Consider the following 72,089-nt stretch of genomic DNA (forward strand, 5'->3'; position numbering starts at 1 on the left):
AATTATAGTTAAATTAATTTATTTATCACTAATAATTATTTAATATGAATGATTTCAAATAAAATTAGTCAATTGATCACTCTATTCAGGATGAATACACTTAGTTAATCATTTAATTACTATGTAATTCCTTTAAATTATAATTGAACTTATTAATTGAAAGCTAACTATAGTTAAAATTAATTAATTTATTACTAATCATGATTTAATATGAATCATTTCACATCAATTTAATCAGTTGATCACTCTATTTAGGACGAATACACTTAGTTGATCATGTAATTACTATGTGATTCATTGAAATTGCAATTGAACTTATTGATTGAAAGCTAATAATAGCTAAGTCAATTTATTTATCACTAGTTGTGATTTTATATGAATTATTTCACATCAAATTAGTCAATTAATCACTTTATGTAGGACGAATACACTTAATTGGACATGTAATTACTATGTAACTCATTAAAAATTATAGTTGAACTTATTAATTGAAATCTAATTATAGTAAAATTTATTTATTTATTACTAATCATTATTTAATATGAATCATTTCAAATCAAATTAGTCAAATGATTACTCTATTCAGGACAAATACACGTAATTGATCATTTAATTACTATGTAATTCATTAAAATTATAATCTAGCTTATTATTTGAAAACTAACTATAGTTAAAATCAATTTATTTAGTACTAATCATGGTTTAACAAGAATCATTTCACATCAATTTAGTCAGTTGATTACTCTATTTAGGACGAATACACTTAGTTAATCATGTAATTACTATGTGATTCGTTGAAATTGCAACTGAACTTATTGATTGAAAGCTAATAATTGTTAAATCAATTTATTTATTACTAATCATGAGTTAATATGAATCATTTCACATCAAATTAGTCAATTGATCACTTTACTTGGGACGAATACACTTAATTGGACATTAACTACTATGCAACTCCTTAAAATTGCAATTAAACTTATTAATTAAAATCTAATTATAGTTAAATCAATTTATTTATTTATTACTAATCATTGTTTAATTTGAATCATTTCCAATCAAATTAGTCGATTGATCATTCTATTCAAGGCGAATACACTTAATTGATCATTTAGTTACTATGTAATTGATAAAATTGTAATTGAACTCATTACTTAAAAGATAACTATAGTTAAAATTAATTTATTTATTACTAATCATGATTTAATATGAATCATTTCACATCAATTTAGTCAGTTGATCACTCTATTTATGACGAATTACACTTAGTTGATCATGTAATTACTGTGCAATTCATTAAAATTGCAATTGAACTTATTAATTAAAAGCTAGTTATAGTTAAATTAATTTATTTATTACTAACCATGATTTAATATGAATCATTTCACATCAAATTAGTCAATTGATCACTCTATTTAAGACGAGTACACTAAATTGGACATGTAATTACTATGAAATTGATTAAAATTACAATTAAAATTACTAATTGAAAGTTAATTACAGTTAAATTAATTAATTTACAACTAATCATGGTTTGATATGAATAGTTGTGCTTGAAATTAGTCAATTGATCACTCTATTTAAGACAAATACACTTAATTGGACATGTAATTACTATAAAATTAATTAAAATTACAATTGAACTTATTAATTGAAAGCTAATTCTAGTTAAATTAATTTATTTATTACTAGTTAGGGTTCAATAGGAAGCATTTTACATCAAATTAGTCAATTGATCATTCTATTCAAGGCAATACCCTTAATTCGACATGTAATTACTATGAAATTAATTAAAATTGCAATTGAACTTATTAATTGAAAGCTAATTATAGTTAAATCAATTTATTTATTACTAACCACGATTTAATATGAAGCATTTTTAATCAAATTAGTCAATTGATCACTCTATTTAGTATGAATACACTTAATTGAACTTGTAATTACTATGAAATTAATTATAATTGTAATTAAACTTATTAACTGAAAGTTAATTATAGTTAAATAACTTTGTTTATTACTAATTATGATTTAATTTAAAGCAATTTGCAGTAAATTAGTCAAATAAATATTGATATATTTTATAACAGATGGCTCATCTATTGCAATAGATGACCTATTTATTGTAACATATGGGTCATCCACTAGAAGAAATCAAAACAGGTTTAGCTACTTGTTTGATTTCTTCCAACAGATGACCCATCTGTTTCAATAATGAGTTATCTTTTAAAAAAAAAATCAAAATGGGACTTGCTAGTTGTTTAATTTCTTTCAACAGATGACCTATCTATTTCAATAGATGAGTTATTTATTGTAAGGAATCAAAACAGGTCTTCAAGAGGTTTGATTTCTTCTAATAGATAACCCATCTATTTCAATAGATGAGTCATCTGTTGGAAGGAATCAAAAGAGTTCTTTAAGAAGTTTGATTTCTTTCAGCAAATGACTCATCTATTGTAATAAACGGACCGTCTATTGGAAGAAATTAACACAGGTCTTCAAGAGGTTTGATTTCTTCCAACAAATGACCTATCTGTTTCAATAAATGAGTCATATGTTGGAAGAAATCAAAACAAGTCTTCAAGAGATCTGATTTCTTCCAACAGATGACACATCTGTTGAAAATATTTTTCTATTGTGTTATATTTATTTATTTATTTGTTACCTTTTTTTATAGATGCACAAATTAATTGTAATCTTATTTGAGATTGTAATTAAACTTATTAATTGAAAGCTCATTATAATTAAAGAACATATGATGCAATAGAAGTTGTTCACACGCATACAACAGTTGTTGGACCATAAATAAAAATATATTTTATATAATAAATAACATAATTACCAATTAAAAGGAGTAATAATTATCAAGTTCATAACTTAACCAACAACAAGACTATTTACTATTACAATACTTATGGAGCATTTTGGTCTGGATATATAGTTCTTTTGTGGCCAACCGCCTTACCTGTGGAGCACTTATTTTTTTCTTATTGGAAATGATTCTCTGACTCCACACCTCCTCGTTGTTTGACTTCTTTTCAATTTGCTTGGGTCAACATATAGAGGAGGTATTTCTCTCTCCATAATCTCCACATGGACAACACCAAATTAATATCATCACAATATGTAATTATATTTATTTTTCATCAAATAATATGGAGATGAGTACTCATAAATTTGGTTTTCTAATTGTGCATCATATTGGGCTCGAAGCACCGTCATAGCATATGGATAAGGTATTTTGTCCAAATCAAAAACTCTGCATGTACAAGTTCATATTTGAAGATTGACCATGGCAACATCACCATGACCATTGATACTGAACTTGTAATTGGCTATGTGATGGGCCAATAATTTATTTCTCGAATTGATGTACTTTGATATTTGTTTGAAAAAATTACAGGAAGTGACGAACCTAAGACTATAATTATAATAAATATCAACACTTTAACAAAATTACATTTTGTAGCAAAAATAACATTTTTGCCATATATTTCAAACACGTGTGTTTCACTCTCACTCTCTCTCTCTCTCTCTCTCTCCTATTTTCACTTTATTATTTTACCTCTCTCCTATTTTCACTCCATTACTTTACTTCTCTCCAATCCCACCGTATCTTTTTTTTTTAAATTGTGCTTTTTTTTTAATTTCATTCAAATTTCTTACCTATTTATATATATATATATATATATATATATATATATATATGAGTCTACATATATATTTTTTTACACAGTGTTGGGTTTTTCTCTAGACTGTTCTACGTCTTTTTTAGAGGTTAATATATGTATTTTTTGTATTTTGTATTATATATTTTTTGGTTAGTTATATGTATATTGTTGTATTTTATTACTTTTTAAGATATGCATTTGTATTTTTTTATTTATGATGAGTCACACCTGTATTTCGCAAATACATATAAAGATATATAGTATAATTGTATTTGTTACTGTTTAAGCTATGCATTTGTCATTTTTTGTTTAATATGAGCCTGATATGTATTTCGCACATACATATGAATATATATATATATGTATTTTTATATGGTAATAAACATATGAATCAGACATGTCTTCTGTAAATGCATAGGCAGAGATATATGTATTTTTTGTAATGTAATATGTATTCTGTAAAAAAATATATATATATGCAGACTATGTATTTTGTATTGATCTTTACAACCAATTAAATTACAAAGATAAAGATCAATTGAAGTTTTTTTATGTGTGTTATGCGGAGGATTTGTCTCAACAACCTAGTGGCGGCTTTTAAGTACTGTAATATATATATATAAAAAGAATATATTTGTAAGTCTATTTAGAATGCATATTAATTCATTACTTCATGTATTTGCAGGGATTGTGGATTTTGTATGGTGACTTATGTTGAGTGTCTCATGATGAAGGTGTTCTTTCGGTTGACTTCAAGTCCGACTTACTTCACACAAGATATGCTTTAATTATATGGGATTATGGTTTGAGAAAACAAGAAGTTGATGCACAAAGTGAAACGAATCATCAATGAGGCCTTTAAGGAAAATCAAGATAACTAAAGACACCGAAGTTCTTGAAGTTTGATATTTTTTTCTATATTTTGTATTTGACAACATATAATTGTAGGATGACAGTGACATAGTTAAATAGTTGTTAAGCTTAATATCTAACTTTCAGGTTGCATGTGAAAAGTTATTTAGTACTTGACAGTTATATTTTGACTATTGATGCTCAATCAAATTGAATTGAAGGTTTTCAATTTAGCCTTACGTTTAATATTCAGTTTCTAATAGTTGAATTTGTAATGACACGTGTATTAATAGGTAATTATACATTTTTATGTTTAGATATTACTTAGTTGAACGAATGTATATTTGTATTTATATGTATTCACAGAATCAATACCAAATACATCTATGTAACTGTAAATGTATTAGTTACCTATAATGTAACTATATCTATTTTTGTGATTGCATATACATTCAGATATGTATTTGTTATTTATATGTATGTTTTTTATTAAATGACCTGGATATGTATTTTAAATATGAATATGTACTATCTGAAATAAAATGTTTAACTTCAAATATGCTTTTATTTTACTGTATTTTTTCACGTTCATTAAATACGTATAAAATCAATCACATTCATTTATTCATAATTTTTCTAAAAAAAATTGCAAGTACGAAAAATATAACTGTAACATATACCAATACATGAAACATAATTGTCAATTAAGAATTATTCACATATTTTGCAAATGAGTTCAATTTTATGAAAAGCGAGATTTTTTTTTGATTGAATACAATAACAAAGGTATCATTTATGATATTTTCTACATGAACGTCTATTGTGAACCTTAAACCACAAACATTATAAGAATTAATGCTTTTTTTTCAGACATATCTCTTCTTAATTTTTCACGATCTTTCTTTGGAGGTGTGCCAGGAGGCCGCTTGTATTTTGGGGGAAGTACTACCTCAACCATCAATCATTTTTCTTTGTGGAATTATCCAATCGTCTTTATGTGGTAAAAGATAAATAGAACATTATATGTTTTCAATACTATTTTTGGCTTGTATAAATGTGAGCAATACGATTTCTTTGTAAAATGCTTGTTATCCAGGACTGCACAAACATGTGCACATGGTGTCTTGTCCAATTAAAATGTGTGACCAACACATTTTTTTCCTTGAGACAAATAATAAAATACTTTTCTTTGTCATGTACTGTATAGACATACTTTGTGACTGATACAACCTGATGTTTTTTAAGAAAAATAATTAAAAAGGTCAAATTCAGTTAGACATTAGTATTATTTTATGTAAAGTATGATGTATTTTCATTCACAGTTGAAGATAGATTTATAGGTCTATATATGTATTTTTCAAACATAGCAGCACATACACTTTTTAAGTTGTACGAATGCCATCGTAGTCACTTTGGTAGGGTCGGATCTGATTGATAAAAGGAATCCCTAGAATAATATCTTCTGTGATATCTTCGGTAATGACAAAATCGTTGATAAGGCAAACGCCGTTGTTACAGATATGGGCTTTGCGAAGTTGATAATCAATGCGCATTTTTTCTCCCGTGGCTGAGTATAGCCGCGAGGTACTTTTTTGAAGATACCTGGTAGGTACGAGGCCTAAGAAAAATAATTAAAAAGGTCAAATTCAGTTAGACATTAGTATTATTTTATGTAAAGTATGATGTATTTTCATTCACAGTCGAAGATAGATTTATAGGTCTATATATGTATTTTTCAAACATAGCAGCACATACACTTTTTATAGAACTATACATATATCTTTCAAGCATTAGCAATAATTACATAATTTTAGAGAACTTTATATATATATATTGACATTTGTATTTTTTTTATGTCAAATATGATGTATTTTCATTAACAGTCGAAAATATATTTACAGGTTTGTATATATATTTTTCAAACACAATAGCAAATACACCTTTTATAAAGCTATACATATATCTTTCAAGCATTAATAACAATTACACATTTTTATAGAATTATATATATATTTATCAAAACACGGATGAAAATACATATATACATATGTATTAAAAAACAACAATTGATATATAGGTAGTTCCATCTGCCAAACAACAATCTAACTTCCTCTAGAAAATCATATTAGGAAGTTCTCTAGTCGATACAAGTGAGACGTCTATTGAATATATAATTATACTATTAAATATACAAATGCAACTAACATATACAATTAAATTCCCAACCTACACATATTATCATCAATAATTACATTATTAATGCCATAAATTCAATGAAAATATACACTAAACTCACTGTCCCAAATATACAATTGCAATAAAACACATACGAATGACACTCAAATGATACAAACATAATTAAAATACATAATTTCAAATAAAATATACGAATCAAATTTATATATTCAAATAAACTCAGAAATTATCAATATAGCCAAGTAAACACAATTACACTTTGCAGAATATTTAAATACATTCAAGAAAAAATAAACCGAGACTGCTAAATGCATACGTAGTAAAAAGAATTTTGATCAAATATTAAATAATATAGAATAACAACGACATTGGAAAAATAATAGATTTCGATCAATTTTTACAATGCATACCGAAAAAAAATTTACGTTGAAAAAAATAATTTTGCATAAAACGATCTCAATTTCGTAGACCGAGAAACAAAAATGATTTATTAAAATTCATATACGAACTCAATTTTGTTATTCAATACCTGTAACAACGGTGATTTTTTATTTTTTATTTTAAATTTAGAAGCTCATCAATAAAAGAATCTTCAATCTTATTTTGAGATTGATTTGAATTGCTGAATTTTGTTCAGTAAAAATAAATTTGAATTTTGATTTTACTAGTTGAATAATAACAACACACAGGTTAATAAGAGTCATTCATGAAAAAAATCCTCAGAATTAAATATTTGGAGAATATAAACATTTTATATTAGTATATGTAGATGATATCTTGGTATTTAGTCAAAATATGCGAGAGCATTTAGGACATTTACAAATAATCTTTAGACTATTTGTTAAACATGGCATAATAATAAGTAAAAAGAAGATGGAGTTATGCAAGACTTATATTAATTTCTTAGGAATAACTTTGGAGAATGGAAAAGTAAAACTACAACCACACATAGCAAAAAAGGTACTAGAAATGCCAGATAAATTAGAAACAACAAAAGATTTACAAAAATTCTTGGGATTAGTAAATTATGCACGAAATTTTATTCAAGATTTAGGAAAAATAGCAGGACCATTATATGCAAAAACAGGTAGTAAAGGACAAAAATATTTTAATATAGAGGATGTTAAATTAGTCCAAAAAATAAAAGAAAAAATCAACCATATCCCAGACCTAAAAATTCCATTAGAATCGGACTATTTAATTATTCAAACAGATGGAAGTGACTTAGGATGGGGAGCTATTTTAAAAGCAAGACCTAATAAATACAGTAATAAAAATGACGAACAACTATGTGGATATCAAAGTGGCGCATACAAAGAAAAAGGAAACATGAGCGCTATAGACTTAGAAGTATTAGCTATCATATATGGTCTAAATGCTTTCAAACTATATATATTAAATAAAGAAGAGATTTTAGTTAGAACAGATTGTGAAGCTATAGTTAAATTTCATCAAAAAATAAACGACAAAACTAGTAGTAGACGAAGATGGCTAAATTTTACAGATACCATATCTGTTTATAAGAATATAGTATTCAAACATATCAAAGGAAAAGAGAACGAATTAGCTGACCAGTTAAGTAGACTACAACTAGGAATAAATAAATAAGTTTTTAATCCTACTCATTTGTTTTCAGCATGAGACCAACAGGACAACCTCCTGCAGACAAAGGCAAAGGTGTAGCTTCGTCTTCAGAGGCTTACCAACAGACAATGTTAGGTAACTTAAATTTTAGACCACTAGAATCCCTCGAGACAATGGAAAGAATTCATTTTGGACCATTTAATTTAATTGCATACCCTGAGAGCAATATATCTTTTAGAGTAAGACCAGACTACGTTTTAGACAGACCCCAAAGGTGTTTAGTGGACAATCTCTGGATTTCATATAATAGACAAAACCGTAATTATTTCATGGCTTCTATATATGCTTTATGCCATTACATGGCAGAAAAAAAGTAGGCCTCGTTTTAAATATTATGTAGTCATTCATGGAAAAACTAATGGAATTTTCCAAACCTGGTTAGAAGTATTAGACTCCATACAAGGTTTTAAAGCCCCTCTTTTTAAAGGTTTTAATGATTTTACTGAAGCTACAGATCATGCCAGAGGATATTTAGGGCCAAATTATTACATATCACCTTCCCTTAGACAAAATCCAGATCAAATACCCCAGTATAATTTGCAAAAAGAAACTGGAAAGATTATTTTTTGCAACCACTGTTCTTCTATGACGGAAAACTTCAAAACGCTAAATGCCCAAAAGGAGTCCCTCCTCATGGAAAACACGAGACTGATCAAACAAATACAAATGTTAGAAACAAAACTCAGACAGCAGACTCCAGTTAGCAAAACAGATGCACAAACTCAGACTCCAGCTCAGAGTTCTCCATCTCCTCAAAAAATGGATGAGAAGGGTGTGCATTTCCCACTAAATGCTCAGAAATCCACTGTACCGGATGTTGGTACAGCTAGTCCGGTTCAAACGATGATCGGTAAAGACAAATCAAATCCGTTAATGGCTGTCACTTTGCCAAAAAGTGAGGATGAAGGGTGTTCTTCATTAAAAGCTAAATTAACGAAATCTGGACATAGGACTTTAAAGAAGACTCTAATATCTAAGAGAAAAAATGAGACAATAAAGACAATAATTAAACAGACTCTAGACAGATTCTTCAGCAAACAGACACAAGATAAATACATGGATGAACAATCAGACGAACAACCCACTAATTTAGACAGAGCTGTGCCAGAGATAAATACTACAGATAATAATTCTGCTAGATCAGACGAAGAAGACAATATTGACAATTCCAGGATGCCCAGGATCTATATGAAGACGACGACTCAGGCATGAGCTTCGACTCCATAGCCCTACACAACTTGGATACGTAAAGATAATCTACAGTTCTCATAGTTTGCATTATTAGCTAGCATGGTCAAGTGGGGATGCCCACTTTATGTCTTGTAATAGTCAGAGTCAATCCGAGTGCTTCCTTTATCACTACTTTCTAAAAGAAAGAAAAACTGTTGAAGCACGCGTCAAAATAAGTTTGAAAGAAAATTAATAACGCATGTGATGATGGGGCCCAAAGCGTACCCGACTTGCATTATTAAAGTTTTCTTTCTTATCCCTTATCTTAAAGTGTCGGCCAACTGTGTTGCGGCCACGTAGTAGCCCTTAGAACCTCTCCTTTATGTATATTTTGCCTATAAAAGGCACACATTTTGTAGTAGAAAGACAGAGTGAAATCAACCAACCTCCAAACTCACCTGAAATGTTTAAACCTTTCCTCCCAAAAAACTTGTCTAACCCAGTCTTTCTTGTATAAACTTTGTAACATCGTGGTTTAAATAAAAGCTTCAAGTTTTCTATTCGATCTTTAGGGGGTTCCCAAAAGGAAAACCTCTCTCCTAGTTACTTCATGTAAGTTCTTATTTCCATATTTTTCCCCACAAAAATATTTATATTTATGTTCTTATATCTATGTTTTAAATAGCTTTTGCATAACCATGTAAATTAAAATACCTATAAAATTCTTACCCTTAGTATATGGTTAGCCTCTTAATTTCTTAATATCAACGATGGATTAACCTGTAAATTCCTGGCCTTGTTAGTCCAAAAGGTCTGCACAATAGACAAAGGACAAGCGTTTTAGCTGCCAGATAAAAAATTTTCCGGGGTGTGGTTAAAGAAGTACGATATTAAGAACATAGATTAAGAGGAAGAGATGAACAGGGTAAAATATAAAAAAAAAAACTCTGGGGAAAATATAAACTATAAGAATGATAACATGAAGAAACAGTAGGATAGAGGGAGTACTGAGTAGGTTTTTTACAAACTGATATACAAAAAATCGACCATTACTGAAATATCATTGTTTCTGCTTTATTGAATCATTGTTTTCTGTTTTATTGAAATATTTTATTGAAATATCCGACTATTTAATATTTTATTGAAATATCCGACTATTTATATATATATATATATATATAACAAACATTGCCTAAAATACATAATACAACTGGCTATTTTATGTAATTATGAAACCGTTGCTATGAAAGTTCTAATTATGGTCATAAGTTTGCTACTTATGAAATTTTCCCTATTTGTTTTTCCATTGAAGGAACAAGTCTGTTTGGTGAGTTGACCAACTCCATACGAATCTCGTGAAATAATTTCGCAAATCTCATATTTATTTCGTCAAATAGAGCAATAATGGAAAATTTTCTTTCAACGCCAAATATTGCATTCACCGATTCAATAATGTTTAACGCCATGATATTAAACATATACAAAATAATCACTTAGTAAGACATAATATTACAATAATCTGAAACAAGACATTAATTTTTAATATTATACCTATTTTTGGCCAAAGAGTCTTGGTTCATCCGTCGAATTCAATACGTTTAGCTACCTTGAATACCATATCCCTTATTTGATTGAAATAGTCAAAGAACTCAACTCTATTATACGTTTTCGTTGCTTTATAAAAATGAGACATGACCTTTGAATTGTGATAGTTGTTTCTAATATTTTCTCTAAGTTGTCTCATGTAACAACCATAGTGAGCTGAAGGGTAGACAATTGAAACCATCTTTCGGATACTAAAATATCTATAAAAAATTATACACAACTCATCGGTATCATCTACATGGCTTCTTATTTGTTCAAAAAATAATTGATATGAGGCATCATATTCCTTGTCCATTATATAAAAAGCCACCGAAAAGATGTGATTTTTTGCATCCTGTGCCACGATCAATAACAAAATTTCTTCATACTTGCTCTTTAAGAATTTCCCTTCGACGGCTATGACTTTTCTCATTTGTTGAAAACCAAGAATTCAAGCTGCATAGGCAACAAAAAAGTACTCGAAGCTTCCATTTTCATTAACCTGCCATGTTGTCTTACTTTCTGAATTTGCGGACTCAAGCATATAGTGATACGTATCAAACACTACATACTCGTGCTCATGTATTTCCCTAACCAAAGACTTTGCAATCTCCATGTCCTTATAAATCTTTCAATAACTCACCTTACAACTCAATTTTGTGTGGAGTTGATTGGTCATATCTATTGTAGACAGGCCTTTATCATTGGGAAAATTATTTTTGAAGAACTTACCGATGAACTTTGCCTATGTGCGGGTTATGGCTCGTAATATGATCCGAATCACATGTGTAATACTTTTAATAAGTTCTAATGCAAAATCCTTCAGAACTTAGAAATTTCACAACCCTCAACCACCATTTGCACTTCGAATGTGTACATCTAAAATAATACACATTACGCGAATTAATCACCCACTTAAGTCTAAAATCTTTTCTCAAGCAAGTAATATGCAATAAAGTGACTAGTTCTTCCTTGTTCTTAAATGTCATTTTCTTGTAAAAACCTCTTTTATCATCTTGAAGATTGCTTGACTATATTGATTGAGAAATAATCATTGTATTGCTCGCAACAACGAGAGTAGGTGTTTGCTCCTCCTCCACTTCATCTCCGCTCTCATCATCTGAAATATATCCACACCATCTACTTTATCATTTAATGTATCTTGTTGTTCTTGTTCTACATTCTGACTCTTTTTCATTTTTTTCAACCATTTACACCTTTAAAATGGACCTTGCTGCTTCACTCGGATAAGCACACAAATAAGCCTAATTGCTTATCTTAAAAGGTAGGACTCACTGATTTTTAAAAGAGTTGTGCATGTAAATGATGACAAGATATTTTGGTTGATAATTTAGTCCACAAAAGTTGATAACTAAGTTCACAAAATTATCATACGAAATATCTCTTTGGACAGTCATCGCTATTGTCTCTAACATTTTACCATCTTTCCAATGCTAAATAAATCGATTATTCTTCTTAATCCATTTACCATGACAATCAATCTCTCTTGTTAGTGATTCCTCCATTAATGGTATCGAAAGAATTTTATTAAAAAAGATAGTATATACAACAAAAAGATTATATGCACTATTGGTATCATTGTCTCAACGTATGACCCATCTGTTGCAAAATATGACTTATCTGTTGGATTTAGCTTCAGGTTCTATCCTAGTATTATAACATTAATTTAATAAATGAGTCATCTATTACAACTGATGACTCATCTATTGGATTTAGCTTTAAGTCCTATCCTAGTATTGTAATAAAAATCCAACAGATGAGTCAATTATTGGATTTAACTTCAGGTTCTCTATCCTAGTGCAGTAACAAGAATCCAACACGTGAGTTATCTATTTGATTCAACTTCAGGTTCTATCTTAGTGTTGTAATATGAATCTAGCAGATGAGTCATCTATTGCAACAGATGACTCATCTATTGAATTCAACTTCAGTTCTATCCAATATTATAGCATGAATCCAACATATGATTCACCTATTACAACAAATAACTCATATGTTGGATTCATATTACAGAACTAATCCAACAGGTGGGTAATCTGTTGCAACAAATGACTTATCTATTGGAACAACTTTAATAGTAATGGAAACTATCCAACAACTGTTACAAATGAACACAACAGCTGTTGGATAAGCTACTAAAAATTGTTAAAAAAACAATAGATTTACCTAGATGAGAAATTAAATTAAAAAATATTATTTTACTTACCAAAATCGCCTATGAAGTAATGCACAGTAATATACGAATAAAATTTGATCATTAGAAGTAATAACAACAACAACAACAACAATGGTACGACAAACAGTAGAAGAAAAATATGATGACAATGAAGATGATAATGAAGAAGAAAATAATTATGATGATGAAGAAGGAAAAATAACAGCAACAACGAATAACTAAAGAGAAAAACGCACCAAAAGCAAAGTAAGAGAAAACAGAAAAGCAAGAACCACGTTTCCCCTCCATTTTTAGCAATTAAGATTTTATATTGAGCCAAAATATAAAATAAGAAACTTGATTGCAATTTTCATATATGAGCTAAATTTTCTTAATTCATCATTTAATTTTTGTTTTAATTTGTGTTAATACACTCAGTATTTAACAATTAAATCACCTACACGTAATTTTAAAACCTTTTTATTCCTTTTTATTCATTGTCCCAACAATTGACACAGATAATTTACCATATTATCAAATTAGGGCGATATGCTCGTGCTGAGCACGAGCCCAATAGTAGTGACAAATTGAAAATAATGAAGATAATTAGGTAAATTTGTAATAATATTGTTATTGTAAAAGGGAAAAAAATATAAGAAGTTGCCTCATTTGAAGTTTTCATCAAAGTATCACAATTAATTTTGTCAATCAATCAAATATGCTATATCAAATAATAATTTCGAGAGTCAGTGAAAAGTTTTAATCAAAGTGTCACAATTAATTTCGTCAATCAACCAAATATGTTATATCAAATCATTTCGAGAGTCAATCAAAAATTTTATATATTTAAAAAATTTTAAGTTGTTAATTTTTGTGATTTATAATTTTTATTATTTTTTTCAAAGTATATAACGGATTAAACCTTTTTTTAGATATTTTAAGTTGTTAACTATTGTAATTTATACAACTTTTTGTGTCAAATAATACATGTTACTCTCCTTGTCCAAATTTTTTCGTAATTAATAGTCAATTATATTTTTAACTATTTAAATTTAAGTGACACTAATATAATTTCGAGATTCAACCAAATATTTTTATCTTCTAAAAATTTTAAGTTGTTAATTATTGTGATCTGTAGTATTTTTTACATTTTTTTGGAATATATAACAGATTATATAATTTTTTTTTAGATATTTTAAGCTGTTAAATATTCTAATTTATAATTTTTTTATGTAATTTTAAAATAATATATGTTAATCTTTTCATTTAAGATTTTGTGACATTAATAGTCAATTATATTTTTAAAATAATTTAAGTTTTAATTACTGTGATTTGTAGTACTTTATCTTCTATTCCAATTTAAATGACACTGATATAATTTTGAGAGTCAGTCAAATATTTTATATCTTTTAAATTTATTAAGTTGTTAATTATTTTGATTTGCAGGATTTTTTTTCATATTTTTTTGAAATATATAATAAATTAAAAAAATAACACAAACAAATTAAAATGGATGGGAAAAATTAAGGCAAGGAAAAGGACCAATAAAGTTGTGCCAAAGCAGATAGATTGATCTTTAAATTGTTAGCTATTGTGACTTATAGTATTTTTTGAAATATATAAAATATTAATTTTTTTTAGATATTTAAAGGTGTTATTGTAATTTATAATACTTTTTATGTAATTTTTAAATAATATATATTATTCTTCTTGTTGAAATTTTTGTGGCATTGATAGTTAAATTGTTAGTTATTGTGGCTTGTAGTATTTTTTACCTATTTTTTGAAATATATAAAATATTAAATATATATATTTTTTAGATATGTAAAGGTGTTATTGTAATTTGTAATACTTTTTATGTAATTTTTAAATAATATATATTATTCTTCTTGTTAAAATTTTTGTGGCATTGATAGTCAATTATATTTTATAAATAATTTAATTTTTTAATTATTATGATTTATAATATTTTCTCTTCTATTCCAATTAAGTGGCACGAAGCTTAGATGGACATATAATTAATTAAGAGTGATATCGTAAAATCACAATTGAAGCAACAAAACAGACATATCTTAAATGACTTATACATAATAACTAATTAAAAGTGATATAACATAATTACTATAAAAATAATTATAAAAAAACTTAAGTGAATTTCATTAAAAAAAGGGAAAAGGGGAGATAATTATTGCTTGAAGCTCGTTGAGGATGTTCTCTCCATGACCACCATTATTAACAAACTCATCACAAACCTTGTTGATAGCATCCTCAATTACATGGATGTAAACATTGCTAGTAGTTGAACTCGCCATTCCTTCTCGGATTTTCGATTCGAACAAACACCAATTGATTAATATACGAAGAGAATAATGATCCTATAAAATGCTAAACCCTAATGGAATTGATGATAATACATTAGAGAATATATATATATATATATATATATATAGCGGCCAGTGCTAACACAGGCCCAATATATATTATTTGTCTCAATTTATTTGATAAAATGCAATTTAGATAGTTAATCATATTTTTAATATGTTTTTAGATATTTTAAGTTGTTAACTATTATAATTTATAATAATAGTTTTTAAATAATATATGTTACTCTCCTTGTCCAAACTTTTGCGGCATTGACAGTCATTATAATTTTAAAATAATTTAAGTTTTTATTTATTATCATTTATAATACTTTTTCATCTATTACAATTTAAGTGGCACCGATATAATTTTGAATGTCAATCAAATATTTCATAATTTAAAATTTCTTAAGTTGTTAACTATTATAATCTATAGTATTTTTTACGTATTTTTTTGAAATATATAGTAAATTAATTTTTTTTAGATATTCTAAATTGTATCTAGCATAATTTATAGTATTTTTTATGCAATTTTTGGGTAATATATATTACTCTCCCTGTTCAAACTTTTATGGCATTGATAGTCAATCATATTTTAAAAATAATTTATATTTTTAATTATTCTGATTTATATTAATTTTTCTTCTATTCTAATTTATGTGGCACAATGCTTAGATGATCAGAATAATTAATTAGGGGTAATTTAGTAAAATCACGTTTGAAGCAGGGAAGCAGACATATCTTAAATGACTTACAATAACTAATTAGAAGTGATATAACAAAATTACAATAAAAAATATTTGTGAAAAAAATTTAAGTGGGCCTCATATAAGACGTCAAATTAATTTAAAATGTCAAGAGTTAATATATCATTTCATGTCTATTTTATCTTTTTTTTTAATTAAATATTATTAATTTTGTAATAAGATGACTTATAATAATTTATTAGGGGTACTATAGTAAAATCACGATTGAGAAGTCAAAACAGACACGTTAATGTCTATTTTAATTTAATTTTATAAAGTACTATTAATTTTCTAATACATAAATAACTTATAATAATTAATCCATCTAAATTTTTACTTTACAGTTACTATGTCTATGTGAAAATCAAACGATTAGGAGTATATCATATTTGCCTGAGACAAAAAAGCCTAAACTATCGTTAACTATGAAAAAATAAAATACATTTTCCCTCGTTTTGATTTGATTCTTATATTCCCTTACTAGTGAATTTGATTGCGCGAATTAACTTATCAAATTTATGATACAATATTTTTAACGATGAAAATAAAAATAGTGGGATGTTAATTCTATTCTTTGGCACACACCAACAAAAAACTATTTTCATGAAGGTATAAGATAATAAAAGCAAAATTCAAAATAAGTTATAAAAATTTATCCAATTTGCAAGGCACGATTCTTTATTAGTAAATACAATCATTCATGGAATTAAATTTTACCATGAACTTTTTTTTTAAGTTCTACATGATAACTTAGAGTAATGTTTTTAAGTCTAAATACCAACCAAAAGTCATCAAAGATTTGAAACCTATCGCCATAACTTATCTTCACTACAAACTTTTTTCGAGATTGTGTTCTTGTGATGTTATTCTTTGAAACTATCAAATATATATTAAAAATTTTAATTAAAGACAAAGAATCAAAGATACATAGAAAGGAAAAGGAGGCAGGAATACATAATGAAAGCGAATTTTGTTGAAAGAGTGCAACTACAACAACTCAAATAATTTATTTATGTATGCATAATTCGGCAGTGTGAGATATATATAAAATAGTTTGTCTTTTTGTCTCCCATTTTTTAGCAGATTATTACTACACATTAGTAAAATTAATTAAGATTAAAGATTGAAGATGGTAGAATACATAAATACATATTAAAATCTCTAATAAAGAAGGTAGTCTTAGTGGGAGGTGGAAATTGATTAATTGAATAATTAATTTTTGAATTGTGAAAAAATAAAATAAATAGATAAATGGAGAAGAAATTGTCAAAACATGAGAAAAGGAATAAATAAAAATGGAGGTTTTAGAAAAGTGTTACATCACTTTTTCTATATTTCTTCGTTATTATTATTAGCTATAGATTTAATTTAATACAAATCAATCACATAAATTATAGAGAAAGCTAAAAACAATTTGAAATTAAAAAAAAAAGAAGAGAAAAAGATAAATTGTCTTCTTGTACATTAACTAATTGAGGGTTATGAATATGAAAGACTTGAGAGTTATGGACATTACTAATATTTACAACAACAACAACTTGCCCAGTGTATTCGAGGTCTGGGGAGGGTAAGATGTATGCAGTCTATACCTCTACCTCTAAAGAAGTAGAAAGGCTGTTTCCGATAGACCCCCGACTCGAGACACGGACATTACTAATATTTAAGATTAGAATTTTTGTAATTGAATATATGAATTAAGGACATCAACAACAACAACAACAAACCCAGTATATTCCCACCTAGTGGGGTCTGAAAAGGGTAAAATGTACGCAGTCCATACCACTACCTCCGAAGAGGTAGAGAGGCTGTTTTCGATAGATCCCCGGATCAAGACACAAGACCGTAGACCAAAAAAGTATGAATTAAGGACATGGTTTTGTAAAATAAATTAATTGAAAGAAATGAGAAAAAAATGTCAAAAAAAGGTGTTACATTATTTTATCTATATTTCTCCTTTATATTTATTTTTAGTATAACGACAAACAAAGTGAACAAATTGTGTGTAGTAATTTAAACGATTCAGATAAAGCAAATATATATATATATATATATATATATACAAACAACATTCATGTGAAGCGGTTCTTATGTCCTACTCCTCAAATCTTCACAGTCATCACTTCATCTTCATTTCATCCGTTCACTATTTGATCTTCTTCTTATCCCTATAAAAAATAATACATCACAAAAATTAAATACATGATGAATAAGAATTGTGAGAAAATAGATTTAAATCATACATGTTCTTGCTTAGAAGTTACAAATAATATAGGATAATAATAATAACACCAAATTTAGTGTAAATCAAATCAATTAAAATGCCAAAATAGTAATACATAAAGAAGAAGAAAAAACAACATACCCAAAAGAAAAGAATAAGGAGGATATTTTAGAAGGTACACAAATAAATTTTTTTAAAAGAATATATGTAAGTTCAAAAAATTATATAGTGAATGAAATATTGTTAATTTTGTTGATAGGGGAAGAAGACTTATAACGCTTCTATTTATAGGACAACAATATGAAATATGAAATGATATCATAAAAGGAGTTATGATCATCAAATGTCATGAGAGTAATGAAAATAAAAAACATTAAACTTTTATATTAAAGGATATAAATAAATGTAGGAGTAGTAATTGATCCATCTATTTTGATTATTAAACAAATTGATTGATAAATGAAAAAAATGAAGAAAAAGTTCAAAAAAACTACAAAAAAGATAAATAGCTTTTCTTGATTCTTAGGCATATCACATAGGATGGACTTAGGCATATCACATAGGATGGACTAATATTCTTTTTTTTATATATATATTGATTATGAAAAATAAAACAAATAGATAAATGAAAAAGAAATTGTCAAAAAATGAGAAAAAGAATAAATAAAAATGGAGGTTCTAGAAAAGTGCTATATCATCTTTTCTATATTTCTTTGTTATTATTATCATCTATAGATTTAATTTAATACAAATCAATCACATAAATTATAGAGAAATATAAAAAAAATTAAAAATAAAAAATAAAAAGAGAAAAAGATAAATTGTCTTCTTGTACATTAACTAATTGAGGGTTATGAATATGAAAAGCTTGAGAGTTATGGACATTACTAAAATTTAAGATTAGAATTTTTGTAATTGAATATATGAATTAAGGACATGATTTTGTAAAATAAATTAATTGAAAGAAATGAAAAAAAATGTCAAAAAAAGGTGTTACATTATTTTATCTGTGTTTCTCCTTTATATTTATTTTTAGTATAACAACAAACAAAATGAACAAATTGTGTGTAGTAATATGAACTATTCAGATAAAGCAAATATATATATATATATAATTCTACAAATGATATTCATGTCAAGCGGTTCTTATGTCCTACTCCTCAAATCTTCACATAGTCATCACTTCATCTTCATTTCATCAGTTAAGATCTTCTTCTTATCCCTATAAAAAAATAATACATCACAAAAATTAATACATGATGAACAAAAATTGTAAGAAAATAGATTTAAATCATACATATTCTTGCTTAGAAGTTACAAATAATATAGGATAATAATAACACCAAATTTAGTGTAAATCAAATCAATTAAAGAACCAAAAGAATAATACATGAAGAAGAAAAAAAACAACATACCCAAAAAAAAAAGAATAAGGAGGATATTTTAGAAGGTACACAAATGAATTTTTTTAAAAGAATATATGTAAGTTCAAAAAATATATAGTGAATGAAATATTGTTAATTTTATTGAGGGAAAAGAAGACTTATAATATTTAAAGGACAATAATATGAAATATAAAATGATATCATAAAAAGGAATTATGATCATCAAAGTTCATGAAAGTAATGAAAATAAAAAACATTAAACTTTTATAGTAAAGGATATAAATAAATATAGAAATAGTAATTGATCCATCTATTTTGATTATTAAACAAATTAATTGATAAATGAAAAAAATGAAGAAAAAGTTCAAAAAAACTCATAAAAAAGATAAATAACTTGATTTGTTAGACATGCCACATGGACTAATATTCTCTTTTATACATATACATACATACATATATATATATATATATGTATTGATCGGGGTATTTTTAGCGTAAAGACAGAAAACGAAATCTTCGGCCATTAATCAAATCAAGATCAAAGAAGTAAGGAAGGAACCCTAGAGAAAGCGAGAGAGATGGCTGAAGAGAAGAAGCCAGTTCTAGCATCGGAATACAATCTGGATGCTAAGTGGGATGCTTGTCTTGATTTGGGTGTTCGCCGTTTCACCTACCTTTCCTTAATCGGTGGCTTTGCTGGTCTTCTCCTCTTCCGTGAGTCTTTTCTCTCAGATCTGTTTTTTGTTTTGCTTAGTATTTGTTTTTGTGTGACACAATTGGTGTTGGATGAATTAAACTGGGAAAATACCGAAAAGTAGGGATGCCAATGGTGCTGTGCGGGTGTGGTGTGGGTTTCTTCTAAACCTGCAAGTTTTAAAATCGCACCGCACCACATCACCTTTAAACACGCATAAACCCGCTCCACATTCATACCCACGCATAATCGCACCGCCCTCATATTTTTTTTTTTCTTTTAAAAAGAAAAAAACCGTAACTTCATTGAAAATCATTATATTTTCAAATCTACAACTAGGAAATAATTGTTGAAGTTTTTGAAGAAAGAAAAGTTTTGCCTCCCACGTCGAAAATCTACTTGGTTTGGGAGGAGATTGAGAGTTATAAATAAACTCTACTTCCTTCGTTGTTGAAACACACAAATATTTTTTTCCTTATTTACTATTAAAGAGTTTTAGAGATAATTCTTTTGAAGATCTCTTTGAGAATAGTATTTTAGAAAGTGATGGTGTGTGAGAAAAATGTTGTGTATTATATGGTGTAATAATTTTCATATAGTGAATATTTTTCTGGGAGACGCGTGTTTTTCTTCAATTGAGGAGTTTTCCACGTTAAATCTTTGTATTGTTATTCTCTTTAATTTTTCTGTTATTTTTTGCTTGAAAGCGGTCCGGGAGGGGCGGAAAAATATAGTTCATTTTTTCCAACAAGTGGTATCAGAGCCTTCGGTGTGGAATAATTTTTTTGAAATTTTAGTATGCTCTGTGGTTGCAGCTTTTTCTGATCTCAGAAATTTTTTCTGAATTAAAATTATTGTTCTTAAGCAGAAGTTTTGTCCGGGTGGAGTAGCATGATTCCGGTGGAGTTTGCTATTCTGGTGGAGTTACTTTGGGGTACTTGTATATTTGGTTATAGTGGGAATAACTACAATCTAAAGAGGTTCTGGCTAAGGAAAGACTTGGTATTTAAGTGTATTCCTTGTGATCCACCTCTCTTTCCTGGGAACTAATTTAGTGGGTACTTTATATTACTATTGTCCATTTATTGATACTGATAAACAAGATGGGGAAAAAATTTGAGATTGAGAAGTTTGATGGGAGGGTTAATTTTGGCTTGTGGCAAGTGCAAGTCGAGGATGTGTTAATCCAATCTGGATTATACAAGGCATTGAAAGAGAGATCAACTAGCGGAAAAGGTGATAAGGATTCAAAAAAATCTGAAAGCTGTAAAGACTCAGAAAAATTCAGAATTAGTGATGAAGAATGGGAAGAGCTAGACATGAAAGCGGCAAGTCAAATTCGCTTGTGTTTATCTAAAAATATTCTTGCTAATGTGATTAGATTGTCTCCCACAAAGGAGTTATGGGAGAAACTTGAAGATTTGTACCAAACCAAAAGTATTTCAAATAGTTTATATTTGAAGGAGCAATTTTATAAATTGCAAATGGCTGAAGGTATAACTATTTCTGATCATTTGAGTGTCTTGAATGAGATTGTTTCTGAATTGAAATCTATTGGAGTGAAAATTGATGATGAAGACAAGGCACTTCGACTCATCTGGTCTCTTCCATCTTCCTACAAACACATGCAACCCATTTTAATGTATGGGAAGGAAACTGTGATTTTCTCAAAAGTGACAAGCAAATTGATTTTTGCGAAAAAAAGATTGAAGAATGGAGATGAAAAATCTCTAGAAGATTTAGCTCTTGTTGTTAAAGGAAAATGGAAGCAAAGCTCTAAGAAGAAGGTCATCTGCTGGAATTGTAAACAACCGGGACATGTTAAAAATAATTGTCCAAATAATGAGGCTAGTTTGGCTGGAAGCTCCAAAGAAAATGCTGCCAATGTTGTCTCCCTAAAACAGTGGGATGATATTTCCTTGTAAGGAAGATGAAAATCCTCATGGCATGAATGCTACCTTTAGAATTGCCATGGAAGAGGATGTTTAATTGGTAGCCGGTCCACAAGTTTGCACATGGGCATTGGTTGATGGGTGATGCAAGGTGTGTGGTGGAAAGGATGTCGATGACTAATGAACTATCAAGAAATCAACAAGAGAGTTGCACCATAAGTTATTAGCAGTTTTTTCGACATGTGCTGAAAATGAAGTTCTTGAAATTAGGAAGTGATTTCAAGTGAAAATTCTTGGATTGGTTTTTCAATTTGAGTGGATGTACTCTTTATGGTGGGGGTATGATAATTCTTGAATTTAGAATTATGATTGTCAGTAGCAGACAATGTGGAAGTTGCAGTTACATATGATTGGCCGAGTTTAGAGTCAGGTGGAGAACTGATTTTGTTATGTGTAGCTGGACAACTATGAAGGGCCAATGGATTGAATTTTCTTCTCTTTAAAAGGTGGAGATTTGTTGAGGTTTTTGAAGAAAGAAAAGTTTTGCCTCCCACATCGAAAATCTACTTGGTTTGGGAGGAGATTGAGAGTTGTAAATAAACTCCACTTCCTTCATTGTTGAAACACACAGAAATATTCTTTTCCTTGTTTACTATTAAAGAGGTTTAGAGATAATTCTCTTGGAGATCTCTTTGAGAATAGTATTTTAGGAAGTGAGGGGGTGTGTGAAAAATATCGTGTATTATATGGTGTAATAATTTTCATATAGTGAATATTTTTCTGGGAGGCTCGTGTTTTTTCTCCAATTTGGGAGTTTTCCACGTTAAATCTTTGTGTAGTTATTCTCTTTAATTTCTATGTTATTTTCTGTTTGAAAGCGGTCCGGAAGGGGCGGAAAAAAATAGTCTATTTTTCCCAACAATAATAACTATTTTCTATTATATCACTTTTCACTAAAAAATTATCAAAAAGTATAACGTGTACAAGTAATGAGTAAATATCATATTTTTATTAAAATGAATAGAGTTGTTAAAAAAACTACTATAAAATTATTTATTTGTAGTGTTATACATGTCGTTTTAAGTATCACAAATTTTTAAGTAAAAAATACATATAATTTTAGGTATATTCACGAGAACAATACTAATTTTTAGCTTTTTTTTAATTTAAACCTGCATATACCCGCAACTCGTACCACACCACACCATCTAAGAAAAAACTTACTTTAACCCGCTCTGCACCGCATAACTTAAAACCCGCACCGCTCCGTATAGCTTAAAACCCGCACCGCACCCATACTGCCCCATTGCCATCCCTACTGAAAAGGTTCTATTTTTATTGTTATTGTTATTGGAAATTGAAGCTGGACTAAAAACTTTTGCTTGCGAGCTTCTTCTGTCAGTTCGCCAAACAGACTGAAAATGCTATCTTTATTAGTTTTGTTTATTTGATGCAGTGATTGTGGTAATCTTGTATTTAAAACAAATGAAAATGGTAAATGATGTAAAGGGTTTTCTTTGACATTTGTATATCACTCTGCAAGTAAACAATTAGAAATTGGAGAAAGGGAAAGCTCCAGCCTCCAACTCTGATACAAGCCAAATGGCCTTCGGGTTGCTAGAGAGGATGCTTACGGGTCAAATGACACTTGAAGACTTCTTGAGGGCTATCGAAAGGCATCCATTGGATGATTATGATACCAAGGAGACTCAAGGGACGTTAGAGCGGCCAATAGAAGACCAAACGGGGCTAGAAAGCCTCGAAAGAGGAGATGCGCCTCATCCGCTTTGGAGGTGCGCCCAACCCGCTCTAGATCCGCTGAAGCGGGTCAAAACAACCCACTTTACCCTTGGAATGTACCCCATGTGCGCCCCATATGCTCAAGCAAGTGCCTAATGGCTTCTATGTGTGTGTCTTTCCTAAATGGGTCACTTTTGGGCCCATATGATGTAATAACCTAGCCTAGACTATAATCGGACTTCTTTTCATTTTAGTAAGTAGTTTATGTTGAATTATGAATTTGAACACTTGTGAGACTGTAAGGCAGGCAAGCGTGGATTCACTTGTGTTGATCTTTTGTTTAGAAACATGGGTTGCTTGGGAATCGATTTCCTTGAGGACTACGTAAGATTTAGGTGTTTTATTTGGTTTAATTGACTGAGGGTTTAGGGTTTGATACACTCTTTATTTGCTTTCAATTCCTTGCACTGTGTCTATCTTATTGCTTTTGTATCTATCTTTAGCTTTTGTATTCGTATCGTAGTTTAGTTTTTGATTTCGTACTTTGTTCGTGTATCATTTGGTATCAGAGCCGAGCTTAGAATCGTTCCCACAATTCTAGTCTTGGGTTTTGCTATCTCGAAAATCAACAAAAAGGAGAGTCAAAAATCGAAAATTTCCAAAAAAAGTATTATTCACGTTTTAGTCCTAGTTCAAAATTGTAGTTTTTGGTTTTGTGTTTTTCTTGTGTTTCTAGTGTTAGATTTGTGTTCTCTAACACTATAGGAGTCTAGGGTTCAAATTTGAGCTTAATCGGAGTCCAGTTGAGAGATACCATTGTTGAGAGCTTGAACTTGAAGAAAGTGAAAAGAAATGAAAATCTGGAAAAGTTGGTTATGAATTTGAACAAACTGATGTGTGGAATGTATTTATAAGGTTGAAAAGAGCCTTGGGTCAAAATTTCATCGCATTTCGATCATTGGTTCAAGAGTTAGAGCATTTTGAAGTTTTGGTGTTCTTGGGGAAGATTCGTATCTTTATCTTGAATTCTTAGTAAAAGGTGGTGTTAGATTAAAAAAGAAGGAAGAAAATTGTGGAAAAAGTGTTTGTACAAAAGCATAAAAGAAGATTCCATAAGAGAGTACAAAAAGGGGACCATTTGGAGGGCAATTTTGGTCAAACACAAAGGGAGAGGCGGCCAATCCGCCTTGCACCTTCTCCAAAGGTGCGCCTGGTCTGCCCTTGACCCGTGGCCGCACCTCAAGGCAGTATCCAAGGTCCTAAGCTGCGTCCAAAGTGCCCCTGACTTGCGTCCCAACTGCTGGAGAAGGCTGCCCCAATGCACATCACCCATACCCAACGCAAATCATTTCCTTTTGACGTGAATCAACTTCAACAACACCAATCCAAGTTTATCAACACTTTCCAACATCAATTCAAGTCTTAAAACACATCTCAACATCTTTAAAACTCCATTGCTCAAGGTTTGATTCTTAGTTTTCATTTCTTGATTCTTAAATTTCTTCTTTGATTCTTAACGACTCATCAACTAGTAACTTATCTACTAAGTTGATTTATAGTTCTTGAGTCCTTTTCTTTCATCGTCCTACTTTTCTTTCAAGATTTTCTCTGTTGGATTCGTTGTTAGTTCTCGACTCAAGTCTGTATATATTTTCTTTGAGTCGTTTCAAACAAGGATCTATTCTTACCTCAATCCACAATTGGCACCAAGCGATCTCATTGGAGTTCAAACGAGCTATCAACACTTGTGATGCCAATTGAGAGATGAACTAAAGGTGGAAACTTTGAGAGCTTGTGAGGTTGATTTCATAACCGTTAAACGTGTTTGTTGTTTTTGTTTTGTTTTAGTATTCCTTTTATATAGGTACCATGGCATCGGGAGAAGGTAGCCCAAGAGCTTCGGGCGAGATAAACATGGAAACTTTAATGGTGGCCATAATGAGTGTGAAACAAAATGTAAATCAAAGAATGGAAAGCATGGAAAGTTCACGCTCAAGAAGGATGGATAAAATAATAGATCGCCCATACTCCCCTAACTCCGTCCTATCCAATCCACCAAATTCCCGAGCTTCTTTGAGTGGACATGCTCCAAACGAACTTCAAGGTAATCAAACTAACTCTTGTACTTTAGTAAATGAGGCTAGTAGCCAACTAAGTGTGAAACATAGTTTATCTTTAAGTGAGCCTAATGTCTCCTTACTTTATGATGATAATGTACAACTTGAAAGCATGGAAACACCAGTTGATCCTTATGATGACAAAATTGACTCTTTTAGTAAGAGCATTTTGTGTCCACCTAGTGTTGAAGCCATTGAGATAAGTGATAGTACATCGTCTTGTGGAAGTCATGCGGACTGACTTTTGTGTGAACCTAGCCCATCACTTGGGAATGTTTGGGAAGTTTTTAAAGGACCTCAAGAAAATGGTGATGTTGAGATTGTTAGTCGATTGAATGGCAATGATCCTCTAATTGTCTTTGTTGATGATTATGCTAGTTTAGAGGGTACAAATGATGGACCTCAAGTGAATGTTGATGTTGAGATTGTTGGTCGATTGAATGACAATGATCCTTTAATTGCCTTTGTTGATGATCATGCTAGTTTAGAGGGTACAAATGATTGTATTTGTGGTAATCATGGGAAAAGAAGTGTTTCCTAAACCTATATCCATGGACAATCTACCCATTTGATCCCGGTGATCATTTAAAATGTGGAGGTTCTTCTCCACACCACTTGGTGCTTGGGTGAGAAGACAAGCCAACAATGGGTGAGGGTGCTGGAACTCATCCCTATGACGGAAAGTCTTTCTTGGAGATTTCTAACCTACTTGAGAGGCCAAAGTTGTGTAAGGGAAGGGTATTCAACAAAGATGAGTGCTATAGTGGGGTTATAAGCTTATTGAGACTTGGAATTCATGTGAGCCTTCATGGGTGGTTCAATGATTACCATGGTTCCTCAAGCATACCCTTTTGTCCAAATCTCTTGAATGACTAAGTAGCTCTTACTTTGTGGGGTTATACACCCTTTGTTGATCATTTTGATGCTTGGTTATATCTTAAGCATGTGCAACCTTGGCATGATGGTATGATTGAATGTGCTAATTCTAACCCTTATGCTATGAGGATATTGTGTTTGCTTGACCTTCATTTTGGTGTTGCAAGGTTTGGAATCGAGGTCAAATCCTTTTCAAGAAAGGGAGGATGGTACAAGCCAAATGGCCTTCGGGTTGCTAGAGAGGATGCTTACAGGTCAAATGACACTTGAGGACTTCTTGAGGGCTATCGAAAGGCGTCCATTGGATGATTATGATGACCAAGGAGACTCAAGGGATGTTAGAGAGGCCAATGGAAGACCAAACGGGGTTAGAAAGCCCTCGAAAGAGGAGATGGCCCCATCCGCTTTGGAGGTGCGCCCCACCCGCTCTAGATCCACGAGAACGGGTCTAAACAACCCACTTTACCCTTGGGATGTTCCCCATGTGCGCCCTATATGCTCAAGAAAGTGCCTAATGGGCTCTATGTGTTTGTCTTTCCTAAATGGGTCACTTTTGGGCCCATATGATGTAATAACCTAGCCTTGACTATAAATAGGACTTCTTTTCATTTTAGTAAATAGTTTATGTTGAATTATGAATTTGAACACTTGTGAGAGTGTGAGGCAAGCGTGGATTCGCTTATGTTGATCTTTTGTTTAGAAATGTGGGTTGCTTGGGAATCGATTTCCTTGAGGTCTATGTAAGATTTAGGTGCTTTGTTTGGTTTAATTGATTGAGGGTTTAGGGTTTGATACACCCTTTATTTGCTTTCAATTCCTTGCACTATGTCTATCTTATTGCTTCTGTATCTATCCTTAGCTTTCGTATTTGTATCGTAGTTTAGTTTTCGATTCCGTACTTTGTTCGTGTATCAAACTCCCAAGCTCAAATGTGCATGGGGTGGAAGTCTTGTATCGGAGGGAGGGGAAGGTGGGGGTGGGGGGGTAGGAGAGATTAGATCAGTAATGAACAGTGGTTGTGAAGAAACACTGGATTGTTTACAGGTTGGTTTCTTATTAGCTTCAGTCTGGGTGGTTCCATATTGTTTGTGAGAACTTGAAGAAATAGTTTCTTTTTAAGCTTTAGCTGTATGCAGAGTTTTTGATTGCAGAGATAAAAAAGGGAACAAGGTGTAGCTTATGGCATGCAAGACGTTAGATTTTGATGTAATATCTCTTGCAGTTGCCTTGATAATCAATTTCCTCCCTTCCTATCTTGAATTTTTGGTAGATTCTGGTTGTGTTTGAAGCTTTTTTTTTGTTTTTCAATGTATGTAATATGAGTAGTGTTGCTATTATATGATCTTTCCCTACTTGTGTTTCTCCGAGTGATCTCCAAAATCTATTAAGCAGATAATGTAATCAGTTAATTCATTTGCATTGATTATTTTCACAGGGAGTCCCGTGACACGCTGGGCATCTACAACATTTGGTGCTGGGTTAGGCATAGGATCTTCGTACACAGAATGCTCTCATAAATTTGGTGGATATCCTGGAAAATCAAATGCTAGTATTTCCGAGAATCCTATTACCAAGGTGATACATTGTATGTATTTCTACTTCACGAGATAAAATTTAATCTTGTACGAAAAAGGTATGGTACAAATAGGCATGCCCATTCCCAATAATATTCAGTGAATGTTCAAGATTCTTTTCTCCAGTAAGTTGTGCTGTTCTTTTTGCATGTGTGTCTAGCCTGAAATATTCAATTTGACATGATGACTTGTATAATTATGCTCTCTTCTCTTGATAAAAAAGTTATGTTTTTTCCTGATTTGTTTCTGTCCTATTCGTTTCTCTTTGTTGCCGTGTCAATAAGCTTTCTGTTACTTTATGGGTGAGAAGTCTGTTGTTGTGTCGATAAGCTTCTTTATCAATAAGCTTTCTGTTACTTACCCTGCTTGCATCTACAACAACAACAAAAGACACAGTGTAATCCCACAAGTGGGGTCTGCGAAGGGTATGTATACTGACCTTACCTATATCTTGAGAAGTAGAGGTGGTTTTCGATAGATCCTTGGCTCTAAGAACGATAAAAAGAGGCAGTGACAAGTAAAACAGCAACAAGATAATAAGATAACCGAGGTTAAAGGAACACTAACACTATGTAGTAATAGAAATCTAAAAATAGTGAAAAACAAGAAAAATAATAATGCACAAAGAAAGGAAAGAAATATGCCCAATCCCTCCTCAAGCCCATTTCGGCCAACCTCTCACTCTCTTTACCAAGACATCTGCACATCTCTTCATATGTCCTCTTCACATATACGAACCATCCCATCCTAGGGGTGGCATCTGGTTCTTCGGTTCGATATTAAAAAAACTTCGGTTTTTGATTTTGGAAAAGTGTGCATCAAACTCCGAACTGAATTAGTTTGGTTTGATTCTTTTTTTTTTTTTTCAATTTTGGTTCGATTTAGTTCGGTGTTTCTAGAACGGTATTATTGGTGTTAATGAAAAATAAAATGTCCTTATTTTCTTGAAGCACTTTTTTTTTCTTTGGAAATTGGTAATGTTTATTTTCTTGAAGAACTTCCACTCTTCTTTGCTGTTAGTCACTTATTTTCACTCTCATTTTCCATCTATCTTAGTTGTTTTTGGATCCTCTGCACTTGTTGCATATTAGGAATTATGTTCAGCCCAAACAAATTGCTTGAACCAGTTTTTGATTTGTGTTTAAACATATCCAAATTCCTAACATAGTCAAAATCAGTAAAGGATCCTTGAATTGATAATATAACATTCCAAAACGCGAAATCAAACGACGTCTCCATGTTAATCTTTTTGACCTTTAATAAAACTAAAATAAAATTAGTAAGAACATGGAAATTAAACCGGAAATCACACGGTTCCAGTAAAAATGATACAAATTGTAACACGTGTTGATGGAAGAAGCACATCGGATCAATTGCCAAATTCATACAACCTTTTCTATTGTCCCGAGATCAACAACAACAACATACTCAGTACATTCCCACCAATTGGGGTCTGGGAGGCTAAGTGTACGCAGTCCATACCACTACCTCAAATGTGAGATAGAGAGGTTGTTTCTGCCCCGAGATTAGATGGAGCAAAATTAAATGGAGAAGAAATCGTAGTATAGACTTGGTCTTGAAAAGTTTTGGCCAAATATGATTTTAATGTAATTAAGAATATTTTTAAATTTTTTTAATGAACATTGGTTCTTCAGTGCACCGTAGAACTGCGACCCGAACACCAAACCTCAAAATCAAATTTTCCCCCAAAAAAATAAAAATTGAAACCAATCGAATTACTGAACTAGTTTGGTCTGGTTTGTTTTTTCGTTTTTTTTTAAATATTTATACCCACCCCTATCCCAACCTCATTATTCGCCTCTTGTCCTTGACGCTGTCACTCCCATCATGATTCGAATGTCTTCATTTCTAATCTTTATCTCTTTTGGTATGCCCACATATCTACCTCAACATCCTCATCTTTGTCACTCTCATCTTTTTAATACGAGACGTTTTGATTGACCAACACTCTGCCCTATATAACATCGTCGATCTAACCACCACCCTCTAGGACATACCTTTAAACACCCTCTAGGACTTACCTTTAAGTCTTTGGTGGTACATTCTTATCTCACGAATCACTAGATGCAAGCCTCCATTTCATCCACCCTGCTAATATGATGTGTGGCATCCTCGTCAATTACCTCATTACTTTGGACTATCGGCCCGAGTTCTTGAAACTCTCTCTTGGGGATGACTTGCATGTCCACGTCTACTTCATGAGTCACATCATTGAACTTACACTCCAAATATTTTGTTTTGAGCTTTCTCTACTTGAAACCTTTTGACTCCAGGGTTGGTTTCTTAAACCTCCAGCCTTGCGTCTTGTCAATCAAAACTGTCATCAACAAATAACATTCACCATTACACCTCTCCTTGAGTGTGTCACATTTGTATGTCCATCGACCATTGCCAATGCAAATAAAAGTGGGCTAAGATCGGATCCCTAGTGCAACTCTATCACAACTGGGAAGTGACCCGAGTCACCTCATGTAGTCCTAATTGGGGTCTTAGCACCATCATACATGTCTTTTATCACCATAGTGTATGGTATAAGCCTATAAGGACACCTTTAGCCTCTAAACACCTCAAAAGAACCTGACTTTGTCATATGTTCTTTCTAGGTCCATGAACATCATATGCAAGTCCCTCTCCACTCCCTGTACTGCTCAACAAACCTTCTAACTAGGTGAATGGTTTCTGTAGTCTATCACTTGATACCAAACACCCCAAGAACACAACAAATCACACACTAAAACAGTTCTCTAGTTTAAGAGAACCGAGAACTCCTTTGGCGACCACACTCGGATTCGAAGACGAGAGTAAGAAGGAGATGATATCAAGGTGTTCTTGACACCAAACAGCCAGCCAAACTAAGTTATCAACAAGAATAAGGCGAACATGAACAATAACAACACAACAACTCACGGGTTCTACCAAACAAGGTGAATACGGAAACTAGATTACAATAACGAAAGGATAGATAGTGGGACATAAAATACTACACGTCCTAAGCACTAAGGTGTATATTAAACACCAAAGCACGAACAACAAGTAATATTAAAAACGTACACTCTTACGGGACCTCAAGGGAATTGGATTCCCAAGCAACCACCGTTTCTAAGGTTGTTATCAACACAAGTAATGTCCACACTTGCTACAAGGATTCCACCTTGCAATACACTCTCAAAGAGTTTGCAAAATATATCATTAAATTCTAATGGACAAAATGACCTAAAGGTTCTATTTATAAGTTAGGGCAACACTTATTACAAAAATGACCAAATGGCCCTTAATGAGCCCTTACAAAGGGGCGGCCTTGGAGTGGCATTTGGACGGCTTTGAAGTGTTTGGAACTTGTTCTCTACACTTCAAAGCTTGTCCTCTTGGTTGGGCAGCACCACAAGCTCAGGTTTTCACGTCTTGTCTTCCATCATGTCCTCGAGTGCTCTTTGTCCCGTATCATCCTCCCCTCCGTGGAAAAGGATTCGTCCTCGAATCTGAACATTGCAAAATAATAGGGAACACAAAGAGACACACATTCCTCATAGCAAGAGGGTTAACGTTAGCAAAATCAACCATAGCCGAACACCCTAAAGAAGAAATAAATTGTCTATCCACATAAGTGTGACAAGAAGCAAGAAACAAGAGTTGTTTAACAAGTAAAATCCATAGACTCTTCTTGGAACAACAATTAGACTTGCCAACTGAAATGGAAAGATCATACATTTTGTTCACATTCAAGTCATCATCAAAGGCAAAAGATAGAAAAGAATTAAGGGTACCATTCCCATCAAAGAGTACCATTCAACAATTACCCTCAAGGCACATTTATTTCCCCTTCTTCCATGCAATGCACTCCTCGGCTTCATTATCATTATCATCATCCTCTTCATCCTCTTGAGGGATGTCATCACTAACATCATGGACGGACACTTTACCACCCACAAAGTAAGGATCACCTCTCACCAACACAATGTTCCTTTGGTTGGGGCATTCACTAGCCTTGTGACCCCAACCTTGACACTTGAAACAAACAATATCCTTAGGATTAGGAGTAGAAGAGGTATTACCTTCATGCCGTGGTGGTTACCTTTGGATGGCCCTATCAACCGGTTTCTTCTCAAAGGATTTGTAGGCATCCTTGTTCTTGTTCCATCCGAAGGCTTTCTTGGCTTCATTGCTCCTTTCAACCTCTATGGCCGCTTCAACAAGATCCTCAATTCGGTCAAACTTGTGGACCACTAATTGAGAGACAATTTCATAGCACCAACCGTGGTTGCCTTTGAACCTAGCTAAACAATGATTAGGAGGTTCAACAATATCAAGACGAAGAATCAAGTTTGGAAACTCCTCGTGATACTCCTCCACACTTATATCACCTTGCCGCAAGTTGTAGAGCTTTGTTAATTGCTCTTGCTTGAACCTTTCCGTGACATATATCTCCCTCATAAGTGCTTTCAATTCATCCCAATTCGGAAGGTCAAGGCTGCCATTTCTTACTCTTTGCAACTGTTTGGTCTCCCACCAAGTAGACGTATACCCTTCAAATTGAGCAATAGCATGGGTGGCCTTCTTGTGAGGGGATAACTCATTGAGTTGGAAGATTCGATTGCACTGTAGCTCCCAATCAAGATAGATAGATGGATCACTAGTTCCCTTGAAGGTAGGAAGAGTGATCTTGATTGAGTTGAGACCCATGTCTCTACCCACATTTTCGCCTTGGTCCCCTAGACCTTCATGAGCATAAGGACGGTTCCACACATTGCCCCTATCACGAGGAGCCGGTCCAAACCTTCCCTTACGGCCCTATGCCCTCCACCATGAGCTCCTCACCTATTTCTCACAAACTCCGCAAAAAGAGCAACTTCATCAACCTCCTCAACTCCATAAGGACCTTTACCTCCCACATTATCAATTTGGATTGGTTGATTTCGGTTTAGTGGTGCTCCTGGCATTTCAAGTGGGTCTCGGTTTTGGGGAGCTTCTTGGTGGACTTGGTTTCGGTTATTTGGATAAGTAGGGACTTGGTTGATGGGTTCATGGATTGGTCTAGGTGGATTGAACATTTGGTGAAGTGTATCCGGAGTTATAGTCGGGGAGGCGTTGGTAGCATGTTCACTAGTCGAGGCATGGTAGTGTTTAGGACTTGATTGGTTGGAATCTAAACGAACTTCCAAGTTGTCCATTCTCCTTGAAAAGGACCCTTCCACCCCTTCCATCTTCCTTTCAATCCTTGCCATGGCACTTTCATGGGATTCAACTCGGCTATCCATGGCATCAAACATTGCCAAAATCGATTTTTAACCCAACTAGGCATCTCACCGTCGTCCGCCATTGTGTACCTATCAAGAAAGGCTAAACAAATCACAAACAATAACACGTTAAGGTTAGCAAAAATCAGTCCACAATTCGTCTCAAAACAGTCCACAATTCCCTCACGCTCACGCTTTTGAAGTTTTTTCACTCTATTGGCCTCACAAGTGTTGATAACTCGCTTATACTCCAATGAGGTTGCTTGGTCCCAATTGTGGCTCGAGGATGGAGTAGATTCTTGTTTGAAACGACTCAAGAAATGATGTTCGAGCTTGGACCAAAGAAAATACTACGACTTAAAAACGAGAAAAGCACACAATACAACGCTTAACACGAAAGAAAACGTACTTAAAAACTAATCTACAATCTAGGAGGTATTTACTAGTTTGCTAATTAGTATGAGAACCAACAAAATGGAAACCAATATAATAAAAAAAAAGTGAAACTAGGAATTCCAACGTTCTTGAGCTCTTGATGATGTGGCATGTTACTATTGGTCGTTGAAATGTCATTGAAGTTGAAAATTTTTGTTTCAAGAAGTTAGTTGTTCAATTTTGTATTTGGAAGACAAAATTTCAGCCAAAGTAGAAACAAACAAGGTCTTAAGACTCCACTTTCAAGATTCAAAGGTCTTTCACCTACTTGCACCAATTTGGCAAGACAACCTTTTTGGTAGTCTTGTCTCTTTTCCTCTTTGGGCTATTTTTGAAAAGTGGTATTTCTCCTTTTTGGTAACTATACTTTTGGAAGTCTTTTGGTCCCCTTACTACTTTTGATGTGGTCTTGAAAATTGTTTCAAGACAAACAAAAGTCTTCTCTTCTTTATATGGTTTTCAAGATCAACAACATTTTCAACACAATTTCAAGAACACAAGATGAATACCACCACCACCAACAAAACCGTCCAACACCTCCAACAACAACTTGCAATTTTAGCTCAAGAACTTGGGTTAAGACTTAAGTAGTGTTAGAGAGAAAGACAAGACCAACACAAGAAGCCACTAAGACCAGCAAGATACACCTAATTCTAGGCACAAACTCGGCCAAAACACAACAACAATTCGGCCAAGACACCAAAACGTAGAATACCTTTTTTTTTTTTTTTCCGACCAAGGGAGCCCAAGATTGGTATTGTAAGAACAAAATCAAAGATGGCTCTGATACCAAACACCCCAAGAACACAACAAATCACACAGCAAAACAGTCCCTTAGTTCAAGAGAACCGAGAACTCCTTTGGCGACCACACTCGGATTCGAAGACGAGAGTAAGAAGGAGACGATATCAAGGTGTTCTTGACACCAAATAGCTAGCCAAACTAAGTTATCAACAAGAATAAGACGAACATGAACAATAACAACACAACTCCTCACGGGTTCTACCAAACAAGGTGAATACGGAAACAAGCTTATAATAACGAAAGGATAGATAGTGTAACATAAAATACTACACGTTCTAAGCACTAAGGTGTGTATTAAACACCAAAACACGAACAAGAAGTAATATTAAACACGTACACTCTTACGGGACCTCAGGGAATTGGATTCCCAAGCAACCACCGTTTCTAAGGTTGTTATCAACACAAGTGATGTCCAAACTTGCCACAAGGATTCCACCTTGCAATACACTCTCAAAGAGTTTTCAAAATATATCATCAAAGTCTAATGGACAAAATGACTTAAAGGTTCTATTTATAAGCTAGGGCAACACTTACTACAAAAATGACCAAAAGGCCTTTAATGAGCCCTTACAAAGGGGCGGCCTTGGAGTGGCATTTGGACGGCTTTGAAGTGTTTGGAACTTGTTCTCTACACTTCAAAGCTTGTCCTCTTGGTTGGGCAGCCTCACAAGCTCGGGTCTTCACGTCTTGGCTTTCATCATGACCTCGAGTGCTCTTTGTCCCGTATCATCACTGCATGAATGTGAATTGATTCTTAGAAATGACATAATACTCCTCACCCTTACATCCACCACTCTCTTCCGAACTTTCATATAGTGGCGTAACAATTTGATACCCCAATAATTATTGCAGTTCTGGATATCATCCTTGTTCTTGCACAGCACAGTCATCGTACTCCACCGACATTCTTCGTGCACCTTTGTTGTCCTAAGAATGACATTGAACAACCCAGTACGCCAACCACCCCAAGCTTGCCTTTCCCGCGTTCTCCTAAAATTTCATCGGGATTTCGTCTGAACCCGGTTGCTCTTTCCTTGTTCATCTTATGGATAGCCCCCCTCCACTCCTCAACCTTTACATGCCTATAGTACCCAATTTCTCGACAACTCTTTGGAGTGCTCCAGCTCACCCCGCACAATGCTCCTATCCCCCTTTTCGTCCAAGAGTCTATGGAAGTAAATCTGCCATCTACATTCAATATGTGTCTTATCTCCAAACCTCCATTTCTCCTGCCCACTGTGCCCACTGTCCCCCTGTTTGTGTCTTATCTTCCAAAACTACGCCATCCTCGTCTTTAATGCACTTTACTTAGATCAAGATCACGAGCCTTCCTCTCTCTTACCTTGTCTCACCTTGGCTTACCTGTACAACTTGTTCCTGCCTTGTTCCCAACTTCATCATACAGATGTTCAAACGCCGCAGTCTTTGTTGTCATAACCTCTAACTTCGCCTCTTTCATCTTTCTTATACCACTCCCTGTTCGGCCTACAAGGAATCAAATGGAGTGATCTGTAACTGACAGCCGTCTTTTTATTCTTATTTCTCTAATTTTCTGCGTCACTCGGGCTCTCTTTGTGTCAAAATACTATTTTCGAATGGTTGTTGTGACCACAAGTATATTGTTTGGATCCTCACAAAAACACTGAAAACTTGTTAGAATCTTGACGTCCCTTTGTCCAACATAGATTTGTGTACCCATCAGAAACTTTTTAATCTTTTTTCCTTTCCCGTTAGAGTAAAGTTTGCTCTTTGTTTATGACCTTGAAGTTATAACAGGGCACAGCCAGAATAGGCACCTTTATCTTGCTTGAAATTAAGTAATGCAACATAACTTTCTCGTGTGGAGTTTGCAAACTACATCTTTTATGTGCATAACAAATTTTACTCTTTTGAAAGTTGTACTCCCTTCGTTTCAATTTATTTGTCTTACTTTCCTTTTTAGTTTGTTTCAAAAAACTTATCATTTTCTATATTTAGTCACTCTTTAATCCCAACATCCTACATGCCATATATAAGACCAACGCATACCCAGTGTATTCTCACAAATTGAGGTATAGAGAGGGTAAGGTGTACGCAATCCATTCCATACTAGTACCTCAGATGAAGTAGAGAGAGATTGTTTCCGATAGACCCCCGACTTAGGACAAATAGCAGTATAACAAACATAAAAAACATTCAAAACATAAAAATAAACAACAAAATGAGAACACATCACTAGAGAATAAAAGAAACAAAACACCCGAGATTACTACTATAAACTATCTATCCGCAATCACAAACATCCCAAAAACACCACGAACAAGAAACTACACATATGCATAATATATGAGGCAGCAAGTTTAAAGGACATTTTGATAAATTTCCCACATTTTTTTAGTTTATTTTTAGGACATTAATACATCACAAGATTCAAGAGTCTTCTTTATTTTTTTAAACTATCTATTGTGTCAAACCAAGACAAATTAAAACTGTGGGAATAATAATTTTAAAGATCCTCCATTTCTTTTTTGCACAGAACAGTGTAACATAGTGGTCAATAAGTGGGGTGAAAGCCTTGGAGACCAGGACTCAAATCTTAGGAGACAAAATGAATACTAGGTGATTTTTTTCCATTTGTCAAGGCTTAGTGAGAAGGGGAGTCTTGGGAAAACTGGTAAAGTTGTTGCCATGTGACCAGGAGGTCACGGGATCAAGTCTTGGAAACAAACCTACGACAGAAATGCAAGGTAAGGCTGCGTACAATAGACCCTTGTGGTCGGGCCATTCCCCAGACCCTGCGCATAGTGGGAGCTTTAGTGCACCGGGCAAGCAGAGTTCACTGGTACTTATTTTGGTGGGAGGTTGCGGTACATAGTGGAATGGTTGAGGTTTGCGCAAGCTGGCCTATACACCAATGTTTGTTTTAATAAAAAATGCTAAAGAATTTTAGGGTTACCTAACATATAGTGTCCATAAGATTTTAGGTGGTTAATCAGGTTTGATGACAGGGATAGGTGCAGCAGATATGCACTGCCTTACGCTGAAAGGAATAGGTGATAACTGGACACTCATTTCTACTCTCCTTTGTTTCCCTTTGCTTTTATAGAATTTTCTTTTTCTTTTCTCTGACTTGTTTTCTAAGGATATTAAGGACTTCTCGTCCTTTTTCCTTTTCTTTCTTCATTCGTTGAATGTCTGAATATCATGTCAAGTACCAGAGGTATATGAGAAAAAAGAAAAATGTCTTACCAAATAAGGGAATGAATAAACAAAGAGAAGTAGTATAAGTAATTACATCCGACGAAAGATGCAAGTAGCACAAATAAAGGATAAATTGAGAAAAAAGAGAGATAGTGTGGTAATATTGTAGGTAAACCTCCGAATACACCCCATATATAGGTGTTAAACCATGACTCTTTTTGAAGCCTGAAGGTATTATAAAGAGATGAGGTAGATCTAGAATCACATGGAAGAAAGTTTTATTAAGGGTGTGTTTGGTAGGATGGAAAATGTAAGTTTTATTAAGGGTGTGTTTGGTAGGATGGAAAATGTTTTTGTCGAAAATATTTCTTATAAAAAAAGTGATTTTCTTACTTCTTTTCTGGTGTATGGTAGGTAAGCATAAAATATTTTCCTAAGGCATTTAAATAAAATCTATACAGACACTATAGAGGGTGGGGGTGAGGGCTTATGGGAAGTGGGGATGGAATGTGTTGTACTGGAGGGTGTTGAATAGTGGAGTGCCACTTATGGAGTTTGTTTTCCCTATTTTCATGGGGAAATCACTTTTCTCATGTTTTAAGGAACTTGTTTTCCGAGAGTAAATATTTTTCAAAATATTTGACCAACCAAACATGAAAAAGATTAGATTTTTTATTTTTGGAAAATGTTGCCCGCATACCAAATTAGATTTTGTTTTGGAAATGTTATCCGCCCTGCCAAACACTCCCTAAAAAAATATAGAACCTCTTGGAATCGAGGCAAACTTCACGAAAGATAGAACAAATTGTAAACCAACGGTCTATATAGGTGATAAAAGGTTGGGTTAAGGTTTAATCATGATGATATGATTACATTAGATTTATTGTTTGCCTAGAGTCCTTTTCAGTGTATTTAGAAATATTTATATCTCTAGGAAACATAGAGAACCTCTTAGTTTTAGAGAACTCAATTTTTTTTTATATTGCAATGGATTATGAGGATTTATATTAATTAACCTATGAGCCCATTTGGATTGGCTGAATTAATTATGACGTGTGGAAGTTTTAATGGTGTCCCAAATGTTTCCCATTTATATTTTGGGTCTATGGGTCTGCCTTCTGATTTTATAGTATGTCCCTTTGTGTACATACTATGTTCATCCTGATAGACATGTTATTCTTCTATCTTATGCTCCACCAAATTCTCCCTCCCTCACACTATTTTCTTGTTTGGGTCCAGTTTACACGGTTATTTCTTGTTGAAGAGGCGTGAGGGTGGAGTTTGTATTCTGTACATAAGGTTATGCTATCGTGTTGCTAGTAATGTTTACTTCATCTTTTTATGCTTGTGTGTTAACTACTGTTTTTATATATTGTATAATGTTGGTTGAAGTTAATTTAAATGGAGAAACATGGTTACTGAGAATTCTTGCCGCAATTGCATTATAGACTCGGGTGTCATTGTTGTTTTGTTGCTACTGTTTACTTCAGCTTCCTAAATTTCTTGTTTGACAGGTTGGGGACAACTGAGGCCAACCCTTTCGCTGGGATCACACATCAAGTTTTTCTTTAACCGATGAGATTGTTGTTTCCTGTTTCACCCATTGACCTTTTGCCCTTTGTTAAGTCAGTATTGTTTTGCATGACTTTATGTTTAGAGCAGTCTATGGCACATTTGGCTTTTTTCTTTTCCCTTTGTAACTGTTGCTACTAAAATGGAATTAGATAGAAAAAGGAAAAAAAATTGCTTTTAGCTACATTTGCTGTGTTGTGTTTCATTCCTTTGCTAATGTGGAAGTATTCTGTGGCCTCCGGGCTAATTAAGTAGAATTTGATGAATAAAGTTTTTCCCGTCTCTCCCTTTGGTTCTTTTATGCAGGAAATATGTTATATTTAGACTAATTTTAATAAACATTACTCTAAAATATATGGATTAATTTAACATAACATATAAATGATTCCATGTCGGAGTAGTTAATTCAAGAAATTTGTGATTATTCATGAGCAAAGGGATTAGAAGTGCACATCTCAAATAATTTAAGGTTAAGTATGCTTAGTCGGAATTAAGTGGGGCGGTTTGACGCCAGTGAATGCGTGGGAGATAGGGGAGAGGTTGGCGGGAATGGGGGTGTGGGAGTGTAGGGGGGACGTGGATAATATGTGGGACAGGGCGGCAGCGTGCATCAGGGAAAATGCAAGGGAGGTGTTGGGTGTTTCTAGGGGCCGGGCCGGACATCATCGGGGGGATTGGTGGTGGAATGAAGAGGTGGGGAAGAAAGTGGAGACCAAGAAAGAGTCGTATGCTAAGTTGGTGGAAAGTAAGGACGAAGAAGAGAAGCGGGTAAACAGGAAAGAGTACAAGCTAGCAAGGAAGGAGGCGAAGTCAGCGGTCACGGCAGCTAAGACGGCTGCTTTTGAGAGCTTGTATGCAGGGTTACAGGGGAAAGGAGGGGAGAAAAAGTTGTTCCGACTCGCTAAGGCTAGGGAGAGGAAGGGTCGTGACCTCGATCAGGTGCGGTGCATTAAGGGGGAGGACGGTAGAGTGTTGGTGGAGGACGGCCACATAAAGAAGAGATGGCAGTCGTACTTTCATAGGCTCTTGAATGACGAGGGGGACAGAGCTATTGTGTTAGGGGAACTGGAGCACTCAGGGGAGTGTCGGGATTTTAGCTATTGTAGACGTTTTAAGGTAGACGAGGTTAGACAGGCAGTCCGCAGGATGCGAAGGGGTAGGGCGACGGGGCCGGATGAGATACCGGTGGAGTTTTGGAAGTTCGTTGGAGAGGCTGGTGTAAGGTGGTTGACTGCATTGTTCAATGAAATTTTCAGGACGGCAAAGATGCCCGAGGCGTGGAGGTGGAGTACCATGATCCCCCTCTATAAGAATAAGGGGGACATTCAGTGTTGCAATAACTATAGGGGGATTAAGTTACTGAGTCACTCTATGAAGATCTGGGAGAGAGTGGTCGAGGTGAGGCTGAGACGGATAGTGTCTATCTCGGAAAACCAGTTCGGATTTATGCCCGGCCGCTCGACGACGGAGGCAATTCACCTGGTACGGCGGTTGGTGGAGCAATATAGGGAAAGGAAGAAGGATTTGCACATGGTGTTCATCGACCTAGAAAAGGCGTACGACAAAGTCCCCAGGGAGGTGCTTTGGAGATGCTTGGAGGTGAGTGGAGTACCGCAGGCATATAGCAGAGTAATTAAGGATATGTATGAGGGAGCGAAAACCCAGGTGAGGACGGCGGGAGGAGACTCAGAGCATTTCACTGTCCTGACAGGATTGCATCAGGGATCTACTCTTAGTCCCTTTTTGTTTGCGCTAGTAATGGATGTGTTAACGCGGCGTATCCAAGGGGAGGTGCCGTGGTGTATGCTTTTTGCAGACGATGTAGTCCTGATAGATGAGACGCGAGGGGGTGTGAACGACAAATTAGAGCTGTGGAGGCAAACTCTGGAGTCTAAAGGGTTCAGGGTGAGCAGAACCAAGACAGAGTATGTGGAATGTAAGTTTAATGACGTAAGGCGAGAGAATGAGGTAGTGGTGAGGCTAGAAGCGCAGGAGGTAAAGAAAAGGGATAAGTTCAAGTACCTCGGGTCCGTGATCCAGAGTAACGGTGAGATTGACGAGGATGTCTCGCACCGTATCGGGGCGGGATGGATGAAGTGGAAACTTGCATCGGGGGTGCTGTGTGATAAGAAGGTGCCGCCCAAGCTTAAAGGTAAATTCTATAGGGTGGTAGTCCGTCCGGCCTTGCTGTATGGAGCGGAGTGTTGGCCAGTTAAGAACTCCCACACCCAAAGAATGAAGGTGGCAGAAATGCGGATGTTGCGCTGGATGTGTGGACTGACCCGAAGGGATAGAGCTCGGAATGAGACTATCCGGGAGAAGGTTGGGGTGACTTCAGTGGAGTGTAAGATGCGGGAAGCACGATTGAGATGGTTCGGACACGTGAAGAGGAGGGGCATGGATGCCCCGGTCCGTAGGTGTGAGAGGCTAGCGTTGGATGGTTTTAGACGGGGTAGGGGTAGACCGAAGAAGTACTGGGGTGAGGTGATTAGGCGGGACATGGAACAGTTACAGCTTACCGAGGACATGACCCTAGATAGGAAGGTCTGGAAGACGCGAATTACGGCAGAGGATTAGGGCCTGTTCGGGTCGCTAATGTAGGGAGGAAATTGGTGGGGGTGTATTCCTGGTATGATTCCGTATTCAATGTTCTGTTCCGTGTTCCGTGTTCTATGTTTGTTACGAATCTGTGTGCTTTCCTCTGCTTTATATTCCTGCATTCCTGCTTTACTCTGTTTTATATTCCTTATGGCTGCAGTATCTATGTTATGTCATCTGCTTCTGTGCTGTACTATGTGTTTGTTTGATATCTCGTAACTTGAGCCGGGGGTCTTTCGGAAACAGCCTTTCTACTTCATCAGAGGTAGAGGTATGGACTGCGTACATCTTACCCCCCCCAGACCCCACAAAGTGGGAATACACTGGGTTTGTTGTTGTTGTTGTTGTTGTATGCTTAGTCGGATGTCACAAGGATGAGTAATCAGAATTGACAAATAATCGGAAGCACTATTGACCCTAATAAATGTGATGTTATCTGTTTTCCTATATCAATTTTAACTTTGAATTATTATTTTAATATTTTTTCCAAGAACTACTAATATGCTGTTATACATAATCTTTAATGCTACTGTGTCTATATGGGAGACCATAATATAAAGTGAACAGAATGATAGTTTCGGTGCGTTGAAGAGTCACTTGGTGGGAGTATAGACTATAAAATTGGTGAAATGTCGACACTTAGCTGGTTATGCATTGCAAGTAGTGTTGGATCAAACTTGGGTGGTAAATTATAGTCGATGGAAGGTATTTTGCTGATAAATCATTTTGTGCGCGCGCGCACATATATATATATATATACCAGATATTGAGGAGCCGTGTATATTATTTGTGTCAATTTATGTGATAAAAATAGAATTTAGATAATTAATTATATTTTAATATATTTTTAGATATTTTAAGTTGTTAACTATTGTAATTTATAATAATAATTTTTAAATAATATATGTTGCTCTCCTTGTTCAAACTTTTACGACATTGATAGTCAATTATATTTTTAAAATAATGTAAGTTTTTATTTATTATAATTTTTAATACTTTTTCATTTATTCTAATTTAAATGACACCGATATAATTTTGAAAGTCAATCAAATATTTTATATCTTTTAAATTTCTCAAGTTAATTATTGTGACTTATATTATTTTTTACTTATCTTTTTTGAAATATATGGTAATTTTTCATTTTAGATGTTCTAAATTGTATCTATTGTAATTTATAATGCTTTTTATGTAATTTTCAAATAATATATATTACTCTCACTGTCCAAACTTTTGTGTCATTGATAGTCAATTATATTTTAAAAATAATTTAAGTTTTTAATTATTTTAATTAATAATAATTTTTCTTCTATTCTAATTTATGTGGCACAATACTTAGATGACCATAATAATTAATCAGGGTTAATTTAGTAAAATCATGATTGAAGCAGCGAAATAGACATGTCTTAAATGACTTACAATAACTAATTAAAAGTGATATAACAAAATTATTATAAAAATATTTGTGAAAAAAATTTAAATGAACCTCATATAAGCCGTCAAGTTAATTTAAAACATTAAGAGTTAATATATCATTTTATGTCTATTTTACCTTTTTTATTAAATATTATTAATTTTTGAGAAAATACATAAAGTACCCCCTCATGTTGTTCGACTTTTTCAAAAAGACACTTAAACTTTACTTCCGACCTATTACCCCACGATTCTTACAATCTGTTGTAAATACACCATTTTGACTTAAATTTTGCCTTCGCGTGTAGACACGCATACCAGACGCGTGAATGGTTAAAATTTGACTTAATTTACCAATTAAAACCCGCCACGTATAAAATTATTTGTCAAAAAAAATTAAAAATCCCTTCTTCTACACTTTAAAGCTGATCCTCTTCTGCCATTAATATAGTCGTTGGCTATTTTTGAAGGAAATTTTTGTGTCTCTTAATCTTTTATCAACAAAATCAACCTTAAAAGGTAAGATGTTTTCATTTATGTTGTAATTTCTAAAGAAATTAGTCATAAAAGCTTTAATTTCGTCTCAATTTTTTAAATTATTTTTGAAATCATATTAAATTTTGTGACTAGGTTTTTGCCGAAAATAGTTTTATAATGTCAAATGCAATCCTGAATCGAATTTTTAATAACGAGGACGATCCCATGTTGTGTGTAGAAATGTGATGCAAACATGGAAACTCACTGTCTATGCAAACGTCATGGTCGGAGGACAACCCAGCTAGAAGATTTTGGTCTTGTCCACGCTTTTGTGTATGTCTTATACATCTTTTCTCATTTTTTCTCTTGTTTCTTTCAAGTAATTTATTTATGGCCCTTTTTAGGAGAAATCATGCAACTTTTTTAGATGGTGGGATCCGAAAAAGACTGATTTACGATCCAAGACAGTTATTCCGAGATTGACAAAGAGAATCAAAGAATTGGGAGAAGCATTGACATTTTATAAAAGTAATGGGAAATGGATGGTGAAAAAGGAGGAGAAGATCAAATGTTGTAACTGGAAGCTCATCGTCATGATTGTCGTGGTGTTTTTTCTATTTTGGACAAGCATTACCAAGAGAACGAATGATAAATGCAGTTGTGTGCAATTGAAATTGTCATAGTCTTTCTCTTGTTCTACAAAATAGTGTTAGTCTTTTCTCTTGTCGGAATAGTAGTTGCTTAACAAGATGTAATTTTGTTTGGTTGTGTAAGACCTATGTAATCTATTTTGTATCAATATATTGTGATATTGATGACATTTGTGAGCATTCAAAACGTATTATGCAGTGAATAAACTAATAAGGCAACCATAATGAAAGAAAATGAGGACTTCATTTTAACACATTCATTGTTTCAATTTGAACTACAAAGCTTGTTTTGTTTGATACCTAACAAAACATACCTTAATACCTAAAGGTACCTAACAAAACAAATTGCTCAAAACATTATTTGCTTGCTACAAAATAAGATCAAAATGCTATCACCATCAACAAAATATACAAAATCTAATTGTTTGAGACAATATCAACAATCTCCACCAAAATATACACATCATATCAGCAAGATGTCCTATTTCCATGGCACATGAGTCTTCCTAGTTGAACTATTTTTGCCTTGAGTTTTGACAACAGCTGCAGACCTTGTTTGAATAACCTTTTCAGCCCCCATTCTTTCAAGTTTGCTATTGGTAATGGCCGACTTCCCTTTCAATTTAAATCCTTTTCTTGGTGTGTAGCCAATATCACCAGTCATAATATCAGACCTCTTTGTCACCTTTGCACTAGAGCTAATGACTCTTCTACTTGGCATTCTAGGCTACACAAATAAATTACACAAATTATAAGGCAATCTTCAGAAATTTCACGCTGTACAAATAAAAATTCTACAAACTACTTACATTAAGAGTGGTAAATCCACCTTCAGATTGGTATATTCCAATCCCCACCATCCTTGGTCTTTTAAAAGGTCTTGTATGTCCTCCACTGCCGTCCTCATGGTCTTACCTTTGAGGAGGCATTCCCCTTCCTATGCCGCTTCCACTGGCAGAACTGATTTGGCTCTCTTGAGTCATTCCTATTCCTCTCCCACTACCCCTTTCTCGACCATTTATTGAAGCCTGTGTATGGACACTCAAGTCAGCATATATTCCAATCAAACAATAGTTATTTGATTATATAAAATGATCTGTGTTTGTGCAGAAGTTTTCTCTGATTGACTTGGAATAGTTGAGACATTTAGAACACTTGAACTACCTGAAACACGATCTTTTCCTCTACTTTTTCCTCTACCTCTTCCTCTAGTAGCACTTGCAATGTTTGTGGTGGCTTGATTATTGAGATATTATTACATATACTTAAAAAAATTTGATACTAACAAATAAATAAATATACCTCTTGCTGGTAAGATGTTCCATCTGCATAACTTGGATCACTGCCCCTTGCTCTCCCTCTTCCTCTGCCAGTAGAAGCTTCAGCCTATGTTTTAAGAGATTATTCCTTGTACTTAGTAGAATGTACATTAGATAATGATTATAAAAATACTTGTGCCTGAGAAGATGTTCCGGCTGATTTACTTGTACTAGGTTGGTCTCCTGTAGGACATCTTCTTTTATTATGTCCCTGTGTATCACATTTGCTACAAGTAATTACATTACCATATTTTCTAAGTTTTCCATTTTTTTTTTACTTTCATCAGCCTCCTTTCTTATAAATTTATTTGGTCTTCCAGGCAGTTTCCTGATCTTTGGTGGCTTCACAGTAGCATTATTTGATGTTGTTCATATTTTTATGTTATTCCTTGGCTGAATAAAATGAGCATATGTGCTGAGGTAGGTATCCTTGTGATAGTGGGTGTCCACAAAATGAATGGGCTCATATTTATTATGGTGAAGGGAAGCAACACCATGAGGACAAGGAATGCCCTAAGTTGCCAAGCTCTGCAACTACGACTCCTACTAATAATGTCAACAGTATGAGTACAACCCATGTCAACAATCTCAAAACCCTTTTCCCCTTTCCAAGATAAATTGCGCTGCATTGACTTGTTAATATTTTCTTGTAAAATATTCAAAGCCATGGGAGAAATACCAGTGATCTAAGTATTTGAAAACTGTCTCAACTCACCAATTCTTTTCATCATCTTCACCCTAATCTCCTCAAGCATTGTGATGATTGTTTTGAACCTTGCAGGAAGTACCCACTCATTAAAACTCTTTGCCATATTGTTGTCCACAACATCACATTTGCAATGCTTTTTAAAGTATCTTTTGCACCATGTCTTCAAATTATACCACAAACGATCATCCAAACAATCCCTCCCTAACATCTTCATTGCTTCTACATTCTCCTTCAAATCTACTTCAAATATGGATTTTGCAATATTCCAAAACACTCTTCTTCTTTCTATACCTTTCCAGAATTTAGACCAATTAGCAAGAACATGTCTTGCACATTTTTTGTGTTTAACCAGTGGCAACAACTCTCTTACAAGCTATTTCCAGTCCCTAACAAAATAAAATAAGTATATTAATCTACAACTATACCAGCAGTTGTTAAAAAAAGAAGCAAACACTTGTTAAGAATAGAGTCATACCTTTTGCATATCAGATACGATGCTCAATTGATGACCTTCTCCAAGCTCAAGGTCATTCTTCAGCAGTTCAACAAACCACCCCTATGTAAATTGATTCTCAACCTCAACAACTGCCCAGGCAATAGGCAGCATTCGGTTGTTTTCAACTCTGTAAACAGCCACCAACAATTGACCTTTGCACACACCTTTGAGGAAACAACCATCCAAGCCAATCAAACTTATAACACCTCCAAAGAATGCTTTCTTTAAAGCATGAAGGCATACATAAAAACCCTGAAAGATTAACTGTCTAGTATCATCAACATCTCCAACTTTGACAAGATAAGTGCTACCTGGATAAGTCCTCAAAATCTCATTCCTATAATTAATAATCCTACCATACTCCATAATGTGATCACCCATAATTTATTGTAGCACTCTATACCTAGCTCTTATCACAGTTGTTGCACCAACATGGATATCCAACTCCTTTTTAATAATCTCCTCTAACTGGACAACTTTAATGTTTGGTTGTTGACTAATTCTGTATTTATACTTACTTGCCATAAACTTTGAGTTTCAAAGATAGTTAATAGTTGATCTCAAAAAAATATGAATAAGATTGTATCTTTTAACAATAAAATCCCCACTGCTCTTATCCTCACTAGCACACAACAACCAAGGACAAGTGTCTTTGCAATACTTCACTCTAACTCTACCAGGCTCATTCACATACTTTTTAATTTGAATCTCTTCTTGAATTGTATATCTGGTTACTGCCAGCCTAAATTCCTTTACACTTGAAAAAACCAATCCTAATTCCCAAATTATTTTTTCACAAGTTTCATAAAAAATAACTCTGTTTTTTTGTTCTTTTTTCTCACAGGCTATTACACTACTTCATCAACCACCATCTCCCCAACCTACTTCATCATCTAATTTAAAGCTAAGAGCTTCATCACTTAGGTAGTAAAGTTCATCACTTATTAGTTTACCAACTAGGCTATCCCTAGTACCAACATTTGACTCATCATACCCTATATCTGGACCTTTTTCACTAATATTAACCTGTTCATTTATTGTACCTCTACTTCTTCTTTGTGATCTATTGAAATGTCTTTTACTAGCCCTTATATCAATATATTCTTGATGGACACCCCTTTCTCCACTAGTATTTTCTTCAAAAATTAAATCATCCTCTAAATCATCATTACTTGGATCCTCATCTATTGTAGGGTCAAACGAGTTGGAAGGTATATTAGAAGGAGGAGGCTTATCAGGAGGGTTGGAAGGAAAATTAGGAGTAAAAGGCTGAAAATTACAGCTAGAAGCATCACCCTCATTAATAGGGTTCAATATTCCTCACCTAACCCAATCGTACCGAGGGTTCGAATCCCTCTCTTTCCGTTGATGACTTGATTTTTTTTTTCAAATTTCGAAATCCTTTGTTCTTATTCTTAGTTAAATGTGTGGAATAAACCAGGCTGAGGAAGAGTTACGGGGCGTAAAACAAAAAAATATGCCGATCGGGCGACTTTGAATCAGAAGTCCAAACGCTGAGTCTATCCAGTAACTTTTCTGTACTGAAAGAGAATTGTCACTTTTATTGGGGATATAATCTAATTCAAGTGGGGTATGATCAGGTTCACTCACCCTATGTGAAACATACACCTCAAGTTCATCCCTATTTTTTAACTTGCTTACAATGTCAAAAATAACCTTATGACATTTAATTTCTACCAAATAACCATCCCATTTAACAAAGAAATTACATTAGGTTGAATATCCTAGATATTTTATGTAGTTTCTTAACTCAAAGTAGGACATCATATCAACATCTTTATCAAAAAACTCAGTCACATACCCATCAATATATTCAGGAGAGGGACCAAATTCTATTTCAACCCCATGATACCATCTTAAAGTTACCAGAACAAAAGACATTGGGATATACCTGAAAAACCAATAATTCAACCACACAAACACATTGAAATCAGTAAACAAAGAGAAAAAACTCAATAGTTGAAACTTTAAGAGCACTGCTTTTTGCATATTAAATAATACAAGTGGGCCCCACAACCCTAACACCCTACCTCACCCCAACCCATCCCCACTTGACATACACCTAAAAAGAATTAAGTTACAACTACATATGCTACTACAACACCGTAACAATAACAACAACATATGCGAAAAATCGATAAAAATCTAACAAACATATTGTACACGCATAAGTCAATAAGTTCATATTTGCATCAATTTCACTAAATTGTGACCTAAAAATATATTCCCCCCCCCCCCCCAAAAAAAAACATAACTTCGAAAAAGCCATCAAATGTTAGAGACATCAAAAGTAAAGTGCGTGAAACTCTAACCTATAAAATCCTCTACTATTAGGTTAATACGTTTTCCCCCCAACAAATTGATCACCCAAAGTCTTTCAATCTCCTTCAAATGTGAGCTTAGTGTCCATGTCATGAAAGAAAAGGAAAAGAGAAATCGAAGACCAGAGAGAGAAATGGGAAATGAGAGAGAATGATGTTTTGGGGATATTTTATTAGATCCGGGTTGGGTTAATAGGTTAAACTAAACATTTTATTAATTAAATAAAGAGCGCCAAACACGCGCCTAAGGATTGCTGAAAAATATGGTCAAAATGGTGTATTTACAATGGATTAAGTAAGAATCGTGGAGTAATAGGTCGGAAGTAAAATTTAAGTGTCTTTTTGAAAAATTCAGACAACAACAGGGGATACTTTATGTATTTTCTCTTAATTTTTTAATAAGATGACATATAATAATTAATTAGGGATGATATAGTAAAATCATGATTGAAGAAGTCGAAGCAGACATGCGACAAATGTCTATTCTATTTTTATTTTATTAAATTTTATTAATTTTCTAATACATAAATGATTTATAATAATTAATTTGGAAAATGTACGAATATACCCTGAACTTTGATAAATGGTATAGATATATCCTTTGTCATACTTTAGGTATATTGGACCTAATCTATTATCCAAGACGTTAACAGCTTCTTCAAGTAATTAGAAGCCCTTTAGGACTCTATTGGATTTACCATTTAGTAGTTGTGTTCACGTAGAATACTAATCTCTCATTGTACTATATATTCATCATGTATGCTTTTGAATCTATAGAGATCCAAAAACCTTTTAGTTCTGTAATCTGTAACTTAACATGGTATCAAACGCTAGTTCGATCTCCTCTCCTACTTCATCGCTTCCTACCATGTCTTCCTTCTACTCCAATCCCCTAAAAAATGCTCACCACTTTATTTCAATCAAAATCACTTCCAAAAATTATATATTCTGGAAGACACAATTATTGCCTTTCTTGCGAGGTCAAAACCTCCAAGGCTTCATTGAGGATCAAAGCCAATTCCACCTGGTGATATTTCTATTGAAGGTTCGGATACTACTACATCCAACCCAGAATTTGCTACTTGGATCCAATAGGATCAAATCATCATAAGCCTGCATCTTTTCCCTCTGAGGAAACAATTCATATAGTTATTGGATTGAAAACCTCCAAGGATATTTGGGATACTCTAGCAGCTACCCTATCTTCTCCTTCTAACACTAGAATTTTGAACCTCCATATGCAACTCCACAACCTTAAACAAGATGATCTCTCTGTCGCTCAATTTCTCCAAAAGGAAAAACTTCTGTCGGATGAATTGGCAGTCGCAGGACGTCCTGTGAACACCTTAGATTTTAATATTTATGTATTTAAAGGATTGAGACCAGATTTCAAAGATATTGTTACCACTTTGTCTGCTAGACTTGAACCCATTTCATATTCTGAACTCCTTAGCCTATTGTCGAATCATGAGTTTAGTCATGGATCCTCCTTGACTTCTCTCTCCCTTATTTCAAGTGACTAATCAAATCCACCGATAGCCAATCGTTCAATGCGCTTTCAATAATGGTGATAGGAAGAACACTGGATAGTCCACTAATTTTAATAATACTTATAAAGGTCGCGACAGATCAATAGGGGATAAGGGGGACGAGGTGGTCGTCATCAATACCCACATAATGCCTATAGAAATAATTATTCTAATACTTCTCAACCTTGGAATGGCAATGGTGATGGACTCACATGATGTCAAATTTGTAATGGAACTAATCACCAAGCTTTTACTTGCTTTCAATGCTACAATCATACTATGAACTCATCTGCTCATGTCACTCATCAGGCATCGATTCGATTGACTCAAAATTGGTTCCCAGACTCAGGTGCCACCTATTATATTACACTAGATCTCTTCGGCTTCACACATGTTGAGGAATATAAAGGACCAGATCAACTTCATGTTGGTAGTGGAAAAGGTTTGCCAATCCAAAACATAATTCTACCGATTCTTCATTGATAAGGGAAGTGAAAGAAAAACAGTGTTATGATCCTATTCTACAATGCCTTAAGGAGAAAGTAAGTCAGGATATAATGAAGGAGTTTAAGCTTACACAAGATGGAGTACTTTATTGCCAAAATAGATTGTGTGTGCCTGATGTTAATAGACTCAGAAGAAGAATAATGGAAGAAGCCCATCATTCAAAATATTCCATCCATCCAGGATCTACTAAGATGTATCATGACCTAAAGGGAGTGTTTTGGTGGAGAGGCATGAAAAAGGACCTTGCAGAGTTTGTAGCTCAATGTCCTACTTGTCAACAAGTCAAAGTAGAGCACCAAAAGCCAGGTGGTTACATGCAATGTATAGAGATTCCAACTTGGAAGTGGGATATGACTAATATGGATTTTGTAACTGGTTTGCCTCGTTCAGTTAATAAGTTTGACTCCATATGGGTGATAGTTGATAGACTCACGAAGTCAGCGCACTTCCTGCCAGTTAGGAGTGATTATACAGCTGAAGAATATGCCAAATTATACCTCAAAGAGATAGTTAGGCTACATGGGGTCCCACTCTCTATTATATCTAATCGAGGAGCTCAATTCACGACAAAATTTTGGAAGTCCTTTCAAAGGAGTTTAGGGACGCGAGTGAATTTGAGTACAGCCTTCCATCCCCAAACAGACGGCCAAGCAGAGCGTACTATTCAAACACTTGAGGATATGTTGCGAACCTGTGCATTAGATTTTAAAGGTAGCTGGGTAGAACACTTGCCTCTTATTGAATTTGCCTATAATAACAGCTATCATTCGAGCATCAAGATGGCACCTTACGAAGCTTTGTATGGGAGGAAATGTAGGTCACCAATTGGTTGGTTCGAAGTGGGTGAAACCACCTTGCTCGGGCCAGATTTAGTCCAACAAGCCATGGAAAAAGTTAAGGTGATACAACAACGGCTAAAAACAGCCCAAAGTCGTCATAAATCATATGCAGATATTCGGAGAAGAGGACTGGAATTCTCTATTGGAGATTGGGTATTTTTAAAGGTATCACCAATGAAAGGGGTTATGAGATTTGGTAAGAAAGGGAAACTAAGCCCACGTTACATAGGGCCATATAAGATTACCAAGAGGGTCGGACAAGTTGCATATGAATTAGAGCTACCCCAGGAACTTTCAATGGTTCATCCAGTGTTTCATGTGTCAATGCTTCGAAAATGCATAGTTGACCCCTCTCGTATCACTCCTATAGAAGATGTACAGGTCACAGAGGATCTTACTTATGAAGAGGTACCGGTTGCTATTCTAGATCGCCAAGTTAAAAAGTTAAGGAACAAAGAAATGGCATCAGTAAAGGTACTCTGGAGAAACAACCAAGTAGAAGAGATAACGTGGGAACCGGAGGAAGTAATGACATCCAAATACCCTCATCTATTTGAAGACAAGGAGGGACCAAAAGATACAGAGGAGGAACATTAATAGGTATGTGTTTGAATACTAGTTATGTTATTAAAAGTTGTGTGACCAGAAATTCAAACCTGCCTAGACTATACAGTTATGTTAACATTCGTGACGAATGTTCCTAAGGGGGGGAGGATGTAACACCCCACATTTTACATGTACTAGTAATGTTCACATAAAATGAAATACGACTTGATTTAATTACTACCAAAATTTTTCAAGTGTTCAAGTGTTGGATTGGGGCACTATATGGAAGTCTATTTAGAGACTGTGGCCTTAAACGGAGAAAATCATTGACATGCTTATGGAACTTAGGAAGCTAGCAGGTGAGTCACCTGTGTGCTTAGCTTAAAAATTATATATACATGAGGGAGAAGAATTCATTCATAAGTGAACTCACTTGAAGTCTAGACGTTAGTAAAAAGAAAGGGGAACGAAGACAAGGCTTAACGCCGAAACTTTCCAAGTCTTGTGACAAACGAAGCCCAAGTTAGGGAGGCTATTAAAGACAATGGTTTAACATTATATTGGGCCAAGATGTTCAGCCCAAGATTTTTATATAATAGGTCCAACTACATTCATTCACTACTAACAAAATTGAGCCCAAACAAAGTGCAAGAAAGAGTAAGGAAATGGGCCACTAAAGCCCATTGATTTAGAGATCCAAAAGGCCCAAGTGAAAGGGGAAAATTAGTCATTGACCAACTTGAGTTAATCAGCTACAAATATTAGGAGAAATTCGGTCTAAAGTCTCCTTAAAAAGGGACCAAAACCGAGCTCTAGGTTAACCAAAGAAAAGACCAAAAAATTTCAGAATTTCTCTCTAAGTTTCTCTTGGTATTTCTTCACCTTGGAAGGCAACCAAAGGCTACTTTTTGAGTTCTTGAATTAGACCTACACCTTGGGAGTTAAGGTATGTAAAAATAACCATATACTTGATATGAATTTTCCATGGAAAACAAGATAAGTTGGCTGGTTCACTGTGCAGGAATTTCTGGACAGCTTGTGTCCTGAAAGTTGTTGTTTGGTTTTCTTGGCTTTGGAACGATTTTTACCCTGATTTTTCACTTTAATATGATGTAAAGTTGAGGTTATTAACATGTTATAGTGTGTATATGGTTGCCAAGGTTGCTGGACTGTTTTGCTAGTTCTTTGGAAACAAGTATCCTTATATGATCTTATGTGCTTCCAAACTGGTATTGGACTGTTTTGTTGAGGGGGATGTTGTTTCACGTTTCCCCTACGTTTTGAGCTATTTTGTGACTATGTTAAGGTTTATTTGATGTATATATATGTTGGGAGCATCTGGTTCAAAGTTGGGACAAGTATGAATTGTTAACGACGAAATGTAGGGAGACGACGAGATGTTGTGCTTCTTAGTTGAGCGTTTTGTAAAATGGTTATGTGTTGTAGTTATGGACTGTTGCCAGCATGTTATAGAACTAATATAGGCTGTATACATCATGTATATGATAATCTATGCTGGTTGAATACAGTTAGAATTGAGAAAGTCGGAATAACACCATTGAGTTGATGGTTATACGTTTGTTGCCAAAGTGTTGTGTCTTGTGAGATTGGGCTGTCCAGATGCATTGATTAGCTGCTAATACTAGCTTTAAAACATGATATTGTAGATAAATAGTTGGAAGAAAAGAAGTCATTTCGACGTAAAAACAAGTTGATATGTCGAGGTATGTAAGGCTATTCGATCTCTTATTATTTGGCATGGAATCCAAAGTCTTCATTGGCACATAGAGATCTTTACAAACTTCGACATAACCACTCCACTCTTTAACATGTACTTGTGTGTCCAGATTCGAGCATTGTCACTGCTGCATACATACATTGGGTACCATGACATATGAGTCTTCTTTTTAGCTAAATAAAGTTCATACGTTGTTTATGTCCTACATGTTTCACTAATTGTACAACCCACTCTTTTCATTATGATATGATGTTACATGGACACATACTTGTCATTTGTCATGCTTATAGTCTTATAGCTCAAATGTTACGACCACCAAAGATTCATCTCAAAAGTAATAAGAAGATTTATGTCTACAGTTGCTTCTGTTGGGTGGTATCCCAGGGGTGAAAGAATCACCTAGCATGGGTCAATCCCAGTATTACAGGGGGTATCCCAGGGGTGAAAGGAAAGCCTAGCATGGGTCGATCCTGATATAGAATTACCACTGATCAGCTGGTCATTTGTATTACATGCTGTGCACAGATTATTCAAGTAATAAGAGTAAAGTAACATAATTGTTATAAGATACATGACTCCACAATATTCATAAAGGTGGTCTTTTACCCTACAGCAGTACATGGTTTCATTTGAGTGTTTTTTTATCTCATATATAGTACATGTTGCCTTACATATTCAGTACATTATTTCGTACTGACGTCCCTCTTGGGGGACCTGCATTCCATGCTGCAGGTACAGAAGCTAATAAACCTCCCTAGTAAGAGTACAGGATATCAACCGCAGTCACTGAGCTCCAGGTTGCTTCGGGGCTTTGAGTCTTATCATATTTTTTTGCATTGTATAGTATCTTATCATGAGGCGGGGCCTGTCCCGACCCTTATAAGATAACGTTTCTTGTCTAGAGGCTTTGTAGACTACGTAAAGTATAGTATGGTCATGTATCGTACCGTAGACATTGTGGCTCCAACGGCCTAGTCATATAATATCTTTTGGATTGCTAGTCCTATTTATCTTTTGAGGGCATGTTTAGTATGAAAGTAACTTATAATGTTCATAGGTAATGTATCGCTACAGGTTGGTTCTCCCGAGCCTTACCGGCAACGGGTGCCAGTCCGCCTTAATAGGATTTGGGGCGTGACAGAAGTGCTCTAAATTTTTCTACTCAAAAACTTTTTTTAAATAACATACTTCATGTTACATCTATTACTAAATGCCTTTTTTTATGTTCAACGATTTGCTCGTGATAATAATGCTTTCTTTAAATTTCATCCTGATTATTTTCTTATCAAGGATCGGGACTTCAAGACTTTGCTTTTTTCCGGTCGGAGTAATGGTGGCCTCTACTCCATGTCTATTGAGCCACAATCCTCCAGTTCTTCTTTAGCACTCTCGGCTACTAAAGCTTCTTCTACCTACTGGCATCTCCGTCTGGGACATCCATATCAAAAAGTCCTCAGTCAAGTTTTATCCACACATCAGCTTTCTAGTTCTAGTTATAGATTAAATAATTTATGTACTGCTTGTCAACTTGGCAAGTCACATAAGTTGTCTATTCCAATTCACATTAATAAAATTACTTCTTTGTTGCAATTTATTTTTGCTAATGTTTGGGGTCCTACCCTTTTTCTCTGTTCTCACGAGCATCGTTATCTACTTGTTTTTGTTGATGATTTTTCTGGCTATACATGGTGTTATCTACTTTTTAGAACATCTGATGTCTTTTCAATTGTTGCTCAATTTTAAGTTCTTGTTGAAAGGCAATTTAACAAAAAAAATTAAGTTAATTCAAATTGGTGGGGGAGGTGAATTTCGTTCTTTATCACCTCTTTATGCAAAATTAGGCATTCTTTACCGTTTCTCTTACCCTCATACTCATGAGCAACAAGGAAAGGTTGAACGCAAACATAGGCATATTGTCAAAACTGGATTTAGCCTCACGACACACAATTCTACTCCTTTGAAATATTGGAATTTTGCCTTTGACACTGCTGTTTACTTGATTAATCGTCTTCCTACCTCAACTAATGATAGGAAATCACTTTTCGAGGTTGTGTTTCACACATCACCAGATTATCACTTCCTTAAAGTGTTTGGATGTCTCTGCTTTCCATATCTTCGTCCCTATAATCGTCATAAAATTAATTTTCAAAGTCAACCCTGTGTATTTTTAGGGTATAGTCCAATGCACTATGGTTGTAGATGCCTTAATACATACACTGGCTGACTCTATACTGCCAGGCATGTTTAGTTTAATAAAACTACATTTTCATTTGCCAGCAAGTCTATTCTTGGTCCCTCACATTCGATCATTACACAACCATGGGCATCTTCACCTATCATTGTCCAATTCATAATCTTTTCGGTCTTCAGTTTCTTCACCACCCATGAATTCTAATAGCTCTCCAATATTAACTAGTTCACACTTTTCTCAATATCTCTCTTCGTCGAGTTCATCTCCTTGTCCATTCCTACTTCACTCGTTCCTTTAGATTTTAGAATTCTCCCTACACCCGTAGTTGACTCTTCCATATCTTCAACGACTAGTAAACCCCCTCCATCTCCGTCTATCATATCCCAGCAGCCTATTTTCAAACTCATTCGAAGTTCCACTAACCCACATCAAAGAACTCATGCAATGCAATTACGTCTAGCATCTAAATGTAAACTGACCACTCACCTTGCATCCAAATTTGATGCTGTCCTATTTTTCCCTTCATCTATCGAGCCTACAAACTTTACTGATACCTCAAAATTTTGAGAATGGCACACTGCTATGTCGGCTAAGATGACAACCTTGTTCAAAAATCAAACTTGGTCGCTGGTTCCATTTCATCCCTCCATGAATGTTCTAGGGTGCAAATAGGTTTTTCGCATCAAACAAAACTCTATTGAAGCCATTGAGAGCTATAAAGCTCACTTAGTTGCAAAAGTATTTTATCAGGTTGAGGCCAAGACTATCGTGAAATATTCAGTCCGATTGTAAAACCCACTACTATCCTCATTATTTTGTCTTTGGCAGTAACATATGGCTGGCCGTTACGTCAACTGGACATTCAAAATTCCTTTCTACATTGTGAGATCCAAGAGGATGTCTACATGGCTCAACCTTAAGGCTTTGTTCACCCTTAATTTCCAACTCATGTATGTAAGCTCCACGAGCATGGTATAAGAAGCTTCACCAATTTCTCCTTATTGTTGGCTTCACTTCCTCTAAAACTGATGTTTCTTTATTTATTTACTCCCATGCCAATGATTTTGCCTACCTCTTGGTCTATGTAGATGATATTGTACTCACAGGGAACAATACTTCATTTCTTGCTTCCTTTACTCAAGAGCTTGGTCGTGCCTTTTCCATTAGAGATCTCGGCCTAATGCAATATTTTTTTGGTGTTCAAGTATCTTGTTCGAGCAGTAGAATTTGGCTCTCTCATTCTCAATATATCCATGGTATACTCACCAAATCTGGGAGGCTTCAGTGTAAACCTCTTAGTACTTCCATGGCCACCAATGTCAAGCTCCATAAGGGTGACAGTCCAATTTTCTATGACCTAAGTCTTTACAGGCAGATGGTTGGTGCTCTTTAGTATTGCACTCTCACAAGACAAGATATATCATTTGTGGTGAATAAAGTGTGTCAATTTATGCATAATCCATCAGTAAACCAATGGACTGCTGTGAAACGCATTCTTAGTTATCTCTAGCACACCAAGAATATGTCATTTTTCATTTCAGATGCTTTGGGCTGACAGCATAGATGATCGTAAATCTACTGGTGGCTATGCAATCTATTTTTGCCCAAATCTGATCTCATGGTCCTCTCATAAACAACGAACGGTGGCACGATCATCTATAGAATTTGAGTATAAAGCTTTAGCAGATGCTGCTGTAAAATTAACATGGACTCAGTCATTAATGTTCGAGCTTGGTCTTCAACTATCCCGTGCTCCTATCCTTTGGTGTGACAATATCGGTGCAGCATATCTATCGATTAATCCTATTTTCACTATCACACCAAGCATGCTGAGATAGATTTCTATTTTGTTTGGGATAAAGTAGCAAGACACGACCTTCTTATCCAGTTTCTATCCTCTAAGGATTATATAGAGGACTTCCTCACAAAGCCACTGTCTACAACACGATTTCACTTCTTACGATACAAACTGAACATGAAAAACCCACTTTCAGTTTGTAAGGAGGGTATTGGATCTAATCTATTGTCCAAGACGTTGACAACTTCTTCAAGTAATTAGAAACCCTTTAGGAATCTATTGTATTTTCCATCTAGTAGTTGTGTTCACGTAGAAGACTAATGTTTCGTTGTACTACATATTTATTGTGTATGCCTGTGAATCGATGTAGAGCCAAAAACCTTTTAGTCCTATAATCTGTAACTTAACAAGGTACAAATATACCCTTGCCATTAATGAAAAGGTACATATATACCCCCAAACTTTGATAAATGGTATATATATATATATCCCCCGTCATACTTTAGGTACAAATATATCCTTGTCGTTAATGAAAAGGTACATATACACCTACCTCACTAACGATAGGACATATGTCACATCTTGTTCATTTGCCCTTTTTTAAAATTTAATTTATCCCAACCTATCCCAAAATAATTCTAATTTAATCAACAACCCGATCCAAATAATAACCTGAACTCATCTGGTCTGATAGAACCTTCAAGACGCAACTCTATTCATACATATTCATTCTATCTTTCTCATTCTATTAGATCGGATCGGGTTTAGGTTATTATGTGGATCGAGTTATGAGTTAAGTTAGAATTATTTTGGGTCGGGGTTAGGATGAATTAATTTAAAAAGTCAAATGAACATGATTTTGACATGTGTCCTACCATCAATGAGAAGCGCATATATATACCTTTTCATTAACGACAAGGGTATATTTGTACTTAAAGTAGGATGAAGGATATATCTGTACCATTTATCAAAGTTCAGGGGTATATATGTCCCATTTCATTAACGACAAGGGTATATTGTACCTAAAGTATGACAGAGGGTGTATCTGTACCATTTATCAAAGTTCAGGGGTATATTCTCCTCTTCCGTAATTAATTCAGGATAATATAGTAATTCAAATGGAAACAGACATGTCGACGAAGAGGTGCCTGCTTTTTCACACTTATCAATAGTAATAATATATGTGGAATACAAGTTGGTGACTCGTTGAAGGTAGTGGGATGGGGAGGAATCAGATAAGTCAACAATAAACTCTTAAACTTGTTTTGAGATTTCACTTGGATTCCCAACTCAGCTTTGTACTTAGACACTTAGCTGTTCAATAATTGTTCCTATTAAATACAAAATGCTGACATGACAAATCACGAGTATTGCACTCTTTTAAAGCGCCTCAAATGATTTAAATAATATTTTTCTTTGTTTTGCAGTTTATATACCTATATTAATTTAAAAACAAAAAAACTTAATTAAATTAAAAAAAGGAGGAAGAAGATCGTCTTCCTTCTCCACTGCAACTGATAATTTTCCATCCTCATTCTCCCCATCTCTATTCCCACCTCTTTACCCCCTCTTTTGCTTTTGATTTTTTTCTTTGGTTAAGCTTTTATATTTGTTCTTTAGCAAAATTATATATATTTTTTTAAAAAATTGGTGAAACTCCATTAGTTCTGATTGGAAAATAAATGGTGGAATTCTATTAGTTCTAATAGGAGTGAAACAAATTACTTTTTCTTCTAATGAAAATTTATTTTTGTACTTTGATAAATGATTACTACTTTGGAACAGGTGAATGTGACAATTGAAAGTATTTGATTCTATCAAAATGAGAAAGTGCGGAATCGGTGTGAGAGGAACAATGGTTATTGGGACCGACGCCGGTGCAAGCAACGATTATTGGCGTCTGACGTCGGTGCTGGTGGAGGAGGAGTGGTATTGGGGAAGAAGAAGTGGGTGGGTGGGGTGAGGTGGGGTTGGGAGGTTTATTAATTTAGGAAATAATTTGTAAGGATTATTAAAAGAATTTAAAAGTATTTTTTCTTTTTTTTTTTAAATCAATATTATTTTTTATGATTATTTTGGGCTTAAATGTCACATGTCGTTATTTAATTTGTCATTTTTCCACGTCATCCGCATTTGTTTCACACACATTTGAGTTTTTGGCGGATTGTGAGACAAGTTCTTAATAGGTATTTATTTGTTAAAGTTTGAGTGACTAATAGGTACAAGATTGAGTTGAGGGACCAAGTAAAATTTCAAAATAAGTGTAAGTGTCTATCAATGACTTGAGGATATATCTTTAATAGGGATTAAACACCAAAAAGAATATTATCTGAATATCTATCTGTATATTATCATGGTTTGAGTGAGAGATTGCAGTGATAATTTATAATGATGACCATGTAGGTAAACATCAGTTGTGGATGAGTTCTTTTTCTGGATATCTCTTGGTGATAGCAAAGTTTTTGCTTTCAGTGAAAAGTTTCTTCAATGGCTGCTAATGATGAAAATGAGGTCTTTCTACTTCATGAAACTACATAAAGGAAAACTCAAATTGGCATGAAAGAGTAGGCATTTCACCAAAAACCATACTTATCAACTACCACTAGCATTTTTGCGTCCTCCTTGAATACATTTCTAGCAAATTTTTTGACAATGTAGGACACTATTGAAGTGCAAAACTAATTCATCGTCCAATAATCTGAATTTATTTCATATTCAGTCTCCTATTGTAGGAATTAAGAGCATGGCCTGACCAATAAGAATAGGCAAATAACCAGTTCCATTGGGTTCAAAATATCCATGAAAACATATGGAAGTATTATTTATTTATAGCATCTGAGGCAGGGTGAAACACAAGTACCAACTACTCTTTTTCTGTTACATCTGTCAAGTATAACAATTTATTCAACAAAAGAGCAAATATAATATCTTTTTTTTTCTCCAGAATTAAAACGTTCATGAGTCCACGGGAAGTCTTATTTTCGGAGAGAGGAGGTCTCCTATCTCCGTCATCTTGTTTCAATGGCCTTTTGTTTTTGTTGAGTCAGACATGCATGAACAATCGGGGCAAGGACATTCAGCTTTCTCATCAATTGAGCTAGTCATACAAGAGCAATCAGGGCAAGGGCATTCAACCGTAGTTAGCAAATTTCTTGTTCTTGGAAGGTTTAAGTTCACAGAGTATGTTTTAGGCATAATACATAAACAATGTCCTTCAACTTGACATCAAATCAGATCTATGATCTCCAATTTTGGGGATGCACAACTAGACACTTAAACTTGTATAAAGTTAAACAAATAGACACATACGTTCTATGTGGCATAATACATGTAGGACGTCATGTCGAACAAGAATTGACAATCTATGACGTCACATAAGACATATGTGTCTACTTGTTCAACTTTATACAAGTTTAAGTGTCTCCTTGTGCACACCCAAAGTTGAAAGTCATAGATGAGATGTGAGACCAAGTTAAAGGCATGTTTATGTATTGTGCCTATGTTTTAGCTAAGATGCTTGATTCAATGGTTCCTAGAGTTTCAACATGACTCTCAATTGGCTCGCTCGTGCTAATATAGAAGTTAAGTGCAACAACCATGAAAATCAAGGTAACTGAGACTTCCTTCGCCATGGATCAAAAAATTTAAGTTTGTGTCTATGTAAAACTTATGCTATTATTGATGTGGGCTGTTGCTCAATGAAATTGAAATTTTGAAATTTATATTGATAGATCGCTTACACTGGTCGATATCAACATTGAATAGAGTAATTGGTACTAGCTAGCTAGCTGGGATATCTGCATTGTATTAGAGCATATACTTTTGGGAATTAGTGTATAGCTTGTGTTAATTAAAATTAAAAAAAAGTTGATGTCCCCTATGGACGAAATAAAGCATCAATCGAAATGACTAGCTAATGCGATTTAGATTTAAACTAATATAATCCTTAAGGTTTGTACAAAATGAGCTTATCCCAATAATAGATGTAAAATTTCTAATATAGTGAGAAAAGAAAATATTGTTGATAGTTTAAGACACTAAAAAACAGCAAAAATATTAGTAAATGAATCTGTTATAAGCTGAAGAAAAGCTTGATTATCGACCACTTTGTGCTACTTGCTGTCAGTGAATAGTTTTAGTGATTACTTAGGCAAAATAACTTGGTGGATCTTTGATCTTGTTCCGGTTCGTAAAGTGGACGCTTTTACTTAGCCCTTTGTCATCTTAACCCCTTAACCCATCAAAATCCAACATTTTGAACCCTTCTGACCATGTGTGTGGTTCGCTCTCCTTTAAAAATTCCACATCAACTCCATGTTATCGCCACATCATCTCCACGTCATCTTCACGTCATATGAATCAAGATATGTCATAATATCTTCATTAATTAATTATGAATTAATAATATTAAATAAAAATAAAATAAAAATTGAAAAAATATTTTTTAAAAATAAAATTCATCTCCATCATTATTTAAAAAATGAAAATAACAATTTATATCATATTGATATAACTTAAACAATTTATACATAAATCAGAATTTATATATCATAAAATTACGGTTCAAAATCATAAAATCTCGTAATTTATATTACAAAATTAAAAAATTCAACAACGAAGATGAGATTTTAACTTGAGATTTCGCTATATATCATACAATAAAAAACTTAAACAACAAAATAATTCATCTCCAACATTATTTAAAATTTTTTATCTCTACCATTAAATTAAAAAAAATTAAAAATAAAAAATTTATGTTTTAAAATAAAATTCATCTCCATCATTATTTAAAAATTAAAAATAATAATTAATATTATATTAATACAACTTAATTAATCTTAATTTGTCTTAAAAATCTGGGGGTGCTCTTTCTCTGTGGGGTTAAATTATCTAATTTATATATTTCTTGACTCGATCTCTGTATTATAATTGTTTAAGTTTATGGCACAATAAAAAAAGTGACATATTAGTATATCGACACATATACAGATATTGGCAAGCTTTGATTGGATTTCTTTCTCGTCTTCATATTAACCTGTCTTTTTCTAAAGAAAAACTGTTGGTTGGGATATGGAACAGTTCAATTTCAGTTAAAGTTATCCATAAAAAGATAAGTCAGTTTTAGACGGTTAGTCGGTGGATAAACAAATGGATGCTAGTGTGGTAGTGGTTGTATTGCTTGGGGGAGAGTGGAAGATAGAGTGGGGGGACGAGAAGAGGGTGGAGGATGGGGAGAGGGTGAGGGAACGAGGTGGGGGATGGTGGTGGACTGGTGAATGGCGTGGGGGACGGTGGTGTACTGGTAGACGGGGTAGGGGTGGGGATTGGTAGCCGGGGTCGGGGCGGTGGGGGGACTGATGGCCGGGGTGGGGGACCGATGAGGGGACGGGGGAGGAGGGGAGGATTTTAGATTTTTTTTTAAATTTATTATTTATTTAAATATTATAAATATTTTTTTAAATCACGTTCCCCAAAAAACGCTGCAATCACGCGTTGTTCACCTCAACACTTTAATGCCACATACGCATCAAAAGGGTTTAAAAAATTAGTTTTAAATGGGTTCAAGGGTCAATATGACAAATGTATAAGTATGAGTATCCACTTTACAAACCAGACCAAGTATAAGGGTCCACCGAACTATTTTGCCTATTACTTATTAGTATTGTTGAAAAGGGCTTTATACTTAATAGGCTTTTTTTTTTGAATTAATTAGGAACTTTATAAATAAAGATCAAAAACACAGAAAATAGTCTTTACAATGGATGGACCAACCCATCCGAAATTTCAAAAATAAAATCGGCCCACTTGCATTCTACCTAAATAGCTGACCCAATTCTTTATTGTTATTACATATAAATACACGAGCAGGGTTTTCTAAATCCATTAAATCTCTGCCACTTCAACCCTAGAACATCTGAAAAATGATCTCTCCCATTGCTGAATCAAAGCTTCATCAAGTATCTGCTGTGGATCATCAACACCTTGCTATGGAGACGCATTGCAACTGCTCATTTCAGCTATCAGAAGTAAGTATCCCTTTATTCTTTGTGCTTTCATCTTCATTTTCAGCTTATTTTTCGTTTGTGCTTTTTCTCTTAAATGTGCTCTCCGATGGATAGGAAAAATCTTATTGTTTTTGTGCTGTGTTAAGGATTCGAGGTCCCTGGAAAGTATTTCAGATCCAAGTAAGTTCAACAGTAGCTCTATCCTCATCTTCAACTTCTATTGATGAATACTCCCCTTAACTTATTTTTAATTGCAGTTATGGCTGGTAAAGAGATAATGGGATGGTCGGAACAACAAGTAATTAGACTATAATGTAGTTCTTACGTGTAAGAATTGCAAAAATCTCCCAAGTCCCTCCCCTTTTATTGGGAGTCCTTTTTGATGGCTGATATAGTTTAGGCTAGCAAACTTTTTCACCCTTTTTGTTGCCCATACGGTTGTAAATAGTTGCATGTGAAAAATGAACTCTTTAAGTTGTAGCCTTTTCAGCCTTGTCACTCTCTTGTTGTTGTAAGTCTTATGTAAGGACATTAAAGTTTATCATTGTTAAGTATCTTTCTACCTGTAACTTCTAATTACTGAAACCTTGTAATTATGAAATCCCCCTTATCAATGGCAAGAGTAGTTAAATAATCTGCCAATTGATTTTCCTCTCTCATAATATATTGGTACTGAACTTACTTTTTAATATTGCCCAAATGTGCTCAACAATATTCCATGGACATGACCACTCTCTTTTCAATATTTTCAGCATAAGGAGAGAGTCAGTCTGAATTATGACCTTATTGTGCTGTGTAGAACCACAATGTATAGCTGTCTATAGAATAGCATATGTCTTAGTCTCTATATTGGAAGCATCTTTTATCATAGCTCCTTGTGCATACATTAGATCACTCTGTTCATTCCTTAGACAAAAAGCATAGGAACTAACACCCGGATTACCTCTAGAAGCTTCATCTGTATTATATTTAATCCAACCTTCCTCAGGGAACTTCCAATTTACTTTGGTAATCTTCGCCCTTTCTTTTCTACTCTCCAATTCCTTCAGTATCTCAGGCCAAGAATTTGGAAATTCTTGTCTTGGGTTTCTGACTTTGAGTCATAATCCAATATTTCTAGTGATATTCAGTATTACTCTATGAGTTTACAAAGTTTTTCCTTCATGTTTTAAGCTATTTCTTTTTTTTCACAGTTTCAGATAATCATACTAGGAATAGATTGGAAATAAGATCTAGATCTCCCTCTTACTTCTGCATTCTATCAAGCCAATATAGTTTCCCTTAAGGACAGTCCATCTATTGTAATACCTGCAAAAGAAGAAAAGTAGGACCATGTCCTGTTAGCAATTTGTGATCTGAGAAACACATGTGATATGGTTTCTTGATCAGGAGTAGTGCAACACCAACCTCTAGAAGGACCTTCAATTCCACATCTTCTTATATTATCATCCACAAGAACTTTTCCCTTCCATATTCTCCACATCAGAAAAGCCATTTTAAATGGTAACCCTTTTATCCGTATTTCCTTGAAAATCCAGCTTTTTTCCTCTCTTTGTCTAATATAATGCCATGCTGACCTAACTGTAAATCTTCCTATTGATTCAAGCATCCAAATAGGACAATCACTTCCATCTGAATTGACTGGGGGCCTAATTTTATTCATAATATGAGTAGCAACTTCTTGAGGAAATAGCTGTGCAAGCAGCTACTCATTCCATGCTTCATCCTTGAATAAATCCCTAACCCTTTGATACCTTTCATCCCATTCTCTACTATTCTGAATGATGGTATATAAATCTCCAGCAGTAGTCCAATTATCAAACCAAATACTTGCATTCCCTTCATTGATTCTCCGTAGTATTTGATGCTCTATTATATCTCTAGCTTGCAATATTTTTTCCAAACCTGAGAGCCTGTTCCTGTCTTCCATATTACCTCATTTGGATGCTTCTTCTTGCAATATTTATTATGCCTATACTTACTCCATATGGACCTTTTATCTCTAAAATTTCACCATAGTTTTCAGAACAGAGCCATAGACACATCCTGAACCCTTCTTAATCCAAGTCCACCTTTATTCTCTGGTAAACATAAGGAATTCCACCTCATCCAATGTCTGCTCCTCCCTCCTATATGATTACTCCAAAAAAAAATTAAGCATATATCTTTTGAATTATGTTCAAGACATTCACTGAAGGGTTCATAACTAAAAGACAGTGAATGGGAATACTTTACTGAACATGATTGATAAGGACAACTCTTCCCCCATAGGACAATAACTTTTCTTTCCATCCTTGTAACTTACTACTAATTTTGCTCATGATGGATTGATAATAATATTTTTTCTTCCTCATATTAAAAATAGGGCATCCAAGATAAGTAAAAGGAAAAACCTTCCTTAGAATCCCTGTAGCAACTTCTGCAAGTAAATGACACTTTTTTCTTTGGTAATCTTTTGACCCGAAACCCTTTCATACCTCTCCAAAGTAGATGTCACTTTCTACAGAGTAGCTAACTCAACTTTACATAATATAATCATATCACTTGGACTAACTCTTGGCATCCTAAATAACTTAAAATCTTTATTAAGATTCAAAGATTTTAAGGCTCTAGATCCCACTTTAGTAGCCAAAATAAAAAAAGTAGGTGATAAGGGATCTCCCTGTTTTAACCCTCTATAGGATCTAAGGAATCCTTTAGGCTGGCCATTTAACAATATGGAGTACCAATTATTTCCCACCAATCTATACACCATATCAATAATTATCTTACTAAACCCAACTTTTCTCAACACTTTAGTGAGGAATAACTAATCCACCCTATCATAAGCCTTTATCATATCAAGTTTAATAACTACATTAGGGATGTTACCTATTTTTCTAATGTTTGAAATGAATTTCTTGCACCACCAGTATATTTTTGGCAATGCTTCTCCCTTGAACAAAACTAGTTTGTTCTTCAGATATGATCTCTGGCAACAACTTCTTTATCCTCTCATGAATAATTCTAGAGAAGATTTTGTTTACAAAATTACTTAGAGAGATAGGCCTTAAATCAGAAAAAGTATTCACCACTAACTTTTTAGGCAGGAGAAACAAATTTGTATATGTAACAAATTTTGGTAATTCATACCCATGAAAGAAAGCTACCTCTATTTGAGAAACATCTTTCCTATAATATCCTACGCATCCTGGAAAAGGGCTCCTGACATACCATTCAGACCTACTGTACTATTCCTATTCAACCCCATAACAACTTTCTTAACCTCTTGTACATCAGGTATTTTATTCAACTCTTCATTCTGTCTATCATTCACAATTCTTGGTAATTCATCCAACATATGAAAATCTACAATTTTATCCTCTTTTGAGAATTGCTTTTGGAAAAAGGTCCTGCTTCTGCAATTTCATTCTGATCTTCCAACCACTTTCCTTCATTATTCTGGATTCCTTTAACCTTTAGTCTACTTCTTCTTCCTTTAGCCACAATGTGAGAGAACTTGGTATTCCTTTCTCCATCTTTGAACCATTTTAACCCTGATTTTTGCTTCCAAAATTCTTCTTCCCTTATTAACTAAATATTCAACTTAGCTTGTGCTTTAAACAATAGTTCTCTATTTGTACCTAAAGAAAGTTCCTCAAACTTTTTCTTCCTTACCTTGATGATTTCTTCTAATATAGCAATTTCTTGGAAAATGTTTCCAAAGCATTCCTTACTCCACTTTGTCAATGCAACCTTAACCTTCTTTATCTTATGATGAAGCATTATGAAAGGATTCCCCATTAGTTCAGTTTCCCAATTCTTTTTTATTACATTAAGACAAAGACTCCTCTTTAAGTCACATGTTGAGGAATCTAAAAGGTTTAGAAATGTGCTCATCCATAATACTAAACTTGATCTTTAATGGAGTATAATCAGATCCACTTCTAAATAAGTGCTCCACTTCCAATACTAGAAATAATTCATGCAACTTATCATTAAACAAAACTCTATCCAGCCATTTAAAAATACATTTCTTATTTGTTCTCCCATTCCACCATGTATATTTACTTTCATTAAAATCAGTATCTTTCAGATTGCACATAATAATGCAATGTTTAAAATCTTTTGTTTCTTATACAGTGACTGTTAACCCCCCTAATTTCTCTTTATCACTAATGATAACATTAAAGTCCCCACGAATCAATCAAGGATCTTGGATTGTCTGAGATATCTCCTTCAGTGACTCCCATAGTACTAGTCTCTCCACTTGTGAGCATTTAATATATATTAAAGTTACTATAATCATAACACCTGTTTCTTGGTTCTCCAATCTTAATCATAGTTACTTTTCTTCATCCCTTATCACAAAAAATCTAACAACAGAGTCCATGAAAGCACAAATTTTCCCTAATAAATTAGCTGCTGCATGCTGCACTCTAGCCTCCTCTTATATTCTTCAATATTGTGGTTATCTTGAAATGACTCCATCAACCCTATAAATGAGAAATGATATCTTTTTTGCAAAGTTATAAACCTTGTAAATGCCTTTTGAGTATTCACTGATCTAATATTCCAAATAAGAGCATTCATCTAGCTTTATTCATTAAGAAACTTTGAGTCTGCATTGAGCTAGTTTTATCTCCTTTATCTTTCTTTCTTTGAATGCCTTAGGATTATTTTAATCTATCCATCTTCTTAGGAGGAAGATTTCCTTCAATGCCTACGTTCTCTATGTTTTATCCAAATCTTCTTCATTCAAGGTCGCTCTCTCTTCATTGCTGAATGCTATCTGATTTTCAGCTTGAACTGCTAAAGGTAGGATATCTTTAAATACCTTTATATCTTCTTCACTATCCTTAGGCTTCACTATAGCTAACTGTATTAAACTTTTTTCTTTATGAAATGAACTGCGTTCAATAATTTGACCTGGGTTGGATGAATCAGTATCCCTATTCTCAATTTCCTCAGTTTGATCTTTAGCCTCCTTCTCCTTTTGCTTTGAAACCTTTTCTTTATTGTGTGAGACAAAACTATTAGTAACCCACTCTTTAGTACTTTCCTTTGTAGAATGCTGCTCCTGACCTTTTTCATTATTCTCTTTATCTTTGCCTTCTTCTTCCATCGCTTCAGCAAGTGCATAAAAACATTTGATACTGAAATTTCTTTTTGATCTTATTTTTCTACCCTCCCACTATATGACCAAATTTATCTCTTTAATACTCAATAGGCATAATACATAAATAGTACATTTAACTTGACATCATATTATAACTTTGACCTTTAACTTTGCTTATGCACAAGTAGACCCTTTAACTATACAAAAGCTAAACAAAGAAACATTCCAATTCTACCTGGCAAAATATGTGATTACACTCAAAATGAAGCGTGTGAGTGTAAACATTGGAGCTTCTAATAGTAAAAAAAATATTTAAATAACTATTGTACCCTTAATGAATCCTTTTCATATATATATATATATATATATATATATATATATATATATATATATATATGCCTTTTTTACAAATCAGTTTCCCACTTATTCTCTTTTTATTTTCTCCAACAACTCTAAAAAAAATTAGAAAAAGTACGATCAATTATCTAGTGCTCTTCTGTTTCTCCTTAAGACGATGGTGTATGCTTTAGTTGTATATCCAAAGAGCTAAAAGTTGTAAAGGAATTGTGCAGATTTCATGTTAAAAAACTTCTATTTTGTGAAGCTTCAACGGAAAATTTTAATAAGTTTTCCTTATGTGAAAGGGAATAAGAGATGAAAATTTTGTAGGCTTTTTATCCAATTTTATATTTTCTTCTAAATGAACCTTTCAATTTTCATCAGATTGAATGTTATTTTAATGAATGCAACCTTTAATAAATTGTTTTTTATTTTTTTTAAAAGGAAAAATATAAAAAATATATGTATTTCTGTTGGTGGATATTAAGTTTTTTTTTTAATATCTAAAATATATGTGTATCTTTTTAATTAGGTGGTAGCATTTGGTTGGAGTACTAGTCCACGTAGGAGCAATTTTCATGCATATGTGTTACAAGATTGAAGTATTTTTTTGTTCAGCTTTTGTATAGTTAAAGGGCGTACTTGTACACTGACAAAGTTAATATCTAAAATCTACGTGTATCTTTTAATTAGGTGACATAATTTAGTTGGAGTACTAATCCATGTAGGAGCGATTGAGTTTCACACATACGTATTGCATGATTGAAGTGTTTATTTGTTCAGCTTTTGTATTGTTAAAGGGCCTACTTGTACACTGACAAAGTTAAAAGTCATAGTTATAATTTGATGTCAAATAAAAGGTCCTTTTTATTTATTATGCCTACTTAATAACACTTAAGAAAGGAATTGTTTCAATTAGGAAAAAGAGTAAGAAAGAAAAGAACGATGGTCAACATAACATCATGGTGATATTCTTCAAGAACAACCTGTGCTGCTATTATATAGTTAAGAAGTAAAACATGGTTACTTCTAGGTGGCGCTTGTTTAATTTTAAATTTAAGTTTGCAAACTCTTTCTATTTAGTTGTTTTAAGTTTGCAAATAGTCGAAAAAAACCATTTTGCATACAACATGTTAGCAACTCAGCTTTGCTTGTTTGAATCACTATCTTGCACATGGTGTGAAGAAAACAAATGTTAGTACTATTATTGTTTTTATACAGCCTTTGAATGATAAGAATCATTCCATCCTATCAAACTTTTTCTTCTTTGTTAATGTACAAGTATTCTTCAAATGACAAGAATCAACTCACTTTGTCCTAGTTGGGATATTATGTTGTACCAGAGCATATGCCATGTGCT

The 72,089-nt window shown here is 33.9% G+C and overlaps 1 protein-coding gene and 2 long non-coding RNA genes across 6 annotated transcripts in view; all 3 read left to right on the top strand.

Annotated features, from left to right (window-relative positions):
- The first annotated feature begins 20,355 nt into the window (after positions 1–20,355).
- Positions 20,356–40,420, top strand: LOC107867916. 4 transcript variants are annotated; one of them, XM_016714404.2, is made up of 3 exons: positions 20,356–20,713; positions 28,754–28,893; positions 40,081–40,420. In XM_016714404.2, exons 1-3 carry the CDS (start codon positions 20,578–20,580, stop codon positions 40,093–40,095), a joined length of 291 nt encoding a protein of 96 aa, XP_016569890.1. In that variant the 5' UTR covers positions 20,356–20,577; the 3' UTR covers positions 40,096–40,420. The 4 variants fall into 4 exon arrangements, with proteins under 4 accessions (XP_016569890.1, XP_047267991.1, XP_016569889.1 ...); XM_047412035.1 differs by lacking the exon at positions 40,081–40,420 and adding an exon at positions 27,486–27,730 and having other exon boundaries at positions 20,467–20,713; positions 28,754–28,894; XM_016714403.2 differs by having other exon boundaries at positions 20,470–20,713; positions 28,754–28,903.
- A 3,933-nt stretch (positions 40,421–44,353) lies between these two features.
- LOC124898197 lies at positions 44,354–45,120 on the top strand. The gene is made up of 2 exons (XR_007055164.1): positions 44,354–44,956; positions 45,028–45,120. It is a non-coding gene; the product is annotated as an uncharacterized LOC124898197 (long non-coding RNA).
- Positions 45,121–65,086: 19,966 nt separating this feature from the next.
- The window catches only part of LOC107867913, a 10,553-nt gene continuing 3,550 nt past the window's right edge, over positions 65,087–72,089 (top strand). The window contains exons 1-3 of the long non-coding RNA XR_001673446.2: positions 65,087–65,313; positions 65,439–65,472; positions 65,550–70,089. This is a non-coding gene — a long non-coding RNA (uncharacterized LOC107867913). The remainder of the gene's footprint in view (positions 65,314–65,438; positions 65,473–65,549; positions 70,090–72,089) is intronic.

This window comes from Capsicum annuum, chromosome 4 (genome assembly GCF_002878395.1).
Source record: "Capsicum annuum cultivar UCD-10X-F1 chromosome 4, UCD10Xv1.1, whole genome shotgun sequence".
NCBI lineage: Eukaryota > Viridiplantae > Streptophyta > Magnoliopsida > Solanales > Solanaceae > Capsicum > Capsicum annuum.

Excerpts from the sequence above, each read along its gene's own strand:
- LOC107867916 (XM_047412034.1), top strand. The coding sequence starts at position 26,195 with ATGGCATCGGGAGAAGGTAGCCCAAGAGCTTCGGGCGAGATAAACATG. Across the intron at positions 26,430-27,485 it reads TGCTCCAAACGAACTTCAAG|GTTTGGAATCGAGGTCAAAT; the intron begins GTAATCAAACTA and ends TGGTGTTGCAAG.